The 72,089-nt window shown below is 33.7% G+C and overlaps 1 protein-coding gene, 3 long non-coding RNA genes and 1 other non-coding gene across 12 annotated transcripts; 2 read left to right on the top strand and 3 right to left on the bottom strand.

Moving 5' to 3' along the window:
- Window positions 1-19,301: 19,301 nt before the first annotated feature.
- On the bottom strand, window positions 19,302-26,949 carry LOC107897000 (uncharacterized). Of its 8 annotated transcripts, XR_005903568.1 has the most exons (9): window positions 26,769-26,949; window positions 26,268-26,349; window positions 25,693-25,822; window positions 25,521-25,584; window positions 25,366-25,434; window positions 24,177-24,641; window positions 23,997-24,063; window positions 23,862-23,912; window positions 19,302-19,547 (listed from the first exon to the last, which is right to left on the bottom strand). It is a non-coding gene; the product is annotated as an uncharacterized lncRNA (long non-coding RNA). The 8 variants fall into 8 exon arrangements; XR_005903563.1 differs by having other exon boundaries at window positions 23,997-24,641; XR_005903564.1 differs by having other exon boundaries at window positions 19,302-19,521; window positions 23,997-24,641.
- LOC107897002 (uncharacterized) lies at window positions 20,400-23,214 on the top strand. Its single transcript, XR_001683995.2, has 3 exons — window positions 20,400-20,460; window positions 21,319-21,406; window positions 23,169-23,214. It is a non-coding gene; the product is annotated as an uncharacterized lncRNA (long non-coding RNA).
- A 2,939-nt stretch (window positions 26,950-29,888) lies between the features above and the next one.
- Window positions 29,889-31,788, top strand: LOC107897003 (S-adenosylmethionine decarboxylase proenzyme 4). Its single transcript, XM_016822330.2, has one exon. The coding sequence runs from the start codon at window positions 30,439-30,441 to the stop codon at window positions 31,465-31,467; it is 1,029 nt and encodes a 342-aa protein (XP_016677819.1). The 5' UTR covers window positions 29,889-30,438; the 3' UTR covers window positions 31,468-31,788.
- A 2,741-nt stretch (window positions 31,789-34,529) lies between these two features.
- On the bottom strand, window positions 34,530-37,169 carry LOC107897005 (uncharacterized). The gene is made up of 2 exons (XR_001683996.2): window positions 36,647-37,169; window positions 34,530-35,095 (listed from the first exon to the last, which is right to left on the bottom strand). It is a non-coding gene; the product is annotated as an uncharacterized lncRNA (long non-coding RNA).
- Window positions 37,170-42,032: 4,863 nt separating this feature from the next.
- On the bottom strand, window positions 42,033-42,138 carry LOC121209154 (small nucleolar RNA R71). The gene has a single exon (XR_005904271.1). It is a non-coding gene; the product is annotated as a small nucleolar RNA R71 (small nucleolar RNA).
- Between the last annotated feature and the right edge of the window lie 29,951 nt (window positions 42,139-72,089).

The raw sequence follows: 72,089 nt of genomic DNA, 5'->3' as shown, positions 1-72,089 counted from the left end.
AAAAACCATTCTCTTCCATATAGCAAATAACCCTCTTGGATGCCCCAAGCCTATGTATATATACCCTAGGTTCATCTTTTCCTAATCATCTTCTTCACTCGTGTACCCTTACTCTACTAAAATATCTCATTGCTTTCCTTCATTACTAAAAACCTATGCTAATAAAGCATTGGATAGTGTCCTAAAACTAAATCTCTAAAGCCTTTGAGGTTATATTTGCTTTCTATGAAGTTTAGGATTCGAACCGCAGCTCAACAACCCAAAAATTCAACCTTCAACCTAATCTTTTATTAAAAGAGATGTAAGTAATTGGTGTTATTTATGGATACTTGGACAACAAGCCATGAGACCCTCCACCATGGTAACTTTCACTCTTTTGTTACTACAATGTTTATTTATAAAAGCAATTCAAGCTACCTCCACACTATCCAATATCCAAATGTTTCAAGCTTTGGCTTGAATCCTCAACACCTGCTAGTTGCATTACTGCAATTTTTAAGCACTACAACACTAATATCCATTTATGTGGAGGCTTTCCAAGCACTTTCCCTTCAAATAACATCCGTAAGTACTACTCTTGTAGCCCTCAAACTCTTATTTCTATTACCAAACAAATGCAACCACAACCCTTTTAGTACTACCTGATGTGATTTCAGTCACATCATGTTACGATGCAATTCAAAGATGTTCAGATTGGCCCAAACGAAAAGGGCCCAAGTGCAAAATGAAGTTTATCATTCAAATTGGGCCGAGCCTAATGCCTATAATGGTTAATTGGTTCAAGTTTATCATTTAAAGTGTGGACGAATTAGTTCAAGTGTGGACAATTTAAAAGACTTCTATTCAGTTTTAGTTTACTTTGTCATTGCATCTTTAATTAATGTCTTGTATTATTTATCTGCATCTTTAAATCGTGATTTGCATTATATGTTCTACATTTAGTTAAGTCATGCATTAAAACATCTCACTTGTTAATAAAGTTTGTCATGCATTATGTAACTCCTATATTAATTAAGTTTGCATCTTAAATTATGTCTTGCATTATGTAACTCATTTGTTTACTTAGTTTTCTTTTTAATTAAGTTTGCATTTAAACATCTTGTTTGTTCATGAGTTAGTATCATAAATGTGTGAAGTGTGTCACTTATTTTGGCTGTTACTTTTTATGCATGACTTATAGTATGTTAATTTTCATTACACATAAAATGTTTTAAGTTGAATAAGAATATGAAAGGGTTGAAAATGTTTAATATCCATTTACTCTTGTTTAAGGTGACTATTTAGATGACCAAGGATGGCTCTTCAACTTATGATTGGTTTTTTGGTGCATTTAAAGCTCAATCATGACGCCAATAAAAGAGATGAATACACAAGCAGTAAGGCATTCAAATAATGGGAAAATGAATGGGCCATCAACAAGACAATAAAGGAGCATTAAGCATTCATCAAATGGAGGACATGACTTTTAAGCTACATATAGAACAAATGAAGAGACATGCCTTTTCAACTGTACATGGTTAAGTGAAGAGACATGCATTTTCAACTATACACCATAAGTTATGAACCTAATTTAAATAAATTGAATGAATGTGTTAATGGCTAGTATAGATGTCGAATGTGAAAGGTCACCTCTAGGTCTATATAAAGCTCGATTTGAACATTTTGTAAGGTTACACAATTATCTTGAATATAACTTTGTTGGTAAGATTATTCTCTCTCGGTTCTTCATTAAACTAAACTAAACTTATCAAACTTTTACGAGTTTTTGGCGTTCACCCAATTGTCTTATCATTTCGTTTCCCACCACAGAGTGTGGTGACTTTGCTTACCAATGTTCGAGTATTCTGTCAAGTTTAAATGGGTCTTAGTTTTAGTATAGCTACGGTTCCTTAAAGTATTCAAGTGGTTCGGATCAAGGTTTTCGCCAATTGAACCCTTTCAAGACGGTCCATCCTATTCGAGTTATGTTTCAAACCCTCCAAGCTTGGGAAATCATATCATTACCAAAACCTCATAAGTATGAGCTTGTCATCTCAATCTACGATACCCTCCCTCATTATCCCATCCATTTTCGATATTGTCGGTTTCTTCTGTTAGAGTATGCCCAAAGACCAATCATGAAATGATTGTAATTTATTAATAAAAGGCATTGCCATTGTTATTTCAGTTTCACTTTCTATGTATGTAAAAAAACTGATTTATAATAATGTCCCGTGAATAACATGATTATTCTTAAAAGGTCATTAATCAAGTGTTATTCTGGGCTTATACAAAAATAATGCATTAAGACTAATATGTAGTTGATTGATGACAAAGTGTTGTAATTGGCATAGGGATGTCAAAATTAATACATGAGTATATGTTAGAGAACGACATATTGGACTGACCCGCTATGAGTATGTTTTTGGATTATTATATAATAGCCACAACATTACTCATAGTGATATATGTATACGATCCTTAGACTTGAGATCATCATTGTCCCAACATAGTAAGTCGTGTATTTTGATATAGTCAAACGTCTACTGTAACAGGTTGTACTATGGAGACTGACGTTGGGTAATCCACAATTTATGTAGTGGGATATGATTGATTAAGACAAGATTTGTTCCTCCTACATAATGGGAGCAATATCTTAAACCACTTGATGAAGTGAGATTAGAAATGCATGGCCATGATCAAATAAGTTAATATAAGATATTACACTTATTTGTTTATTGTAGTCTACTTCAAGTATCAAGAAACATGAGATTGGAGTTTGCAAGTATGGCTATTCCATGACTTATGTCAAATTGAAATATAAAGGACAAAAGGATATAATAAATGAAAATTTATCACAGAAAGGTTATGTCGAATCGTGAATTATTGTAACTTGGGTGGCGGTGATGCTTTGCTAGATGCCACTCATTGCTTGTAACATTAGAAGTGTTCTAGTATTACTACCAATGTTACAAGAGCCTATAGGGTCACACCCTATGGTTTAAATGAATAGAATCTCTACACAGTTGGTATTAAATTTAACTATCACGAAAATTATATTAATTATTGAATTAATTTAATTTGACAGTTAAATAATAAACATAATATATGTACAAATTTGTTGTACAAGAATAGAGAACATAGTTAAAATAAATGTATGAATTTGATCATATAAAATATTAATTATGTATTGTTCACCAAAATTATTAAAACAAAGTGTTATAATAATTTCGGTCAAACATAAAATATATGGAAATTAGTATCTTTTTGGAAAGGATATTACCTTATGACATTTTCCATATATTTTCTGGCACAAAAAAGAGGTGATTCCAGTTTTAATATGGATATTAAAATAAATGGGAATCATAAAAATCCTAAGGTGAAAGAGTTTAACCAACATTATCCACAAAAAGGAAAAGAAAACTAGGTCTAGCAGTTGCATTTTTTTTGGATAAAAAAAACTCTCTAAAATGTTCAGAGAGAGTTTTTGTTTGTTTGTTCGCAACTGGATGGACTACGTAGAGGCTAGGATGATTTTGTTGCGGCTTTGGATTAGCAGCGTGTGAAGGGATAAAACCAGCAGTGTTTTATTCATGTTTTTCAGATTTTGAAAAGTATATTTTCAAACCTTTCCTTCTCGATTCGTTCCTCGTGCTTGGATTCTTGGTTTGGTTCATCAGAATAATTTTTCTGGAGCGCCACGGGGCATTCTGACAACCCAATATTAACAACCTTTTCTCCACTACAGCAAACCATATTGTGCCCCAAGCAAACCCTACGTCCATTAGACTGGGTTTCCTGAACACTTGTAGCTGTCTACATGTTACACGCCAATCTCTTTTTCTTATATTGCATTCCTCTTAGTCTTAACATATCAACGATCAAGCTAGTATTCTTAATATCTCTCCATGTTTTTTTAGCTCATTACTAATGTTTTTGTTGTACAACAAGAAGTTTTAACCAAGACATATAAGAAAATTGAGCAACTTTTGAATACAACACTAGCAATTTGGTCATGAACCACAACACATTCTTTGAAAGCATCCCGAGAGCTCCAACTTTGTGATAGGATATGGGCAATCAAACCATCAGAAACATCTCACACATGCCTTGTGTAGAATGCAGAACAATAATGCTCTTAGTAGATCAATAATATCCACACATTGACCTAGGGTTAGTGGAGGAAGTTGTTGCTCTAAAGTAAAAGATAAAAAGCCTAAATCAACCATATAAAGATTAATTTGAATTGTTAGAAAACTTAGCTCCCCATTTAGTGATATGGTAAGTTCAAGTTCTCTAAATACTAGTTGTGCAAAGATCATGCACACGATCATGAAATAAGGTTTAGTGAAATGATCCCATCTTATGCGTAATGGTCGTCCCTAACATAATTATAAAAAATACTGCAAGTTTTAGAATGACAAAAGCTACTCCACATAGAAGTGTATCAACTTGAATAAAAAAATCAAAGAACTTGTGTAAAAGGTAGAATTAAGGTTCCATATAAGGAAAGCTTCTCTTACTGCAGATAAAAAATTCATCAGTCTAAAAAAAAGAAAAGGTTACAAGCAAGTGTTTTTGTAACAGCCCGATTTTGGGGCTAGTCGAAATAGTGGTCTCGAGACCACAAATTTGAAGTCAAAAAAATTATTTTATTATTATTATGGAGTCATATCATGTTTATAATGGTACATGAAAAATTTGATAAGTTAATTTTGACGTTTGTGAGCCCAATTGCGAAAAAGGACTAAATCGCATAAAGTGCAAAAGTCCTAAATTGATAACTAAAATTGTCAAATGGTTAGAGAACCAAAATTGGGGGTCTTTAAATACCCTTAGACAATATCTTGACCGGTCATGGGAGACAAATTGGAGAGAAGGTCAAAATTAGGTGAAGCTTAGGTTACCAATTTTGACTAGTTGTCTTTTTAATAAAAAAAAGGAAAAGCTATCATCTTTTCTATCTTCTTAGCCGAAAATATCAGCCATTTTATGGTTTTGAAAGCTTCAAAAATTTCAACAACTTTGATCCCTTTCAAGCAAGTGATTTTGATAGTTTCTCTTAATGATTTTTGTATTTTTGAGACCCTTGAAGCATGAGCTTTCAAATGAGGGGTATATCTTGCAAAATGGTTGAAAGTATAGGTTTTTTCCATGAGATCATTTAGTGTGTTTTCTGAAATTTTATGGAAGAATATGAGTCTTAGTTGTGTAATAGACAACTTTTGTGAAAGGTGTTACCATCAAAACACCTAAAGGGACCATTTTGCACAAGTTGTAAAATGAATGATAAATGTATGAAATAGAGAGAATTTGGGGTTGTTATAAGATTAAAAAGAGTTCATCTAAGCTTAAGATGCAAAGAAATTCGATAAAAATCAATTTTTGAGCATATGGGTAAAATGGTCATTTTGCCAAAGTTTATGGGCAAAACAGTCATTTTATCGAAGAAGTGAATTTTTAATTGCTTAATTTTATTTAGTGATTAAATGAGTGCACTTTTCTATTCTATATCAAGAATTTCCAAATCTAAACCTAAATTGGGGAAAAGCCAAGCAAACCGACTAAACTGACTAGTCGTGTACATTTTGTAATCCGAGGTAAGTTATATGTAAATAATACAACTACATTACTAATGTATGTGTTGAATTGTATTTGAATTAATATAGCATGAATTTCTTGATTGTGGAATTGAGATGGTATGATGATAATAGAGATGATGGAGTTCCTGTTTGAACCTAAGAAATAAATTGGATATTCATGCCATGACAAATGGGTTATTGTTGGCTAGTGTAAGACATGTTCGGGACATGCATCAGGCACATTATGAGAGCCAGTGTAAGACCATGTTTGGGACATGGCATCAGCATTGAGACGAGAGCTAGTGTAAGATATGTCTGAGACATGCATCGGCCTTGAGTCGTAAGCTAGTGTAAGACCATGTTTGGGACATGGCATCGGCATTGAGACGAGAGTTAGTGTAAGATATGTCTGGGACATGCATCGGCTACGAGATGATAGTCAGTGTAAGACCATGTCTAGGACATGGCATCGACTTGAGATATAAGCCAGTGTAAGACCATGTCTAGGACATGGCATCGGCACTTTACCCACATCTGAGGCTTAATGAATATCCGGTAGTGTTCCAAATGGTTCAACGGTGGATGTTATGTTCTTAAGCTAATGAAGAAAGTATAACCGTGTTGTGAGTGGTACAGGTACCTAATTGGTACGTATGAGACATAAGCTCATTGAATAATATGTGACTAGTATGGATGGTAATAAGTAAGTTATGCCTATGCTTACCTTGGTATCATGAGCATGTGTGTGTACTTACTTATATGCAACTTACTAAGTTTTATGCTTAATCCCTTTCCTTTCCATTTCCTTTCAATGCCGCCTAACTAGCTCAAGGATCACCAGAAGTCAGATATATCGATCACACTATCAATCGAAGCTTTCGGTATAGTTGGATTTATATTTTTGAATATGGCATTTATAGGACTTAGACTTTGTTATTTTGTGTCTTTGAGAATTGGCCAAATGTGTTGGCTTGGGTTGGAAACCCTTTAATTTGTATTAAGCTTTGAATGATAGTTAATATTCATTTTGAGTTTATGAAAGATGCATTTTCATGGTTTAATGAATGTTTATTATGGTTGATTTAGTTATAGGAGTTATATTTGTTTCGATATTGGTTGGTATTTGTAGGGAACTATATTTGTAAGGGTGGCAATGAGGCTTGATAAATAGCCTTATACTGTCCACACGGGTAGGCACACAGGCGTGTGTCTAGGCCGTGTGTGATACACGGTCTGCCCCATGGGCGTATGGTCTGGCCATGTGTCCCCTGCACGTAAAAATTTCAAGTCAGTATGCATGATAATAAACACACGGGCAAGAGACATGGCTGTGTGTCTCAGCCGTGTGGCGGACACGGCCCAGCGCACGAGCGTGTTCCTTGTTCGTGTGACATTATGAACATGCTGACATCAGAAATAGAATGTTCATGTTTTTGCACATGGGCTAGGACACGGACATGTCATGGCCGTGTGAGGGACATGAGCCAATGACACGAGCGTGTGTCTGGCTGTGTGAAAACCCCTGTAGGTGTGAATTAGAAATTAATTCTACACGGGTGTGGGATACGGGCGTGTCTTAGAGTGTTTAGGCCGTGTGAGCCACACGGGCTATCAACACGACCATGTCAAAATGGTCACACGGGCGTGTGCCCTGTTTTAAAGGAAAATTTCTTAAGGTTGGTTTAAGGACCCAGAATGGCTTCAAATAGCTTTCAATGACCTATTTGGGGCTTGTAGGCCCATAATAAGAAGTTTAAGGTAGATATTGAAAATGTTTTATGTTTGAATCGAGTCTCGGTGACTTGAGATTGGTTGTATGCATGAGATCAAGTTAGATAATGCCTTGTAGTCCTCCTCGACGTGGGTTATGGGTATAGGGTGTTACATTTTTATAGTCATTAAAATTAATGTGGTTATTGGTGTGAATGAATAGTGGCCAAAGGTCAATTCAAATGCAAAACCCATCTGCCAAGTGTCATACCTCTCATCATATATCCATAGAAGAGGAAGCGTAACAATTGATCTATTCACTTTTACTAAGATGATGACGAATTATTCATAGAAAATGGAAATAATCCTATAGTTGTCTTTGCAATGATAGGAACCTATAAGGTTTAATATATGCTTATTGACAATGGTAGTGCAATAAACATCTTTCATTACAAAACCTTCCTAGAGATGGGTTTCTCAATAGCAAACTTGCCCCCCCCCCCCACATCTTATTTTTAGGATTGAAAACTAGTTTGTCTTGGTCAAGGGCTCCATCATTTTGCAAATACTAATAAAGGATGATAAGAAAACATTTAAAAATATGGTAGATGTCCTAGTTGTAGATTAACCATCCATCTACGATGTTATCTTTGATAAACCATTTATGAGACGAATAAAGATAGTCATTGTAGTCTACTACCTTATTGATAAGTTTTCTATGCCTACAAAAGTAGCCCATATGAAGATAAGACAAAAAAGCAACCAAATAACATCACTTGAGGGTTCAACCTTTATATCTTTCGTAGATGGGGAAAATGATAATTAAAGAAAGCTAATTGACATGTTCAATTATCCTACAACAATAGTAAAAGTGATCTCAATTTAGACTTTAAATCTTGAAGATTTAGACCACAAAAAAAGATATGCCACTAAGAGGACAACCTATAAAAAAGATAGCCACTACCACTCAATCCATATAACCTTTATTTGAGAAGAAATATCAATTAAATACATACTCCACAAGATAACAACACATATCTATATTTCTAGAATAAAATATTTATGTTTTTGTATGGTATGCTACAAACATGTTAAGGAAAAAGATTGCCATATGTCGATCCAAAGTGTATAACAACATATATTTATATTGTTTTTTCTTTGAATATGGATCCAAAGTCCACACTATCACAATTTAAAAAAAAATCAATTTTTCTCTCAAGTAAACTATTGCCATATGTGAAGAGGTAGATAAACTCCTAGCAACTAACTTTATCCATAAAGTCCAATATCTAAGTTGCTAGCCAATATGGTCATAGTTAAAAAGTTCGATGGCAAGTGGAGGATGTGTATAGACTTTACAAATCTCAAAAAACCTACCTAAAAGACTGTTTTCTTATCACAACACAAGTTTGGCAGATTTGAGAAAAAGACGTGTAGATGTAAAGTTATCTGTTTGGCATAGTGAAGTTCGCCATTTACAGTCTTTTACCAAATAAGAGTTGGCATAAAGTATTCGCTATAGAAGTAATTAAAGATTATTATTTCAGGTTATTCTTCTATTTAATAAAATAATATGAAAAGTGAAGAGTAAGCCTGGTAAGAGTTACCGCCCAACGTATAGTACGCCTAGTTTGCCTAAGCATTGTGCTAATTAGGTTTTGTAACGTGATTTGGTTAGGAGCCAACTGAATTGACTGGTCAAATAAAATTTACATGATTCTCATTTATATTTCTCGTGAATTTTTTAGGTCATTTATTAGGAAATACAATCGACACTTGTCAAGTTCCACTAAGGGGAACTAGATATATATATGCTGAGAATGGTTTGTCTAGACGGTTTTTCTTCCTTCAATATTACTCCCTGGCTCGTTTTCTTAAAATTAAATGTTCTCTCTTCTTTATTAAGATTGAAGCTAAGGTTTTTAAGTTAATCAGTGGTTGTTCCTCCTATTAGTAAGTTTGATAGCTTTGCATGTTAAGTTTTTTAAAGAGTAAGGATATTAAGAAACATATGAATAGTGAGTTATGAATAAGAAGCCTTACTTGGGTGTCGTCTGTAATTGAAATGTTAGAAATTTTTCTATAAATGGGTTATTAATGATGGTTCCATATTCTTTAAGCAGTTGTTGTTGCTAGTTTGAGAAGAGTGATCGAATTTTGAAATTCAAGCTACAGTATAGGTAAGTAACAAATGAGTCTCTATCTTGACTTCTGCATGGGAACTGTTCAACGAGAGATATATATGATGATAACATCTCAGATAATTGGTAAGTGTGTATGAAAAGTATGGTAAAGATTCTGCATGTGTAAGGATGATATGTGTAAAGCACTGTGAGCATAAGAAGTTAAATGGTAAGTATGTATGTGAAATATGCTATAAGAAAGTAAGAATCAATCATGTATGTGAATTAATCTGGGCAAGTAACTTCTGAGTAAAATATCCTTTTGTGATGCCTCTGGTATGGTAGTTATATTGCTAACTAGACTGACAGATCACGATATGAAGATATGCATAAGTCTATGTGGTAGAGACCCATGGCATTATATGAAAACTAAAACACTCATGGTGTTACCTTCAGTGAGATGAATATTGGACTGAAAGATCATTATATGTGGTTGAGACCCATGGTATAATATGATAATAAGAATACTCATGGTGATGCCTTCTGTAATATGTAAATTGGACTTGCAAATCATGACATGAAGATATGTATAAGTCCATTGGGACAATAAACACGTAATTCTGTGTGTTGCCTCATGGCACCTTTTGTTAAAGTCTGTCGAGATAGTAAAAATGTAATTCTTTGTGTTGCCTTAGTGGCATGATCTGCTAAGCCTTAGTGGCATACTCTGTGTTACTTAGTGGAGAATTCTAAAATGCCTATATGGCATATTCGGGGATGCGTACATGGTAGAATCTGGTTATCCACTTTTGTGGTAAGATTTGGGTGAGTTCTGAGATTTATTCGATAGATATTCTATGAGAAGGATTTGATACGTCTAAAGTTAACTTGGTTTGGTTAGTCTTGTGATTAAATTGAATGAGTCTTAAGGGACGTTTCCTAAAAGAAATTATATATATGTATTTCTAAAGAAGGAATCTACCATAGTAGTCTGTTAGTATAGGATATAGGGGTATTCGTAGTTATGAAAGGTATAAGTGTTCATTAATCTGAGTTTATCTATGCTATGTAGGGTTGAAATCTAAGTTATCCAGTATTTTCCATATCTAAGTAGTATCATGTCCCGTTCTGGGGTTATTTGGAATCTATGCCATTTATCAATTTGGGCGTTCTTGTGTTATGTAACATAGACGTTTGGAATTCTTCTGAATGATCTGGAACGTTTCATCATCAATATGAGTTTGTTTTGGGTTTGAATCAAGATATGATATGATTGATAGTCTGATGTTATCAAACTCATTATGGGAATCTACCAAATGTAAGATTAGTTAGTACTTATCCGGCAAGGAATAATATCTTTGAATAATCATTCTTGAGAAAAATGTTAAATTTTGTTTGAAGAGGAAATCCGTTGAAAGTAAGCTTTGCATAGATATTCTTTTGATAAATACCTTCATTGTTCTAAGAGAAATGAAGATATATATATCGTTTAATAAGATATGGAGTCAACCAATAAGTGAAGTGAGAGTTGATATGTTAAGTATGTCATTTGGCATATAAGTATATATCCGATATTATGAATGTATCCACTAAAGATAGAGTGGTAATCCAAAATCTTCAGGATGAAGAATTCAACTAGAAAGGCTCCAAGATATTTTGTATTGAAGCTCACTAAGTTCATGTAAACTACAAGCATTTTGTTCATGTTTCAGGTGTTGCTATAAGAATGAGTACGCTAAGAGAGACCAAACCATGAATGCGACAAGGAAACAACGACTTGGGTTATTATCCGTACATAGGACATTTTAGGAATATTGCGTATAGTGCATTACTCCAAGAAGATTTTGTCTTTAACTAACTTTTGTATTGCAATGTATTATAACATTTTTGTTTTTAAGAGCCTGTTGATTCTTGAATGTTTTTTCTTATTTCTTTTATTTAGAAAACATTTATTAAAATAATATGAAGTAAGCTGAAAATGGTTTATAAGCAGATTGGTTAAAATTTATGCTAAGTGTGTTTCGTCGTAATACCTGATATCCTGACTTGGCAATTCAAGTCGAGTTGAGGGTGCTACACTTCTATTGTCATCCATCAATAGGCTTGTAAATACCCCAATAAGGTATGAATTCCGAAGCTTTATGGATGCCTTTCCAACCTACATGAAATCTAAACAAATATCACCGATCGAGAAAAAATCCTCTCAACAAAGTCTATTGAATACCACCAAAGGTAACCATTCTACTATCCTCTATTCTCTCATTTGAAGTTAGGTCTCAATAAGCCCTTCGATAGATGAAAGTGTCCTATAAGGGCATTGAACAACATAGGTACTTGATAAAACACACTGCAAATGCTCATACATTGCAATCACATTTAATGAAGCTTGCCTTTTTAGCCACTTTCTCACATCACAACATTTAGGCCCTTTTTATTCTACTTAAATTTCTTGTCAAAAAAGCACACCACTTCAAAATATTTGAACTCCTAATGCTTCAAAATTCAAACATCTTGGCTTCAACAAAACTACTTCAATAAAAAAAAGGTTAAGTGAAATTCTTTTAAGAGATACAATTATGCCAATCAAATTGGCTTCCAGAGGAATGCTCCTATAAAAATACATGTTTAGCAAAGAATCTCCCAATGATACAGTTATGCCAAATATCTTGGCTTACCTAAAACATTCTTGCTAAAGAAAAAGGCAGAGCAAACAGCTTTTAGGGGACATAATTGCGCCAATGAAATTAGCTTCTATACAAATGCTCCCACAAAAATAATGGTTGAGCAATAGTCCTTCTGATGATCCAATTACACCAAACATCTTATCTCTAACAAAATGGCTCTCATAGGAAAGGTTAATCGAAAACCTTTAAAGGTACAATTACACTGATCAAATTGTATTCCACAAAAATCCTCTTCCATAAATAATTTCCAGGGAATGCTCCTATACCTCACGTATGGAATGTGAGACATTTAAAGAAATATTTTTATTTGATAATCTTCTGTCAAATGTATATTCATTCTTTTCTAATGGTTGCTTTGATATCTAAGTTCACTTTAAAGAAGCATGTTACTTTAAAGAGGTAAAGCCACTTTAAAGAAGTGTGCAACACAACTTTAATTTAAAAAAGTGTATTACCTTATAAAGGTAAAGCCACTTTAAAGAAGTGTGTAATAAAGGTTCGCTTTAAAGAACTGTGTTACCTTAAAGAGGTAAATTTGCTTTAAAGAAGTGTATAACATAGGTTGCTTCAAAGAAACATGTTACCTTAAAGAATTAAAGTCATTTTAAAAAACTGTGGAAGTTCAAAAATTACCTTAAACAGGTAAAACAACTTAAGAAAAGATGCATAATTCAAATTTATTTTAATAGTTATTCTTAAAGAAGTATGGAAATATAAAGGCGGCAATTGAAGAAATCACTTCAATTATAAAATAAAATAAAGTACAAATCACATTGTCTTACAAAAAAAATGGCATTACTTAGTAGCTGAGTCTTCTCCATCCCCATCATTTGTTTCCTCCTCTTAAAAACTGAGCTAGCAAGGGTATTGGGAGGAAGCACTACAACAAATCATTAGGCATTTCTAAAGGTTTCCCATTTGGGACCTACAGGATTAAATACATCAAAGTTCACCATGTTGAGCCCACTTAAAAGTACTCTTAACACAAGTTTTTTCTATAGTTATGGCTTCTTCGATACCTTTTTTATTCTATACCTTAGCCAAATTAACTTTAATTTCTTTCTCCATTTTAAGAACCTCAATTGTGGCTTGCAAAGATTTGATTTCAGTATCTTTTTTCTAGTAAGCTCTCTTTCATATTTTCCCTAATGGCATCAACACTTACATTATGTTGGTCTTTCAATTGGGAACCATGCCATCTTGAGATCTCTTCAAGGTAGCAATCTCAATAGAATGCTTCGAAATCAACTCTTATATTCGAGCTTTGAACTTAACCTTCTATTTCTTCAAGCCCTTATTTTCTGTTTCTAGCTTTGCGGTGTCTTCCTTCAATTTTGCATTCGATTCCTTAAGGGTTTAACTTTTTCCTATAAAATGGCTTCCCTTGAGGAAGCTTTAGCAACTAATATCTTTAAGATTTATCTTCCGGTAGTTAAATTTCGCATATGGAGCTTTTGATGTCTTAAAGATCTGCCCAATTTTTAGTGTACAAAATTTTGCTCATATTCCAGACTATTAATAGTTTTCCATAAGTCTATTGATGCACCACATGTGGACCCTCAATCTGGCTAAAAAGAAACCATCCGAACATCTTCCAAGTTACTTCATCAGGATGAAAAAAGGTAGTTGATCCTTCAAATCCTCTCCAAATAAAATAGCGGGAATAAGGATTCGTAGCACTCTTCATTACCCCCATTAGGATAGATTCTTGAAGAAGTACTACTCATTAAGGGAACACTCTGAGATAGACTTTTGGATGCAAGTAAGGCCCCTACAAAAGGGCAAGTTGTTGAAGTTGATGAAGTTACTAAAACACAACAGTTGATAAAGCTAATGAAGTTGCTAAAACACCAATAGTTGATGAAGTTGATAAAGTTGATAAAATTGGCAAAATGGATGAACTTGAGGACATGTGTATTATAGTATATGCAATAGGGACTGAACCTACATGGCCAAAATTAAATCAAGTTGTTAGTTTTAGTTTAAATAGTTTGCAGGTAAATTAAAAGAGCAATATAGTAGTAGGATTATCACTAGAAAAATTAGAGGAGACAAAACCATTGGTTAGGTTGTGCGAACTTGAAGACAAAGCAAATAAGGGAGTAGATTGGTTTTATAAACGTGATGAAAATAGATGAATTAAAGGAATAAATTTACTAGAGTCACTTAAAAAAGCAGTAGAAGAGGTCAGATTGCTCGCAGTTGAACTCCTAAAACTAGTCTTCTTGTGAGCAACATTTTCACGTTTTTTCTTCTGTTGCTAATCCTTGGGAGGAATAATAGGCCTTTCATTTATTAGTTTACTTCTCAAAACACTTAGACTTTTATTAACCAATTCCTTGATAGTTGAGTCTGAAGTTACTAAGGTTGGTGAACTAGAATAGATATATGTAAATGCAATGAAGGCAAGAACATTGAGGCAGATGCAGTTGAGGTAGAAATGATTGAAGTAGGAAGAGAAATAGACACCTGAGTTGTAGGAGAAGTTAACTTGACCTCAAAATTAATGGAACTACCATTACTATCTCTCACATGTGAACCTCCACCTCCGCATAAGTCTTCTGCATGACAAACAAACAATTAGTATGAAAATTATAACAAATAAATAAACAGAACAAAAACAACACAAATCATAACTACTTCTAGAACACCAATTAAAAGTTTTAAGAAAAACTTCATAAAAAATGTCGTATCCTAATGAAAGACTTAAAGGACGAATCTTGGCTCTAAATTGCTTATTTTGATTATTCATCTTTAATGTGAATGCTTCTCTTGATTACAATAGTTCACTTGTAGAGAAAATATAAAAACCTGCAAAAGTAAATATAACAAATTAGAAAAATGAAAGTAATACATCCAACACTAGGTTGTGTATCAGAGCCCGCATGAGATTTAATATCTATCAGATCACCCTTTAGGGGACCTTCAGCAACAGTAGGAAGAGAGCAAACACATTTTTTTCTCTTTGTGTGAACCTCTAAATTATGTTCCCCACTTTATTCAGAAGGCTCCTGAGTAATGTCAATAATTATGAATCCTTCAATGTTCTCAGGAACCTTCACAACTTTTAATTCCTTTGTAACTTTTGGAGCCACAGAAACATTTGCAATAGTACCACTACTTTATCTTTTATTACTTCTATAATCCTACTTTCACTTGGGACAAAGAGCATAGGAAGATAACCAATACTTAGGCTCTTCAGACAACCCCTAAAAATCTTTGTGGTTAGACATCATCTCTAAAAGGCCAATCTTCAATACATGGCTTCACTCCAGCAAGTTGATTTTCATTAAAAGTATTGAAGTTCCCATCATCAAAGTCATTAGAGCTCTTTTCGATCAAACGAAACCACCACACATTTCTCAAGTTGTGAACTTGCTCATTCTTATAGGCAAACTTGTGTGCTACCTTTTCAACTAAACTTCCTCTACCTCGCTCAATGAATGAGCATCCCAATTACTCATTTCTATGGAAGGTCTCACCTAAGTTAAAAAGAAAGAAAATTCTCCTCTATAGATTTGTTCAATCTTGATGTATTTTTCCTTCATCAAATGCAAATTACTAGTGGTATTATCAACAATGCTTTCTCTCTCATTCGAGTAGTAAACATCATGAATCCCTTTTGATTTGTCTCACTGGCAGGGGTTACTATATATATCCTCCTAAATAAATTTACAGAGGCTTCCTCTTCATGTAAATGACAATCCAAAAAGTAATTGATTAATAGTTGTCCTAAGACATTACATTACTGTAACTGTCAAGAGTACCAAATTAGACTTCCACGTCAATGACCTTAGGAAACATATCCAGACTTGTCCCCCACTATAAAGGGACATGCAAACAGGTCATACGCACTCACGTAAACACTCTCTCTTCTTAATCTCCTAATTCTCTAAAAAGTTGAAACACTTACCAACCTTCACTTCATTCTCCTCCATTCTACCACTATCATTTTCCCCTAGTTTGCCTCACTAGTCAACAAACTTAAATTGGAGAAATTTCATATATTTTTATTTTCTTCATAATAATTAGATTTTAAAATAAGTAAATAATTTACATAGTAATTATTTTCAAAAAATATATTTTATTAATTATTTTCATTTTCTTTTATATTTTATATTTAAAATGTTGGCCCATATGTTAATTAATTGGTTAATTTTTCTAAGAAATTTTTTTTCAAAACATAAAATTTTAAATAATACATTGAAGCACTTGATCTGCATGTTGATTCACAAGTTGGTTTAGGATACATGATTTATTACTTTAGAACTCTTTTTTTTTTTAATTTTTAAATGATGTAATTTAAATAAGTTAGTCCATACAATTATTCATAGATTGAATCACCTTATATAATTATTTAAAGGATTGGTCCATTTCATTTAAAAGGATCAGATAAATTATATTTTCATTTATTTTCATGTTATTTAATGCGATATCATGTTTTAAAATTCTCATGTAATATTTTTATTGTATTTCATATTTTACATAATTTATCATAACTATTAAAATTTAATTTTTTTTCAAAATAATAAAATAAAATTTTATATTTGTTCATATAAAATATTTAAATTTGTTATATCCCTCCACTAAGAAAGGACGTGTTAGCACAAGAGGCATGGTTGACTCTGCATTGACCTCCTAAACATGACCACCCGTCCCTTCAAACGAAACCTAACTGTCACATCATAGAAACCGAGTCGGTAGTATTGGCATTAAATTATAGATTAAAAATAGAGTAAATAGAAAACACGTTAGTAATGAGGGCTAAAAAGGAATAGAAGCTAAAATAAAGAACTTAAATAGGTAAATTAGGACTAATGGTTAGTGGGGGATTTATTAAAACAAGGGTAAAATTAGGAGGGATCTATAGGATAATAAACCAATTTTATAAATAAATTTGGCTATAAAAGTCAACACTGCTTATTTTCTTCCTCACATTTTAATTCCTTCTTCTTTTTTAGTATCTTTTTTCTTTTCACACTTTCTTCAATTCAAAAGTTGTTGCATCTGGTAGTTAATTTTCCTTCAAAATTTTCTTGCACATTACATTTTCTAAGCAACTAAGCACCATTTTCTTCTTTAAATTCTCAAGTAAAACACTATTTTTCTTCTTAAACTTTGGTTCAGTTATTGAGCAGGCCACTCGGAAGTTGCGAGGGATAGCTAGATCGAAGGTAAATAACCTATTTACGGTCTATATAGGAATTATAAATAATCTTTGTTTTTCTTTTAAATGTTTGGCTTCATGAAAATGGTGGATCGAAGCTGGCAAAGCTATGAAATGTTTCCAAAATGATTTTCAAAGGGCTTTAAGAATAATAAAAGGTTTACAATCAGATTTAGCAATGTTTTTAATAAAACTTATAAATAGAAGGGTTTTGCTTTTGAGGAAGACGATAAACAATGATTATTTTTGAAAGAATAGAGTTTAGTGAGGTTACCTTTAATTAATCTTCTAGATCTACAAATACATGTAGGTTAAGAGGGTTAAAAGTTAGAAAATGAGGCAAGTATTAGAACAATAAAAATTTGTAGGAAATAACGAAAGTAGTGGGTTGCTGTTGAGTAGTGAATGAATTAAATTGTTTTAGACAAAATGTGATGTGTATTTGTTCATGCAAAGCTAAAAATACTGGGGCAACATTGACTAACAAAGACAAAGGTAAGGAGAAGATCACATAATCGATGCTGTGGTGGACCAACGTGAGTACTCTGTGTACGACCCTTGAAAACGAGGTCGCGCACTACTAGAAGTCAAGTAAGACATGTGAACCCTATCTTAATTGATGTGTTTTCTTGTGTTGTACACATGTGTATTCACTAAGCTTTGCTAAGCTCATCCCTTTACTTTCTTTTCCCTTTCAGATAAGAAGTGCACAGGATAGTGAAGAGGGTGGTAGTTCAGTGATCCATCGTACAAATTTTCTTTCTACGATATGTGCATCGAGCTTATAAAACCCCAAGAAGGCAATGTGGGACATTCCCAGGCTAGAGACTCAAAATGGGACCTAGATAATTTTGGACAATTTATAAAACATTTTTTTCAAGGGTTGTAAATGGACTTTTCAGACTGATTTATTTTTGGGATTTTTTAATCTCCGTGTTTGCTTGTTTGGTTAAAACTATTGCTTGAATTATATGATACTACTTATATGAACTAATGAGACATTTTGCAGCTAGTAGAGCATGTCGAGATTCAGGTACGCCTTATTCCACTGATTGTATGACTTATTGTTTCATTTAGAAAAGCTTGCTCTTAGGACTAATGCTTGTATGAAATATTTTGTATATGTATGGTGAGTATGGATGGTTAGTGTGAATTGTAGATGTTTAATAGAGAGTCACCTAGGTGGCTAATGTGTCGTTCGAGATTCGGATTAGACCATCCGGGCTAGGTTTGGGGTGTCACACTAACACTTCCACGACAACAAGGAGTCTATTTAGGCTACTACCTCATATTGGTAGAATCTCATAATACGCACCTATGATTATCCATTACATATTTAACAAGATTGAACGCTTATCTAGCCATATCATGTCAGTAGACAATGGGACCTTTTCTATAAATACCCTGAAAAACTATGAACTAGGGATTAATCTTTTAGCATTCTAAAGTTACTCTGAACATTTATCTTCTGTCCTTTTGTCCTTTTCCCGACCCTTAGTTTTTACAAGTAAATCGACCTCCATTACACCACATTGATCTCCTCTTTGCTCCTCCTCTTCTTCCCTTATTGTACTCTCACTACAGGAAAACAGACTTTTAGCGGCGTTTTTTTTTGCCTTTAGCGGCGTATATAAGCGCCACTAATACTTTTAGCGGCGCTTTCCCAAGCGCCGCAAAAAACGTCGCTATATACACCGCCGCAAAAATTAGTGGCATTTTTTAGAATAAAACGCCGCTAAAGACCAGGACCTTTAGCGGCGCTTTTTTAAAAAACGCCGCTAAAAATATGACCTTTTAAAAAATTATTTTATTTTATTTTAATTAATTAATATTTATTTCTATGTTAAAATATTATATTATGTTTAATTTTTGAAATTTGAAATCTAAACTATATACTTTAAGGATAAATAAAAAAAATATTAATTAAATGAAATTTTCCATTAAAATTTAAATTTCAAAACTAAATATAAAAATTAATGAATTTAAATTTAATACATAAACATTGATTTAATATGTAATTTAATACATAAAAAATAACACACACAAACACACAAAGTATTACAATTTCTAAAACAAAATTCATCCTCATGAGAAAAGAATGCCAATTCATCATCACCTCTCATTAATCAAAGGAAAAAGATAAAAAAAAGAAGAAGAAACAATATACAACAGAAGGCTGGTTCAAGCTTATATGAAGCCAAAGTATTGCAATGCCTGCATATAACTTAGAGAAGTCCTTTGATGCTTTCAATTCAACCGCCAGAGAATCCAAAACACTGGAACAGAAAGCCAAAGTATGCACCTGTAAGCCAGAGTCAGGCCAATAAGGAAATCACTTATACGACCTTCAAAGTCACATATGTCAAAGCACATTATCTGATCTCTTTGAATTATGATATGGAAAAATAAATTTTTAATAATGCCACCATAATGCAAGAATTAGAATTTGTTTCGACAAAAGTCATTGTTCATGTTATTAATCATGTGCCTTTGCATGTACATGCGTTGCATCTAAAACCTACATAGTTTAAATAATAAATATCACCAAATCCATGGCCTATCCTCAAACAATCTATTATTTAGATATGTAAACAAGTCAAACAGAAAGCAGCTCATGTCAAAGCATTTTCCTGATCCACTATGTGTGACACCCCTAAAGTGACCCTAGTCGGAAAGTGGTTTCGGGACCACTAAACCGAGTCATAAAGATAATTAACCGTCATAGTTGATGCTCATTATATGTACATATGCATGTGTGAAAATTTCATGTTTGAATTTTGTTAATAGTAAGTGAATTTTATCAAATAGGACTTATGTGAGAAAATTTTGAAATGTGATAGGTCAAAGCATAAAGATCTATTAGTGCATGAAATAAAAAGGGGGACTTGCATGTCAATTTCCCCCTAATTAGTAGTGGCCGGCCATGACAAGTATGGTAGACCAAGTGTGATGGGCAAGAACATGTCATAAACATGTTAAGTTAGTGTTTCATGGGAAGTATGATAAAATAAGGAGCATGGGATACAAAATATATGCCTTTTATATTAATAAATTAAATGTTAAATGAATAAATAATATGAAATATGAACTTATATTAAAAGAAATGGGTGATAAAAACAAAGTTGGTTCATCTTTTTCTTCCTCCATTTCCGTACCTAAAGAAAGAAAAGAAGAAATTGAAGTTAAGGCATTTGGTCACCTTTAAGTGGATTAAGGTATGTTAATGCTCTATCATTGAAAATCTTTGTATATTTGGAGTGGCCATCAAGTATAGAAGCTAGCTCATGGCAAATTTTTTTGTAAAGTTATGAAGATGAAATTCGGTCATGGATGTTTGTATTTCTTTGATGTCGTTTTTGATGCTTTAGGGTATTGAGGGTTGATTATAGATGAGTTGAGCTTGGTAAAATTAAATGTTTGTGGCTAAATTGCTTAATGACAATCGGCTATGTTGAAATGCTAAATTAGTGCTAAATTGTAAGTATTTAAATGAGTGTTAGCCGAAATTGAGCCTATGATATTAATTAGAATTTGTGAAATTTATGCATTTTGTGGTCCAAGTGTGATAAGAACCATACGGTTATGGCATGTAAGCATGAAGATTTGTGGATGATTTAGAATTGGCCTAAGTGTTTTAGTCATTAATATATATGTATATTGCCGAATGTATGCTTAAGGAATTGGTTAAGTACATTGTTGTTAAATGCTGCTTGTTTTTGTATAATTGTTGCCTAGCTACAAAATGAACTTAGGGTATTATGGATAAGTTTAAGAGTGGCATAATTGAAATGAAGTTTGCTTGGGCCAAATGTGAACCTAAGTTTTGAATTACAATTGATGCTTGTTAGTTAGTTGATGATGTCCTTTGGTAGCCCTTTTGATATTCGGCCATTGTTAAGGAATTTTGAATTGGTTATAAATTTCTATGTTTTAATTAGCAAATTGAATTATTGAAGGTTGAGCTAATTATATATGTATACGTTTTATATGTAAATTAATTTCTTAGTCTATGTTATTCGGCTATAATCGTCATGGTAGAATTTTTTTTAATTTGTAAATTTGTTAATCATTAGCTCAAGAGCATCAAGGACAAAAGTCGGAAAAAGGGACGACAAAACTAAGCGAATAGCCGTAGAATTATAGTCGTCGACAACTTTTAAGGTAATTTTCTAGCATATAAGTTTAGTTATAATGAAGAATGATATGGAAAACGGCATATATGATATTATGTTTTAAATATGTGAATGAGAACTTTACAGAGTAAATTGTATAAATCTGCAAGGGACAGCAGCAGTAGCGTTTTGGAAAAATTACCATAAATTGTGGGAGTTGAGTTAAAGGCTGAATAAAATATGTAATTAAAGCTTAATGAGTCTAGTTTCTTATAAAAGAAACCGTGTAAGCAAAGGAATTTCCGATAATGAGATATTTAAAGTTGTGTGAGACGGTGTCAGAATGACTCCGAAATCCCCTGTTCTGTTTTTAGAAAATCATTATAAATTGTACAAAAATGGTTATAAGATAAAATTTATATGCTTATACTCCTTAATGAGTCTAGTTTCAAATGAAATCAAATACAACATATTTTTAATTCTGTAAAATGAGAAATTTGATTCGTAGTGAAGAGTGGTCAGATTAGTCAAACAGTGAAACAGGGGAAACTTTAAGAAAAATCTGGTATTGATTGGCCAAACCTAAAATTCTGGAAATTGTATGGATGGAATATATACGAGTCTATATTCAGGAAAAATTAACGGAAAGTGATTTGGAGTTTTGTAGCTCCAGTTATAAATAATTTAGTGACTATTGCTCAGGAAAAACAGCTTGTGCTGAATTTGAGATTATGTTGTGAACCTTGATAAACTTGTTTTAGTTGCTCATAAGCTATTGATTAAACCCATACTTGAATTCTAAATCGTGATATTGTAAGTTTATGAGTATTCGAATATGAAATGATAGTATGGCGTAATGGCTGATGTGATGAATGTGAAAGTGTATATATATGTGATAAGGCCTAATAGCCGATGTGATGAATGTGAAAGTATGTATATATGTGATAAGGCCTAATGGCCGATGTGATGAATGTGAAAGTGTATATATATGTGATAAGGCCTAATGGCCGATGTGATGAATGTGAAAGTGTATATATATGTGATAAGGCCTAATGGCCGATGTGATGAATGTGAAAGTGTATATATATGTGATAAGGCCTAATGGCCGATGTGATGAATGTGAAAGCGTATATATGTGATAAGGCCTAATGGCCGATGTGATGAATGTGAAAGTGTATATATGTGACAGGGCCGAGTGGCCAACGTGATGGATGTGAAAGTGTATAAATGTGATAAGTTCCGAAGGGCATTTGTGTCAGTACTATATCCGGGTTAAAACCCCGCAGGCTTTATGCGAGAATATTATCACTGATTAATGTCCGTAAGCTTCGTGCTCGTACTATATCCGAGCTCTAAAGACCCGATGACTACGTGTGGGGATTTTGTCCGGGTAAGACTTCGTAATAAGAATTGCTTATAAATATATTCAATGCGAAAGGTTAAACAGGTATGTACTCCAAGTTTATATGTGAGCTTGATTTGCACTAAATCATAAGGTAGTTATGTGATGCATACGAGAGCAATCTATGAGACTATTCCTATGATTATGTGACATCGGATCAGTGTGAGAGGTTATGTGAAATCATACGATATATCTATGTCACATGAGCTCACTTTTATGTGAAAGTTTATCTGCCTATTGTATATGATGAGATGTGCATATTCGGTAAAGGGATGGTATGCCCAAAGGAAGAGTGAAATAAAAATACGAACAACTATGTTATAATTTGATTGTTATCTGTTGACACTGCTTAAAACTTACTAAGCATTGTAATGCTTACTCCGTTTACTCTGTTTCCTCTGTTTTATAGATCTCATTGCGAAGCTACAGGCTCGGGGATCGTCAGCAACTAGTCACACTATCACTATCCACTGTTTGGTACTGCTATGTTTTGGATTATCTTATGGCATGTATAAAATTGACTAGTGGCGGAAGAATATTTTGGTTAATGTATATAAGCCATGCGAAAATGGCATCTTTTGAATGTTTACTTAGAGAAGTTTAAATTTTATCCCTGGCCGTGCTTAGTACTTATCTAAATGAATGACCTTTATTTCAAGAAAAAGTTCAAAATTTTACGGTTCTGACATGAGTTACAAGCCCGGTAATGCCCCTTACCTATTCCGGCGACGGTCACGGGATAGGGGTGTTACACTATGTTAGTTGTTTTTATATTTATTTCTTCCCTGAGTTCAATTTTAAACCTCAAAATATCTAAATATATTGATGCTCAGAATGCTTAATATTGCGGACAACCAATATAATAGTCTAATTCTGGTTTATCTACTATGAAAAAAATACTAAATTGTAAGTTACATAGAGAACAATTTCAATTATTTTCACTTCAGAAAGCACCAAAAGAGTTGAACAACCTGCCTAAATTTCATCTGTTAAGGTGGATAACCTCAGTTACACAAAAGCCTCTCTCGGCCTTTTTGAAATAAATAACCAGCAACTACTATGAATCTTATAGCAAAAATATATATAAGAACAAGTATCTTACCTCTGCAACAAAAGGCCATAATTTGCTCAATTGCTTGTTCAACCATTTTTCCTAAAAGGACAACATAGTGTAAGACAGTAAGCAACTACACTGCATAAAATCTTAACACCAAAATGGAAACACCTTTTTCTATACCTAACACATGCAAATGTATCTAGTCTTTGAGATGCATATTTTATGCCTTGTCGCATAATGCTCTGACCTAAACAAGATAACACGAAAACAGAGTTACAACCAATTGTAACCCAGATGAAACAGGGAAGAAAAACGAGGACAACTTTTGATTGAGTAGGGCAACTATATTTACTTTCTAACCTTGGCCTCTTGTCCTACTTACTACATCAGAAAGGTGCACTGAAAAAGAACCATGTGGAACTACAATGAAGATGCAATGCCTCTAAAACTTGAGCCTCATTTGTTCCCTCAAAATAAATCACTTTACCATAAGCTAAGCATTGTTTAAGAAGCAAAACATGAAGGATCTGAGAGCTCATAAGAAGCAAAAATCACTGCAAAAAAAATAAATAAATAAACATCCTTAGGGCCTGAAAACTACATTCTTTAGGTATCCACGACTCATGGACTACATAAGAAAAACACTTTCTATTTGTCAGAGGCTTAAATCATACAGAAAGAACATTATGAGATTGGGAGAAGAAACAAGGCCAAGCTATAAACAGCTATTTCACTACCGCAACTAGGGCAGATCTAGCTTTTGTGAAAATAGCAATGAGAGATCCCAGTTGCAACTTATCATTGCACCCAAAACTCAATCAATACCTGCAAATGGTAAGACATATCAATTGAAGCCACTAGCTACTACTATCTGATATACTTTCCACAATCCACACCTATTATACAATATCAGGAACAGAATGAAATATGATTATCAAATTAACATCTCTTTGAACATATGAAAACAAAGAGATATTTAATCGTCACTTCTTTCATGATTCTAAAACAATGCCAATAGCATTTTTAAATACCATCTACTAGTCAATTGTTCTTCAATCTCCTATCTAAGCGTATTTATGTTGATGAAGCAAAGTTCCACATTCAGGCCCCAATTAGAACATTCAACAACTTGGCCAAAAAGTTTATCAAAAAAAAAAACCTTGGCCAAAAAGGAAAAAGGAAAACTTCCAACAGCTAACAAAAAGCCTTAGTAAAGGAAATACTAGATCTCAAATGTGGCAGCTAGCAATAATAAATAAAATCAACTAATGGAGCTAAAACATCATTTGGCTAAGAATGCTCTAAATGAAACTCCAAATCAGGCACTTACATAATACTTGCAATAAAAGTCTTAAGCTATACATTAAATAAATTATGCTTATTTACCAAATTGTCTTGGGCGTACTTCTCTTTCTTTTTGGTTCTTTTATAATTATAACCAGTTTTATGATACATTTATTGTTCAGAGCATCAAATATTTATCAATTATTTATGTGTTAGCTGAGAGAGAGAGAGACAGAGAGCAGTAGCAGCAGAAATAAGTACTTACTCTATGTCTGCCAAGTCATTGATTAACTGAACTCGAACATCTGAGGGCATTTTAATCTTAAAAACAAACCTGTTAAAAAGTGTAATACATGAATAATTACCCAAAAAAAAATTAAAGAGTAGCCATTTATAAGTCAAAACAGACATGGCACTTACATTGTCACTTCCCTTACAATATCGATCAGGGCCAATCCTTTCCTGGTCTTTGTTTTAGATACTCCTACAAAGAGTTAACCAAAGAATAAAGAAACAGTTTTAAAGAGAATAAAAAGTGGATCTACAGACAAGAATTTTACTAATTGCACAACAGAGAGATTGAGAGAAATACATTTGAAACTCTCCGCAAATGACTTATTCAGAAGCCAGTAAGATATTTGCTCGATGTCTTTAGGCAATGGATTTCCAGTACAGAGATACACGGCTTCTTCTGTAATCTTCTGAGAAGCCATGTGTGTTGACTGCATGCAGTAAAAAAGTCATTAACAATGCCACTCTTGCACATTCATGAATAACACCGACCACTTCATAAAAATAGGCATCTTACTCACCCAAATCCCACCGTCAATAAGGAAAATAATGTCTATTCATGCACTTGAGCACTTGGTTCAGAGACATCCCCATAGGAGCCTGCTTTAAATCCCCCTTCCCCAAGTGGAAAAAAGAAATCCATCCTATCCAATTAAAACTAGCGCTCACATCACCTAAACACATAAATTAGACAAGGCTACACCACCCCTCTGAAGAGCAATGAGATAATGTGGTAATGTAACACCACTTCTGCCACAAAGCAAATAACAGATCGAAGCCAACCTGTTGTTTCTCTGACTTACGCTTCTTAAATAAGTAACTATCATTGTACAACAATTTACGCAGAAACAGTATAGGAATAAGTAGTTTAAACACCTGCAAAATGTTCAAAGCCTTTCTCATGTCACCATTGCTAAGCCGTACTAGTGCTGCCAAGCCACTATCAGGTACATCAAGCCTGGTCCAATGAAGCGAAAATTGGTAACAGTATTCAGGTGAAAGATTCAAAGATATGATCCAAAGAACAAAAGGTAAAGCCATTTAAATATGCTAACACACGGATTTTCATTCTTTGACAACTCTAATAAAAAAAATTGCAAATGACTTGAGCCAAATATATGATGTTGAGAAATCAACAGTGTGCTTTGAATTTGAAATTTGTTATAAGAGTAAATAACACAAAAGGTATTGAGAACAAAAAATTCAACAGTGTTTGTTCGATGTGGTTATCCCATTCGACCGACCAAAGTCCCAAAAGCAGTTTATGGGTCCTATATATGAATATTGTTTATGTTTGACTTAACTTTTAACACCAAAAAGAATCAATTAACAGAAACAAGAAAGGAGGAGAAGAGATCGAGCCAGATCTGGGAATACCTTCAGGGATTGTGAGAAGAGGCTGAGAAGAGCAATCGCAAAGGCAAGGTGGGCAAGTGTTGGAAGTGTGGCTGAAGGCTACTAATCCTTCCATGAAATGCCAATAGACACAACGAAGAACCAAATCAAGACTGCTGCTGGAGAGTTTCTTGATTGAAAACAGCAAGGAGGGGTGAGATGGGGGTGTTTTGAGAATATGATTTTAGGGGGAAAAATTAGGGGTTTCAGAGGGTGAAAATTTAAGAATAAAATCGCGCCCTTTTGAGATTTATTTTTGGTGTTTTTTATAAAAACGCCGTTATTGTTAATTTTTTATGGCGTTTTTTATAAAAACGCCGTTATTGTTAATTTTTTGTAGCGTTTTTCATAAAAACGCTGGTAAAAAATTATTACATTTTTGCTCTGTTAAATTTTTTTTTAATTTTATTTTACTTCAAAAAAAAGTTTTTTATTTTCTATGTTAAAAATTATTAGTTAAATAATTTTATAAAATATTTATTATTACTATTTTTTATAAATTAGTTTTTATAAATAAAAAATTAAGTACTCTGAAAATAAATATCGTGTATTTTAATAAGAAAATAAATAATAAATGGCTGTCATTAATTATTAAGTTAAAATTATCCAATGTAAGAAATCAATTTCTCACATATCAAATTTCTATTAAAGATTGAGACATTAATCATGATTTTATATTATTCTTTCCGATCTAATCTCCATTTCATCAGGGATATTTCTTCCTAACTAAAATATAACTATTTTGTTAGGATTCGATGTGGAATGATTTTAGTTTTTGTATTTCATTTTTATTTGTTATAATCTGGTCCTATCTATACCTATCCATATCAATGATCTGTTACTTTTTTTATTTATTTATCAATGTTTTTTTAAATCTAATATTTAAATATATCAAATGGTTTAGATAAATATTTTTAAATATAAAAGTATTAATTGATTGTAAAAAATTTCATCATTTAACAAATCTTAAGTAAACTTTAAATCCTAAACCATTTAATATATATAAAGTTTATCTATTATCTCTTAAATAATTTAAACTATAATCATAATTTTAATATATTAAAATTAATATTATCTTTTTTACAATTATATAAGAAATTATTTAATATATAAATTAAAAAATACTAATTAATCTAAACCCTAAATTCCTAGCTCCTAACCCATAAACCTTAAACAATAAAACATAAACCCTTAACCTTTAACCCCTAAACCCCTAAACCTTAAACCCCAATACTCTAAAACTTAAACCCTAACCTTTAACCCATAAACCATAAACCATAATCCCTAAACCCAGAATACATAAACCTTACAATAGTATCTCATAAACATTAAACCCTTAACCATATACCGTAAACCCTAAAATATAATGATAATTAATTCAATATTTTAAAATTAATACTATCTCATTTACAATTATATAAGAAAATAATTAACATATAAATTAAAAACAATTAGTCATATACCAAAAATCTTTAAAATTATATTAAATAATATTATTTTAATTTTTTCTATTTTTGTGGCGTTTTTCAAAAAACGCCGCTAAAGATCGAGCATTAGCGGCGTTTTTTAAAAAGCGCCGCTAAAGGTGTACTTATAGCGGCGTTTCTTAAAAAAGCACCACTAAAGTCACAAAAATCTGTGCGTTTTACAAAATTCTTTAGCGGCGCTTTTTAGAGAACGCCGCTAATGCTTGATCTTTAGCGGCGTTTTCTAAAAGGCGCCGCTAAAGGTGGACATATAGCGGCGTTTTTAGAAAAGCGCCGCTAATACTCGATCTTTAGTAGCGTTTTTAGAAAGCGCCGCTAAAGCCACCAACGTCGTTGTGTTATTTTTTTGCGACGCTTTCTAAAAAGCGCCGCTAAAGGTGTACATATAGCGGCGTTTTTAGAAATGCGCCGCTAAAACTCAATCTTTAGCGGCGTTTTTGGGAAGCGCCACTAATGCTCGTTCCTTAGTGGCGTTTTTCATTCAAACGCCGCTAAAAACCAGTTTTGCTGTAGTGTCTGTATCAATAAAATTATAATTATTTAATATAATTAAATTAGATTTAACCTCACCTGTAAAATTGAAAGCAAAAATCAACCAAGATAATTTTTGAATTCATCTACTCTTATGTTTATTCATGTATCTCTCCATATATACTTCTTCATGGGAAGCTTTCTTGGAGCTTATCATGCAGTATTATTACTATTATTATTATAGTAATCTTTGGTGTAAAGTCTTAAATTAAAAGCCAAGGAGACTTAAAAATGTCACGAGGAAGGTAGTTTAAGTCAATTAGGAAACTACTTCCAAAAGCTACCCAAAGCACTAATTACCTCTATTTCCATTATTTTAGTCCATTTTAATTTGCTGGGCTTAGGATCATATTCATTAATAATAATAATAAAAGCATTTTCAACTTTCTATTCTTCAACCAAGAAACATAATTCATATGGGTGACAATTATGGATATATACAAATTTAAATGGGTATTTTTGAATTTAATACGAGTATTTTTTTTTATAATATATCAATATTTCTGTAGGTTATAATATATATTGTTTGCTTCCTAATAAATAAAACCTGTAGCAACTTGGGAACATATATGAAATAGCGAATTAAGTGTGACCACTCATTTCTAATTTGCAAAACTGATGATTAAGATTGTTTGGTCTGCTTTGAAACATTTGGTCCATCCTATAATAGTGTTGCCGTTGTTGTTCTTTAAAACTCTCTCATGCCAATCACTTAATAACAGTAGAAATTTTCCTTAAGTTTTGACCTCATCATTTTTTTCTTCAATGGAGTCCATTTTGACAATTTTTCTAATTAAAGAAAAAACCTCACTAAAAAGTTGTCAATGATTTGATAATCCCATGCTAAACCCCGGAAAGACTAGAATTTTCATATAAGCTTACCCAAATCCCACATTCATACGGATAAATTTTCTGGTTACGAAAGAAGCAGACATCAGTGAATGTTGGAAAAAAAAATCAAAGGTAATGCATGTGAACTATCAATCTGAGACAAAATTCTTAAGACTTTCATATAAATGTTGAAGAACAAACAAGGATTATGCCTATGATTATTGTGTTAGGGCCCCTCCCTCAAACATACATAATCAGTTCCCCCAACAGCATCTTCCTTAAATTACTACCCAGCAGAATTATTCAACCCAAACACTTTGAAATGAGAATGGCTTGTTAATAATTTATCCCCCAAAAATACCATTCTTTGTACAATGAAACAGTACTCCAATATGTTGGAATGGAGCCAAATGGAAGTTACTGGAGAGTTGCAGGCGGGACTAGTGAGTGCATGAGCATGACAAAGAAAACCTGAAAAATGCATGCGCGTGGGCATAAATCCCGTTCCTTTGTATCTCTTTCTTTCATGAAACAACGAAAGAAAGATTTGATTCTTTCTCTCACACACACAAGAAAAAAAAAAAAAAGGAAAAAAGAGATAATATTTCACAACATATCATCATCTTATTCACTTCATTATGCCTGCAATCATGATTCTTGGTTGCCTCAATCGCATGCCCCCTTCCCTCCTCTCTCTCTCTCTTTAAGCCACCTATAAATTCCGATATGCCACACCTCTCACCTCTACACCATCTAATTAATTCAATCTTGTTTCAGTCTTTGGGTTTTTTTGTCATTTGGAAATGGCTGTTTCAGGGTTTGAAGGTTTTGAGAAACGCCTAGAGCTCCATTTCTTTGGGGATATTGATGATGATGATGGGAACAACATGTTGGGGCTTAGGCTGCTTGATTTCGAATCACTCGAGCAAGTCTTACTTGCTGTCCAATGCACTGTTGTAGCAGCTGTTGGGAACCCTTTCTTTGATGCTTACGTTTTGTCTGAATCAAGCTTATTTGTTTACCCTACAAAGATCATCATCAAAACCTGTGGGACAACCCAACTTCTCAAATCAATCCCTCCATTGATCCACTTTGCCAACAATCTTGGCCTCACTTTGCAAACCTGTAGTTACACCAGAGGTAACTTCATCTTCCCCAAATCCCAACCTTTCCCTCACACCAGCTTCCAAGAAGAAGTCATTTACATTGAACATAATATCCCCGACAATCTTTGTTATCGAAAAGCCTCCGTTATGCCTTCTAAGTTAACAGCTCATTCATGGTATGTTTTCACCGCTACCCTTTTGCCTCCATTGAAATATCCCTCTCATGCTACTTTCACCGTCGAAGTTTGCATGACGGAACTCGACCGCCTCATTGCACGTAAGTTCTTCTCCCGGGATAGCAAAACAGGGGATTTAGCCGGCAGAGACATGACGGAGCTGACGGGGATTGACACCATTAACGCTGGAGCTTTCATATGTGACTTCGCGTTTGATCCGTGTGGTTACTCCATGAATGGCATTGATGGTGATCGTTACTCCACCATCCATGTTACCCCTGAAGATGGGTTTAGTTACGCTAGCTTCGAGTGCGTTGGATCGGTTTGCGAGGACCCGGATGATATCGTTGAGACCTTAAAGAAAGCTGTTCGAGTTTTCATGCCCGCGACGGTTTCAATTTCGACGAGTAGATGTAGCCGTGAGGTTTGGACGAAGGTGGCGCGTGCGTTGCAACCACTTGGACTCAAGTGCCAGAGTTTCGCAATGGATGAGTTCCCTGCCGCCGGTACCATTTCCTACCAAACGTTCACGGCGGCTCGCCGGAAATAATGCCGGTAAAAGACGACAAGAAAAAAAAAACCTTAGTTTTTCATTGGAGGAAAATCGGAGGGATAAAACATATAAGGTATGATGTGGAGGAATTTAATTGGATGAAAAAGGATGAAAAATGTGGGGTTGACTTAGGTAGAAAGATGAAAGGATTTTAGGAGCGATAACGTGGCGAGATCAGAGAGGTGGGGGAGGAGGATTTGTGTGAAATTGGGATGACCATGATAATGCACCCCACTTTGCATGGTCACGCCTACAGATTTTTTGAGGTTAATTTTAGTGGGGGATGAAATAAATAAATAAAAATGCTCATGGTTTTTATTTTTCTAAGTTTATATGAATTCTTTTTAATCATCAAAATTGGCGAATATTAATTTTAAGAGAGAATTAAATTGCTAATTTCTTTTAATGGGTGAAAAAAGATTTTATTTAAAGTTTGGATCAGAGACTTAAATTTGAATAAAAATCAAAATAACACAATTTCAATTTTAAAATTTCTTTTAGTATAATCATATGTGTTCTCGATTTAAAGTTAATTTTATTAAGAGAAGACATAGTATTCAAGTAAAGTGGAAAATCTTTTTTAATAGTGGTGATTCATTCTCCCAACAATTTGTTGGTTTTTTTTCTTTTACTACCTTGTTTAGTTTTGTATATATGTACATTAAACCTTGAATTAATTAAGGATTCAAGAATTAGATTCAAATAATTGTTATAACGGTTTTGGTACAAATGAGATTGTAAGAGAGAATACAAGTATTGAAAAAATTAATCATAAATTTCAAACACAAACAGTGAAACATGAAAAATATAAATAGAAAAGAAAAGCATAAATTAGGATTTGAACATCTTTTAAAATAAATTAAATTCTCAATTCAATAATTTTAGCACATTGCATGAGTTTTTTTTTCATGAAAATTTCCTTTCAAGGATCATGTAGGTAGTGATAAAATATATCTTTTGTCGTTCAACTTCATCCTATGTTAGTGATAAAATCTATCTTTTGGTAAATTAATTAAAACCAGTAAAATTTATTATATTTTTATAAGGAGAAATTTAATTTTAAAATAATACTATTGAAAGAATAATTATGGATTAAAAAATTTTATTTTTTATAAATTATAAAATAAATGCATAAATATTTGAATTCAAAAATAATAATCCAGACCTATTTGCCCCTTCTTTCGAAAGTGCAAACAACTTTTAAGAAAGAAATCTGAAAGTAGATTTTGTAATTCGTGTAGAAATTTTTTATTTGTTTTTATTACTTATATATACATAAATGTAAGGGAAAATATTCCATGTATTTATATAAATTACAGTCATACATCGACGACAACGCATTAAATATTAATCTATAGTTAAACATGTTCAAATCTTAAATATAAACATAATATATGTTTTTTGAAAAATTTTATTATAGATTTTAATTATATATTATTTTTAACACAATACTTAAAACTACTTATATTCCCCTTCCAACCCATAAATAAGAGAATAATACACTTCAACACACTCGAACTCACGTTTTCCTGCATTGGCAACAATATTTATGTAAATTGAACTAAGACTCAATCGACTATAATATATGTTATTTAAATAAATCATGTTACATTTAAGGTTGAATCTTACAAAAGGATTTAACAAATATACCTTATTCAAATAATTTGATATATATATATTTAAACATATGATAACATGATATATACACATTAATATTTTTTTATATTTAAAAAAATTCTAAAAAGAAAGAGAACAAATGTATAATGTCCGTCTAATAGTACTGTTAGGAGCTTTGAATGCATCTCTTATTCTACTCCAATAAAAGTTTTTGGTGTGTAGTATGTTTGTTTTTTTAGAATAAACTATAAAAATAATCATCCAACTATACCTTGATCCAACTATACCTTGAGTTTTATTTTGATCATCAAACAATTAATTTTTTTATTGATCACTCAACTTTTTAAGATTAAATATTTTAATCATCATCCCATTAGATGAGTTATAAAAAGTTGATATAAGCCTTTTTTTTATTGGTCTAATAACAAATTTAACCCTCCAATGTTTATACATTTTATCAATTTAATCTTAACTCTAAAAAGTTCAATAAATTTAACCGTCAATGTTTACAAAATTTATCATTTTAATTTGATTTATGAAAATTCAATAAATTTAACGTTTAACATTTACAAAATTTATCAATTTAGTTCTAAATCTAAAAATTTCAAGGAAAAAAAGAAAATATATTTAAAATTTTTCATTTTTTAAAAATTCCTTAACATACGTCCAAAACTTGCTGAACAAGAAGAGTATTTAATATCATTTGTATCGGTCGATTAAGTCTTAACTCGATTAGCATTAGAATTATTGACAGTGTAAGAAGTCATGAGTTCGTGTGCTTTGAAACGCATTATCCTTCTATTTAAGAGTTGAGAAGGTACCATAAATAGTTCTAGACATTATATAAAAATGAACAAATATTATAACAACCTATAATGAGATTAAGTTTCAAAAAAAAATATCATTCATATTGTGCTAATTTAAAATAATGTCACATTTGTGAATATGATAAAAAAATCAAGTTATCTTAAAATCCAATTAAGTGTCATATTTAAACTAATATCATATTATTTAATTAAATTTCTATTAAAAAATTAACAATTTTTTAAAATATTACAAAATAAATATTTTAAATTTTTTTATTATTTTAAAAATATACAAAAACATAATCTTGAAGTAGAGAAAACAATCCAATGTGAAATCTCTCGTGAAATAAAAAAATCCTTGAAAACCTTGGAAACTAATCCAAAAAACCTTGAAATTCAAGTTTTTTTCGCCTTATTTTTTCATATTAGGACATGTCATCAATAACTTCTATACTTGAGTAGTCCAAGTACATTGATAATGTAACACTCCTCACTCGTTTCGGTAACCGGTACAAATGGAGGATGCCACCGAACTACTTTTATGTAAAAAATCTCAAATTTATTTAATAAATTAATTAAGAAAATATTTTTATAAAATCAAAAAAAATATATAAAATCAATTTTTAAGTTTTAAAATATTGTTAAACCCATTCTAAATCAATTGAAATGTGTTTAGAAGTGCTTGGGACCATATTCGAATATTGGAGGGCTCATTTTTTACAAAACAATGTAGTAGCACTGTCAAGACCCCAGGTATTGATACCTAAGGCCTTCGGGGTCCAAACCTAGATCCTTGTACTATCCAATGGAGCATTCTACCAAACCAGGGGTGATACCTGAGGTACCGAACCTTAGGCCAAAGCTGAAAAATATGCTAAAAACACCTTAAAAACATTTCCAAACATCACCATATCATTTCCTTATGTTCTAAAGTACTTAAAAATCAAATTCAAACATGTTAAAACTCCTAATACAAAGCATAAACATAATCAAGTCAAATATCGGAATGAAGCTTAATTAATTAAATTAAACAACTTGAATTTCAGATCAAATTTCTTACAACTTCAAAACCAATCTAAATCTTTGTATACTTGCCAATTTCTAATAACAAAGATATCCAAAACAATAATGTACAACATCATAATGGTTGATGATATGAAGCTACCAAGCCCGAACCTTATACTTCTCATTGAATCCATTACCTATGCGTTTTAAAACAACTAATACGTTAAACTCACAGAGCTTAGTAAGTACACTAGGATTTTCCTACTTCACCTTATTCCTTACCAATGTTGAGTCTTTTAGACTTACATGTTTTGTGTTTAACATGTCCAATTAAACACATTTGCAAAGGTGTGAGTTTACACATTCTTGAATTTGTTTCAAGACTCAACCAACTAGATACGCATCCTTTACTCCATTTGTGCATCAATGTTGAGGCAATCACTTCTGAGAAAATTTATATATTAATGTATAACGCTTACTTATCTCATGAATTTTTTAGTTCCATTAATAGATCATGCCTTACATTTAACATTTCATCCACATAGTTTCCTCCATTAATTAACCACATAATCATTAGGAGGAAAGCTTATAGTGCAAGTTCTCCTTGACGTTTCACATTTATAGGTTTAATACCATTTCTCAATAGCCAATTTCTTAGTCACTTTTAGTTGTTTACCTTTAATAATCCTTTATTTGTTTGATTAACTTATTCCATTTTTCCATCCCACAAATAGTAGGACTTATTCATGTTTAATTCTTATTAGCACAATCGTTTAATGTCTCACCCTTAGTAAGCTTAGCAAATTCAAGATCGGATATTCAGGACTAACCAACCAATCATTCCAAAATACTCATTCTTATTAATGCACAAGAGTGCTACACCTTAAGGCTTTAAACACGATCGAAATCACATCACCTATGATCCAGACGCATGCATCCTTATTGGCTTGTGAATCGTATCCTAGCTATTTAACACTTTTGAACATTGAACAAATTCAATTTCAATCTTATTTAACTAGGCATTCTTATTATAACAAGTTTCCTTCGTATTACTAGGATCACATTTCCAAGTGCCTACTAGCCATCTTATTGCCAATTTATAATCTTTCAATGTTTATTTCCCATGTAGTTGAGCTTTATCACCAATACTCATTCATGTAAATGTTAGCATGGGTTTTTAGTAGTCTTATTGAAATAAGACATTTATTGCCTCTTATTGGACATAAAGATTATTCATATTTAGGGTGTGTTTAGTATTGTTTCTAAGAAGCACTTTTGAGACAAAAAAACATCCCTAAACAATTTACTTTTTGAGAAAAAAAGTATTTCTCTCAAGCCAAAAATTGGTCCAGAAGCACTTTTTTTAAGAGATGAAAAATTTATGATGCATAATTTCTTTCGAATTACATTATTTAATAAAATAGTCATTTAACACACATTCATGATTTTTTTACTCAATTATTTGAATATTCAGTTACCTTAAACAACAGTTACATTTATTTCATCATATCACTCTTCTCTAATAACGCCGTGGTATTTAAGGTTTTATACCATTTTCACAACTAACTATCACTAGTTTAACATAACCTTAATAGCAATACACTTAGCATGTTTTATTAACTAATTTAAATACCATAAACCATGGTTTCATATTCCATACACTTATCTTCAATTATTAACTAAACTTTTTTTTTTAATTCATACTTAATCTTTTCTAAGAAAAAGTATGAAAATGCAATGGTAGTTACATCTTTCATGCTCTTTAAACACAAAATCAAGCTTCCAAATACTTGTTTTCATCCGCTTCCTAACTTGGAAATCCAAAGATCAACATTTCCTCATTTTTAATAAACACAAATCAATATCCAAGCTTCCCAAACTTTTATTCAATAACTAAAATCAAATAATAAGTTAGGATAGATGGAATTCAGCATATTTTACCTTAACGAAGCTTTCTCTCTCTGACTTCCATTTTCTCTCTCATAAACCCATAAACCCTTGTTGAAATTTGGTTAAGATGATGGAGAAAATGAGTTTGGAAGATAGTTTTCTAAATAGAAAATCAAGTTGGGTGTTGGAAGTTTTTAAAGAATTTAACGAGGAATGAGAAAGGGAATGAGATAAGAAGATGGTGGCTGCCATGAAGTGGTAGCCGGCTGGTTGGGAAAGAATGGAAAAGACTCTACACCCTTCTTCCCCCTTAAAAAAATTCAAGTAGGCCATAAGCCTACCCGACAAGTTTTAAGCCCAACTTTACAAATTTTGTGGCTCACTTCCCTCATTCATGTCCCAAATGTCCAAACCCATTTCATGTATCAAATAACTCATGTCAACAATTTTTCCATGATAATTTTTTTTTAGAAATTATCAAAATAACTTTACGTGGTCAAATTATCTTTTCGTCCCTTTTATGCTTCTAATCATAATTTCTTCACATTAATTAGTTATTAATCAACTTAAATTCCATAATTCCCATTTAATACTTAATATACATGCTTGAATACTGAATATTACACTTTTACCCTTTTATCAATAAAAACGAAAAATTTACGATTTAGTCTAAATTCCAAAATTAATTGTTTTAATGTTTAATTAATTAAAAGATAATGTAAAAATAAAATCCCATATATATAATATATGTGCATTGGATCCAAAAAAAAATTGAAAGGAATTGCCGGCTAATTAATTAAAAAAACAAAATTTTCATATAGATAAAATACACGTGTGTTGGATTTAAAAAAAAAATCAAAGGATTTACCACCGTTCGTTTTCAAAGGTAAGGAAGGTTCTAGGATATTTCCAAACTAATACCTTCTTCCTTTAAACGTTATTATTTCTCTATTTCATGTAGACATAACTTTAAACTATATATCCTCTCTTATGAATTTCTTCAAATAAAAAAACTCTAAAAATTTGAGAAAATCGACACTTAATTATAGTTTAAGTATGAACTATGTAAGTGCTATTTAGTCAATATAGGATTTATAACACTTCTACTTCTTTAAAGAAATAAATTTAAAAAAAAAAAAGTTATTATTATCATATGAATATAACAAACAGTGTTTGATACACGTTAACTTGAAGAAAGGACAGTGGAAAGAAATGTTGATTCACCTATGCTTCGCGAAGGGCAAGTAGAAGGAGAAAGAATGAGGAAATGGGTGATGTTTAATCCCTCATGCACCCAAACTCATATAGTGGGTGTAATATCTTGAAATTTTTTATTTCGAATTTCGTATCGAATCAAGATAAATGAAGTAAAATTTATTTTTTATAGAAATTTCAGTTGGAAGGAATAAATTTAGATTTTTAATATTTTTATATAACATAGACTTATTTGAATTTTTAGTTTAAATTTCGAGATTGAATTAGATTTTTATTTTGTTTTAAGGATTAAATTAAATTTTTAACTATTAATCGGGGACTAAACAAGCAATTATTTTTTTCATTTCTTTTAATCACTTGGCGTGTGTTTTTTTATTGTTGTTGTTAGTAATAATGGTTTTTAGTTGGGTTGTGGACTAAATTAAAAGGTTAGTAAAATTGAATGATAAATTAGGTAGTTAAAAGGTTTGGATTGATTTGTAAATGGAATGGAAAGAAGTTAGGATGTTCTATGTTGGATTTATTCCATTGATCTTTAAATCCCAAGAGAAAGGGCCTACATTTCCAACATTCCCTTTTTAAAGAACAAAAATAGATAATTGAAAATTGTTTCGTTCCTTTTTACCTTGTTGCGCCAGTCTAAATATTGGGAAAATGCTAAAAATAATTTTTTTTTACATGTTTAGGCTATTTTCTCGAAAAATAATGAGAATAGGTTGATTTTACGAAAATGTTTTTAGTTGGCAGCGTTTTCAAGTGAAATGCAAAAAAAGTGCACAGTGAAAGCGTTTTTATGCATTTCACTTGAAAACGTTGCCAACTGGATGCGTTTTCCATGTATAATGTTTTATTAGGGTTAGGTTTTGTTTTATAAAATTAAGGTTATTGCTTAGGGTTTTTGGATTTTAGGGTTTATGATTTGTTTTATATATATTATAGTTTTTAAATTATATATATTTATAAATTTTAATATTTGTATATATTACTTTTTATTTAAATTTTTTAATTTTTTTATATATAATTTCTTTTATAATTTCTTGAGATGTAAAATTAATAATTATTTAATTCGAATTTTAGAGGCATCATATTTACATCAGTATTATATTCTAATTGTTCAAATTGCAAAATTCAATTCACATCATAATCGACACTTGAACTACTTGGTTTGATCAAAATATTCTAGTGTATTATTTTCGATCACTGATATAGGTTTAGAAAATATATCCTAGAAATCCCAAGATATATGATGGTTAAGTGGCTAAAAGTTTAGGTTGAACTTCTTAGAGAGAAAGTGCTCCACGTAAGACCTTTTTTCAATGCATGTCGGAGAAAAGCACTGAAAACACCTCCAGCTAGACGCGTTTTTCGTTGATGTGGTAAGAAAACGCATCTTGATGGAGGCGCTTTTAGTGCTTCTCTCTAACATGCACTGAAAAAGTGTCTTACATGGAGCGTTTTCTCTCTAAGAAGTTACTCCCACTAGCCTTGGAAAATTTTCTGAATCAATTGGCAGTCACCCCCGAGTATATAAAAGCAAGTTATTTCCGGGTTGATCGCCATAAGGCATTTAGAGCAAAGAAAATTGAAAGAAGATCAGAGCAAGAGAAGTTCGCAAATTAGGGGTAATTTGGAGCTACCACACAATTTTCAGAAAGCAAGGATCTTTTTTTGTTGTTCATATTTAATTACAACATTATTTCTCTGCATGAATTTTTATTTATTTTGAACATGTGGAACATGTTATTTTGTTGAAAATGAGTGGATGAATTAATGTTATTGTTTATTACGACGATAAAGTGCATGACACCAAAAGCAGAGTAATTTTTTATCAGAGAACACAACGCGGCTGGCTTTTAACCATGATAACTTTTGAAAAGAGTTATATTTCAAGCTTTTAAATTGAATTAATTGTTTGTAATTAAGTAAATATTTTTGCATTTTTAGATATATTTAGAACATTACATAATAAATCTTGGATTATGCTATACATGTTATTATTTGTTACTTCTATTATTGAGGAAAAAAGGTGTTGTTTGTGGTTGGAAGCAGGTGCAGGATGAATAAGAGATGAGAAAAAGGATAGGAAAATGAAGGAAGTGAAATATTGCCATGACAAAATGTTGGTTAGATTGCCAACACAACTGCCATGACAATTCCAGGAAAATGACGTAGTACTCAGTCCATGTCACTTTCAGCTAACTGTACGTATACCAAATAAACCATTTTGAAAAAGAGGAAGCAAAAGGTGTGTGCTGAGAGGGAGGGACCTACCCTTTAAAAGAAGAAAAGAGAAAAAAAGGATCGGAGAGAGAAAATTAGAGAAAAAATAGTTTCTATCTCTCTACATTAGATTCTCATGAATTCTCAGAGAAAGAGTGGAAAGGGTAGCAGCTTACAGAGTAAAAGAATTACAGACGCAAGGAAAAGGGAGAGAAATCTACCCTGGGTTTTGTATCGAATCACATTATTAGAGTGAAAGCTGAAGTAACGAAAGCTTCCTGCAGTTCAGCCTTTATTTTTGGATTTGAATTTGGTGATTCGTGAATTTAAACAATGATGTTGAATGATTTTCTTATGGATTTGAATGTTCAACCCATGAGTTAATTTTCTTTGGGTTGGTATTCTGGGTGAATTTTTATTATCTGTAATGACTGTGGTTTGATTTTGAGTTGAATACTGTTTCATTCGATTGGTGATAATTTTTAATGCATGCATGCAAGCTCTAGACATAGATGACTATGTAGCATGTTACTAGATTTGATTTAATTCTAAAAAGATTAATTAGATTGGATTATAATTAGGTAATACATGCAAGAATTCGAAAGAATATTTGTAGCACTCTGGACATAGAAGTTGCAATTTGTACAAGGAAAGGGAGAAAAATCTGGATATCATTCTTGAGTTCTGTAGACATACAAAAACTTAGAATGATAGCTTAAAGTCTTTCTTTCAAAAGAAGCAGATTGAAATAGTGATTCCCTGAGCAGTAGAATGATCAAGATTTTTCCATGGCATTATTATGTTATAGAAATAAAAGCAAGTAATTCCAACCTTTATCATTCAATAATAGAAACTTTTTCCCACTTATTCTTTGAGAATATCCACAACATTTTAATTTCCATAGCATATTTTTAGACATAATTGATTTTATTAATCCTTCATCACACCTCTTTATCAATTAATCACCTGTTCTTTTTGCGCAATTTAATTAATCAGTTTCATAGTAATAGCATAACCAATTATTTTAGTCAAATCTGATCCCTGTGGAGACGATACTCACTCATCACTTTATTACTTGATTTGATGTGTATACTTGCACATTTGCATTACACATTCACACGTGACAAGTTTTTGCTGTCGTTGCTGGGGATCGACAGATTTTGATGAAATAACTGGTGTGTTGTTATCTCTTAAATTTTGTTAGTTTAGCTTAATTAGTGTTTTGATTTATTTGTTTCTCAGGATTTTTTTTGTGGGTGTATGAGTAGAGATATTTTAGCAATTGAAGAGTATTTTTTTGATCCATAAATTGAGAGAACCTTGAGAAGAAGGAGAAAAGAATTGTGAGAGATGGAAAGAATTAGAAATGATCAAGTTAGAGAAGAGCCATTACATCAGGAAGGAAGGGATGATGATATTTCTCGAATAATAGATGACAGAGACAGACCCATCAGAGAACATGCAATGCTGATATTAGATGATTTGAATCCAAAAATTATCAGGTTGCATATTCAGGCTTAGCATTTAGAGTTAAAGCCAGTGATGCTTCAAATGTTACAAAAAGTGAGGCAGTTTAGTGGATTGCCTATTGGGGATCCAATGTTGCACTTAGGACTCTTTTTGGAAGTCTTTGATTCATTCATCCAATAGGGTGTTCTTGAAGATGTCCTAAAACTGAAGTTATTCCCTTATTCATTGCGAGATCGTGTTAGAGTATGATTAAATGTATTGCCGTCAGGTACTGTGGCATCTTGGAATGAATTTTGTCAGAGGTTTCTGCTGAGATATAATCCTTCGAACATAAATTCCAAATTGAGGAATGATATTACGTTCTTTTGGCAATTGAAGACGAAACATTATATGAAGCATAGGAGCGACTCAATGAGTTAATCAGAAAATGCTCGATCCATGGTTTCCAACATTGGGCACAAATGGAAATGTTTTAAAATGGATTGAAAGTGCATACAAGGATGGTGGTTGACGCATCTACCAATGGGACTTTGCTCGATAAATCATATAATAAAGCATATGAAATTCTGGAGACAATAGCAAGCAATGATTATCAATACCCCACTACTAGAGTAGAGACTGTCAAAAGAGTTGTTGAAGCAATGGAACTTGATGCGATCACTTCCCTAGTAGCTCAGGTATCATATTTAACGAATATAATTAAAACACTGAAAAGACTAGCTGCAGTACAGAAAATAAAAGCAGCCAAGTTAACATGTGTTTACTGCAGAGAAGATCATGTTTTTGATGAATGCCTATCAAATCCAGCCTCAGTTTATTATATGGGAAATTTCAATTGCAACAACAACAACCCATATTCCAACACATAGAATCCAGTGTGGAAGCAACATCCTAACTTTAGCTGGAATAATCCAGGGGGAATTCTAGCATGTTATTCGACAAAATGTTGTGGGTGTACCACTTGAATACAATCAACTTATGCCATAACAAAATGTTCAGCAAAATTCAGCCTCGAGTTCCTCATCGATGGAAGATTTGTTGAAGGAATACATTTCCAAGATTGATGCTATCATCCAAATTCAAACTGCATCTTTTAAAGCTTTAAAAAATCAAGTGGGGCAAATTGCTAAAGCATTAAGCTCAAGACCACAAGGAGCACTACCAAGTGATACCAAAAATTCATGATCTCAAGGAAAGGAACAATGTAAAGCTATTACACTCAGAAATGGTACGCAGCTATCAAGAGTTGTTAATGACACCACTATTGAAGAAAGTAGTTCAAATTTCACAAATAAGAAGAATTCAGAACAAGTAATGGAGCATGCTACAAAGGAAAAGAATAACCAGAAAAATGTTGAAGTAGATTCACCTTGCATTGCCAATAAAAATGTCACGACAAAATAACCTCAACAAGTGGAAGGAAGGCCATCGCCACATTTTCTTCAGCATTTCCAAAAATCTAAGCAAGATTTTCAATTCAAGAAATTCTCGGATGCCCTAAAGCAACTACATATTAACATACCGTTGGTAGAAGCATTGGAATAAATGCCCAACTATGTGAAATTCATAAAAGATATCATTCAAAGAAGAGAAGGTTGGGAGAATTCAAAATTGTTGCTCTCCTTGAAGGATGCACAACAATGTTGAGAAACAAATTGCCATCAAAACTGAAGGATCCAGAGAGTTTTACTATCCTTGCTCTATTGGAAACCATTATGTAGGTAAAGCACTATGTAATTTAGGTACAATTATAAATCTATTACCTATGTCTGTTTTCAGGAAGCTAGGAATAGGAAAGACAAGACCTACAACTGTCACTTTACAATTAGCTGACCATTCATATGCACATCCAAAAGGTAAAATAGAATATGTGTTGTTAAGAGTTAACAAATTTAATTTTCCAGCAAATTTTATTATTCTAGAATGTGAGGCTGATAGAGAGGTACTAATCATACTTGGGAGACCTTTTTAGGAACGGACAGAACACTAATTGATGTTCAAAAAAGAAATTTAACTATGAGAGTTAATGATTAGTAGATAACTTTTAATGTTTTCGATACTATGAAGTGTGCATATACAGATGAAGAATGTCACACTGTGGAGATAGTTGACATAATAGTTCAGGAAGAAATTATAGATTTTTATCACAATAACTGTAATGGTGATGCATATTTAATTGAGTTGATTGAAAATCTTGGTGAACCGATGGATGTTAAACAACTTGAGGATGGAACGAGGAGAAGTTTCAAATCATTTAACTTATCATACTGGTTTGTTAAACCTCATCAGCCATCTATAGAAGATTCTCTTATGTTGGAATTGAAGCCTTTGCCAGCACATCTGAAGTATGCTTATTTGGGAGACAACAACATGTTGCCACTAATTATTTTTGTGGCATTGACAGTACATCAAGAAGTTCAATTATTAAAAGTTTTGAAGAAATCTAAGAAAGCATTGGGATGAACAGTTGCAGATATCAAAGAAATCAATCTAGTAATCTGCATGCAGAAACTGGAGGATTGCCATGGCAAATCTATCGAGCACCAGAGAAGACTGAATCCCATTATGAAGGAAGTTGTCAAAAAGGACATTGTCAAATGGCTGGATGCTGGAATCATATAGCTAGCTTCAGATAGTTCTTGGGTGAGCCTTGTTTAATATGTACCTAAAAAAAAGGGTGTCACTGTGGTAAGCAATGATAACAACAAACTCATTCCTACTCTTACTGTTACGGGATGAAGGGTTTGTATGGACTATCAGAAGCTCAAAAAATCAATAAAGACCATTTTCCTCTGCCATTTATCGATCAGATGCTAGATAGATTAGCGGGGAAAACTTTCTATTGTTTTCTAGATGGTTACTCAGGGCATAACCAGATTTTCGTAGCTTATACTGATAAAGAGAAGACCACATTCACATGTCCTTATGGAAATTTTGTGTTTTGATGAATGCCATTAGGATTATGCAATACCCCTACAACATTTCAGCATTGTATGATGTCAATCTTCTCGGACATGGTGGAGAAATTTTTAGAAGTTTTTATGGATGACTTCTTAGTGTTTGGTGATACTTTTGAAGATTGTTGAAAAAATCTGGAATTAGTTCTTTGTCGATGTGAAGAAATTAACCTTGTTCTCAATAGGGAGAAATGCCACTTCATGGTCTGTAAAGGCATTATTTTGAGACATAAAATTTCACAGCAAGGAATTTTTGTCGACAAAAAAAAATCGAAGTTATTAAGAAATTGCCACCACCCTCCAAAGTTAAAGGTATTCGTAGTTTTCTTGGCCATGAAAGGATTCTATAGATGATTCATCAAGGATTTCTAGAAAATATCAAAACCCTTGTGTACACTGTTAGAACACAACATACATTTCAATTTTGATGATCCGTGCTTACAGGCATTTGAGGAGTTGAAAAAATGGCTAGTCACAGCACCAATAGTCATAGCACCAGATTGGAATCTACCTTTCGAACTTATGTGCGAAGCCAATGATTTTACCGCGAGGGTAGTGTTTGGTAAAACAAAAGAACAAGGTATTCCATGCTATCTACTACACAAGCCATACATTGATTGATTCCTAGCTAAATTATGCCACCACTGTGAATGAGCTGTTAGATGTGGTATTTGCCTTTGACAAATTCAGGGCTTATTTAGTAGGCACCAAAGTGACGGTTTATATGGACCATTTTTCCATTAAATACTTGGTGACAAAGAAAGAAGTCGATCCTAGATTGATTCAAAAGATATTGTTATTGTAGGAATTTGATCTGAAAATTAGTAGTAGGAAAGACACAGAAAATCAAGTGGCTAATCACTTGTCTCGACTTGAAGCAAGAAATGAAGACGGTCATATTCAGTGCATTCTGTATTAAGCAACTGTTAGTTTCTATAGCATTACCATGGTATGTTGATATTCAACTGTTAGTTATCTATATACTACTAATTTTTAAATGAACTACGTTAATATTATATAATTCAAAATTTTTAAAAAATACATACCTCTGCTTCCGATCATTGGTCTGACAAAAGCCACATATCTCGAAGCTCATCAGGTAGTCCCACGTAATTCGGCCCATTGTTCCACTTATTGAAATAATATGCTAACACAACAATTTTAAAATATATAATTTTATTATGGTAAATATATTAACTAATTAATTTTACCTTGTTACGAATGGGAACATATAAGGGTAGTCCACTCAAGGACGTAAAAATGACAATCGGTACCGTGCCCATTGTTGTAGTAGAAGCATGCAACCATCAATTTTGATTTTATATGGTTCGGTTGCCCGATACATCTCCTAGTACAATGTCGCCAACACAGCCGACCCCTAGTTGAGTTCGCTCGCTTCTCAAAAGTTGACAAGTTTTAGAAGCCACCTTAAATGGACAAGATTTCGTGACTTATTAGGCTTTAAGAGACCCTGATAATCATAAGGATGTACACCGAGTGTGTTGTTCTCTTTCGACTTCAGCTGAATCCTCATCGAGCCCACCAAAATTTCTTCTTAGCCAATTCATATCTATTTGGGCTCCATGGTTTCCGACACCCGCATTAAAAGTTGCTCGCATACATCTCTCCAATCGTTGCGTAAACTGACCCTGTCACTACCAACCCATCCATCAGTAACCTAAGCTGTAACTGCACGTCCTCCAGAGTGATAGTGCACTCGCCGCATGGAAGTTGGAATACGTGTGTCTTTGGCCTCCACCTTTCCAACAACGCGCTTACAAGTGTGAGGGCCAATTTACACCCCTAACCAAATAAGGGCCATGTGCAAGAATCCAACATCTCTTAAGTATGGTCCGATTAAAGATGATGGATTAGCGGGTAAATTACAAATATAAATCTCCAAAATTTGATCTTCTGCCATATAAAAAATACAAAATATTAAATTAAAATATAACAATTAAATATTTAATTTAAATTACATTAAATATAATAAAAAAATTATTACCATTTGCAATTGATCGACAGGAATGTACTTCCCATCCAAACAAATTAGAGATGGTGCCATTGTTATATTCAAAAAACACGAAATAAATTGTAATATAAAAAATATTTTATGAAAAAATTAAGACAAATTGTTTAAAAAAATGAGTTGGGAGAGAAATAATTTAAAGTGAGAAATTATGAGGGAATTGGGAGAAATTTAAGAGAGATTTGAGAATGTGACAGAGTTGAGACTGAATTGAATAGAAAAATGAAATAGGGGGTATATAGAGATGGAAAATAAGACCGTTGGGGGTGGGGGGTTGGGGTGCCATCGGGGGAAAGTGCTTCCACATGGAAGCGTTTGTGAAAGTTTTTTGTAAAATCGGTCTATTCCCATTATTTTTCTAGAAAATAACCTAAACACATATTTTTTTTGGTATTTTATTCGTTGCGTTGTCCTTAAATATCACATTTTCTTTTAATTTTTTCTCTTTTGTCGCAATCTTCCAAAAGTCACCATTGTCGAGTACTTGTTGCTCCCAACTCTAATTGTTGCTTCAATTAGACATACTTTGTACCTTGCCTCTTTTGGATGCTTGAAATCCTTTAATTCTTGCTTCAATATCATTTAATTGCTCAATCAGAAATACCTTGTTGTCTTGCCGACTATTCCTTCACAAATACATGATGTCTTAGTAATGCTCCAAACTTTGTTAGTTTTGATGTTCCGAGATTTTGATATAATATTATTTAAGAAAATTTATATATATTATATTTTAAGCCATTTAATGAAAATATGATTGAAAATTTTATCTAACATTTTCAAAACAACTTCAATGCTTGAAAAACAAATTTTTAAAATTTTTTAAGTGTTTTCAAGCTAGGTACAACACCTTGGCCAAAAGGTGGGTACCTACAAGTTAGTGTGCAGAAAGGCATAGAGGTACCACACCCTTCCAACTGTGGTGCAATACTTGTGGCTCAACAGTCAGATTTTGAAGAAAGGTACTACACTTTAAAGGCTAGGTACTGCACCCCAAAGCTCTGCAAGTGTTTTTAAGCTCAAAATTAATGCTTCCAACGTCTAAAATTCATTCCCAACAATCATAAACGCCAATAATCTCATTCCTTGGTTTAAATACTAGACAAAGACACATCAAGACACAAGAGATGAACATCCAAGTATAGAAATCAAGAGAAAAGCCTCCAATTCTTTATTTCTTCATTTTCTCTTGTATATCTCTTAAGTGCTTATAGTTAAATCTTTTTATCATTCTCATTTCCATTCTTTGAGATTGATGATGTCTCCATCATTTATATCTTTTCTTTGTATTGAAAGATCTATTTGAGATTTTTTAGGTATAAAACCTTAAGTAATTTTTAAAGGGTTTTAGTTGAGTCTTGTAAAAACTAAAGGGTTCTAGTTAAGGTATAAAAACTAGGGGAAAAGTTCTATCTTAGCCTTGTGAAAAAAAAGGGATTGTAAATGTTATATATTTTCCTTACAAGGTTATAATTACAGTATAGTAATTGGGAAATCCAACCAAGGTAGTGGAGGTAGGCAATTGGGGCCGAACCATTATAAATCAAATTGTCCAAACTTCTTTTCACTTTCCTTATAATTTAGAAAAGTTTGTAGAATTTTTTAAAATACCAATTCACCCCCTTGCTATTTTCGATCAAGACATACTTCAGTTAAAGAAATTCTTCATTTCATAATTTTTTTGAATGTCTTTTTATTTTTATCATTGGGAGAAGGGAATGGGATTGCTTAGGACCGAACCCAAGCTTTCATGCCTACAACATAATGCTATTGTCACTAGGCCAATAGATTATTGGCTTCTAATGTCTTGTTAGAATTCCCCAGTCTTAAAAGGCAATAAGATTTTGATCAGATTAATGCTATTTTGGGATAAATATAAATTTTATTCATGTAGGATTAATATGGTTCAATCGTATTATAATTTTTTTGCTTAGGATCGATTATGTGTTAATTATTTATATTCAATTGTATGCTTTAAATATTTAAATGGTATATTAATTCTAATTATGGTAATAATGTTAGTTAATTTATTGATGTTTTTAACATTGATACATTTTAGTTAATTTACTGATGTTTTTAATATTGATACATGTTTTAGTTGAATTATTAGGATTTGTTTGGTTAAAACAAGATCTATTAGAACTAAATATATTAATAGAATTCACTTGATAAGTGATTAATAGATTGAATAAACATGTAAATGAGATAGTTGGTTAGATACATTGACTTCTAAAGATTAAATTGATTTACACAATATTAATTAAAATTGACAAAAGTGGTTCAATAAAAATGTAATATCCCTCACCCGTATTCAATGCCGGAATAAGGTTACGGAGCATTACTGGACTTATAATACATTCAAACATACATTTCATTTACAAATAATCAAATCACATACATTTCATTCACAACCAATCATTTTGCCCCTAATACGAGCCTACGAGGCCCTAAACATACATTAGGAGTGGTTTTAGACTAAATCGAAAACTTTGGAAACTTTCACAAAACCTTGAAATTTTTTTTCAAAACAGGGGACACGCGCCCGTGCTGCTCGACCTGTGAGACATGCCCGTGTTACAGGCCGTGTGGACACTCGAAATGGGAGCACATAGCTGTGTCCCAGCCTGTGTTTGACCCCGTGTAACTCTCTGACTTGGGTCACACTGCCAACACACACGCCTGTGTGACTAGCCCGTATGCCCTAAAAATGGCCATACACGTCCATGTGCCAGGTAGTGTGCTAGGCAGTGCCAAACCTATAGGTATACGATGCCACACGGTCAAGTCACAAGCCCGTGTGTGAGGCCATGTGGAGCATACTGAATTAATTTCAATTTCAATACCAGGGGACACACGGTTGTGTAACTAACTGTGTGTCATACATGACTGATGTAACACCCCACACCCGAGCCCTATGCTGGAATGGGATACGAGGTGTTATCATACTTAATCACATGCATACAATCATATCGATGTCATTAAGAATCGGTCAATTTTAAAAAAAAATTTAAACTTTATTTAAAACTTCTTATCTTGGGCCTACAAGGCCCAAAATACCTCTTGGAAACTACTCGGGACCAACTCGGGTCCTTTAACCAACACTAGGAAAAATGACCTTTGAAACAGGGCATACGCCCGTGCGGATAGGCAACACGCCCGTGTGGAACTTGAACATGGTCGTGCTGATGGCCTGTGCGACACGCACAGCCTAAGCACCTAGGGGCATGCCCGTGTCCTATACCTGTGTAGATTTATTTTTCAATTTGGACCTACAGGGGTTTTCACATGGCCTGGCACACGCCCATGCCCATGTTTGAAAACCTTGACATTCTGTTTTTGATGTCAGCAATCCTTAAGGGTCACACAGCCAAGGCACATGCCTGTGTGCTAGGCCGTGCCCTTCACCCAGCAGAAACACACGGTTGTGTCTCTGCCCGTGTGTTTACTACCATGCATACTGACTTGCAATTTTTTTTACGTGCAGGGGACACACAGTCAGACAACACTCCCATAGGGCTGGCCGTGTGTCACTGGCCGTGTGTCACACACGGCCTAGACACACGCCCGTGTGTCTACCCGTGTAGACAATATGAGGCTATCTACCAAGCCTTTTGCCACCCTGAAACACAATCTAATGCCAACCAACATATCAAAATCTAACTTAACATGATTTCTCAACCAAACAACCATAGCTAAGGCTTATATACATTTCATGTACTCAAACATGCCAACAATTTCACATTCCTGAAAGACTATCTTGCATTCATATAATAACTTTCAATATTAGCCATTTTTCGTGGCCTTATACAAAATGAATCAAATACTAAGGTAAGCCATCACATTTGGCCAATTAACAATGACACAAAACTCAAAAGTCTAGGTTCTTATACATGCCATATTCAAAATGATAATTATAAGTATACCGAGTGCTTCAGCTGATAGTGTGATCGATGACTCCAACGTCTGTTGATCCTTGAGCTAGTTAGGCAGCACTATAAGAGGATGGAAAAGAAAGGGAGTAAGCATAGAGCTTAGCAAGTTGCATGCAAATAAATATAACAACTTTACCATTCATCATCATGCTTATAGAACAAAAGTAGGCATAAGCACAACTTACTCGTCACTAACCAATACAATTCACATAGCATATATATTGAGCTCACGTCTCATACATTTCAAATAGGTACCTGTACCATTCACAGCATGGTTATACTTTTCTCGTTTAACTTAAACTATAACTCTCACCATTGAACTATTTGGAAAGCTATCGGATATTCACTAAGCCTCAAACATAGGGTGTAACACCCCTACCCGAGTCTGAGGCCGGGACTTGGCACGAGGCATTACCATACTTAATCACATGCATACAATCATTTTCGAGTCACCAAGACTTGGTCAATTTTAAAAATTTTTCTAAACTTGTTTAAAACTCCTTAATGTGGGCCTACGACGCCTCAAACTCTCATTGGAAACCGTTCAAAACCAAATCGGGTCCTTAAACCGACTTAATAAAAATGACCCTTGAAATAGGGCACATGCCCGTGTGGAAGAATAACATGCTCGTGTGTTCATTATAACACGACTGTGTTGATGGCCCGTGTGACACACACGGCCTAAGCCTCTAGGGACACGTCCGTGTGAATTAAATTCTAAATTCGACCTACAGGAGTTTTCATATGACGAACAACCACCCATGTCTCTCACACGGCCATGACACGCCCGTGTCCTAGCCCGTGTCTAAAAATCTTGACATTCTATTTTTGACGTTAGCAATCTTTAAGGGTCACACAGCCAAGGCACACGCTCATTTGCTAGGCCGTGCCTTTCACACGGCTAAGAAACACGGTCGTGTCTATGCCCGCGTGTTTACTATCATGCATATTGACTCAAAATTTTTACGTGCATGGTACACACGGCAGGACAACACACCTATGGGGCTGGCCGTGTGTCACACACGGCCTAGACACACGCCCGTGTATTTACCTGTGTGGACAACATAGGGCTATTTACCAAGCCCTTTGCCACCCTGAAACACAGAATAATAACATCCATCATGCTAAATATCATCATAAAATGATTCCTCAATCCAATAACCACATTTAAGGCCTTTACACATTTCATATTTACTAAAACAACCAATAAATTACCCCTTCATGAAATAACTTCTTGTATTCATATAACAACTTTCAACTTTAGCCATTTCCGGGGCCTTATACAAAATGAATCAAAATGCTAAAGCAAGGCAACACGTTTGGCCAATTAACAATGACACAAAATTCTAAAGTCAGTATCCTATGCATAACATAATCAAAATAAATAGATCTAACTATACCAAGTGTTTTGATTAATAGTGTGATCGATGCCTCTGGCGTCCGTTGATCCACGAGCTAATTAGGTGGCACTATAAGAAAATGAAAAGAAATAGGGTAAGCATAAAGCTTAGTAAGTTGTATGAAAATAAATATAACGACAACTTTACCATTCATCATCATGCTCATAAGCATAAGCACAAGTTACTCGTCACTATCCAACACAATTCACATAGCGTATACTAAGCTCACATCTCATGCATTTCATTTAGGTACCTGTATCATTCACAACATGGTTATACTTTTCTCGTTTAATTTAAACATAACTCTCACCGTTGAACCATTTGGAATACTATCGGATAGTCACCAAGCCCCAATATAGGGTATAATGCCGATATCATGTCCCAGACATGGTCTTATGCTAGCTCATCCATCAAGTCGATACCATGTCCCAAACATGGTCTTACACTGACTATTGAAATCAAGGCCAACGCCATGTCCCAGACATGGTATTACACTAGCTCTTACATATCCGTGTCGATGCCATGTCCCAAACATGGTCTTACACTAACACCTCTATAAGTGCCAATGCCATGCCCAAACATGGTCTTACACTGACACCTCTATACATGTCGATGCCATGTCCCAGACATGGTCTTACACTGACACATCTTGTAGCCGATGCATGTCCCAGACATATCTTACACTAGCTTACATCTCGAGGCCGATGCATGTCCTAGACATGTCTTACACTAGCTCTCGTCTCCATGCCGATGCCATGTCCCAAATATGGTCTTACACTGGCTCTCATAATGTGGTTGATACATGTCCCAAACATGTCTTACACTAGCACACAATATCCCAAATGTCCTGGCCTGAATATCCGATTTATTTCCCAAGGTTCAAACGGGAGTCCTACTATCTCAATATTCATCGTACATGATTATTTCCACAAACAAGCAATTTATGCTATCTCAATTCAAGTACATATAATAACAATGTAGTTGTATTATTTACATACAAGTTACCTCAGATTGCAAAATGTAGACGACTAGTTCGGGTTAGTCCACTTGCTTCGCTTTTCCCCAGTCTAGGCCCGGATTTTGTAATTCTTGATCTAGAATGATAAAAATTTATGAATTTAATCATTTTTAATCTAGATACTCAACAATTTAAAATTTGGAAAAATGACCATTTTGCCCCTAGATATTTGTAAAATGACCATTTTACCCCTGTGTTTGAAAATCTATTTTTATCGAATTTCTTCATATATTAAGCCTAGTCGATTACTTTTTACACTAGAAGTAGTCCAAAATTCTCAATATTTCACACCTTTATGACCTATTTTACAACTTATGCAAAATAGTCCTTTTTAGGGTTTTCATGAGAAATCTCTTCACAAAAGTTGTTTATTTCACAACCATGGTTCATTTTCTCCCATAAAATTTGAGAAAACAACATGTCTACTATAATGGAAAAACCCTAGACTTTCAACCATTTTGCAAAATAGTCCCCTCATTTGAAAGCTCATGCTACAAGGGTTCTAAAAATGTAAAATTTTCAAGAAAAGCCATCAAAGTCACTTACTTGCAAGAGTAGAGAGTGGCTGAAAATTTTTTTGAAGCTCAAAACCCCCTACAATGGCTGAATTTTTGGAGGAGAAGATGGTAGAAAAAAGATGATATCTTTTCTCTTTATTTTATTTTTATTCTAGTCAAAATTAGGTCATCAAATTACATAACCATTTGACTCATTGATTTCCTTATCCCTATGGCCAGCCATGCCTCTTGGAAGGGGTCAAATTGCCCTTTAAAGATGTCCAATTATGGCTCTCTAGCTATTTGGTATGACTATCAAGTAAAATAGAACTTTTACCCTTTATATGATTTAGTCCTTTCTCGATTAAGCATGCAATCACTAAAATTAATTCACCAAAATTTTCATATTTTCATATAATCATGCCACAACACATAAAATAATATAAAAAAATTCCTCTAACCCTGGTTTAGTGGTCCTGAAACCTCTGTTCTGACTAGGCCTAAAATCGAGCTGTTACAATTCTCCCCCCTTAGGGATTTTCGTCCCCAAAAATCTTACCTGCGAATAAGTTTGGGTATTGATCTCTCATGGTCTCTTCGGGTTCCCACATGGCTTCCTAGACTCCATTTTTATGCCATAAAACCTTTACGTGCCACACTTTTATTCCTTAACTTTTTGACCTCTCAATCCAAAATCTTAATCGCTTCTTCACCATAGGTCATATCCGAGCTTATTTCAATTTCCTCTGGTGAAATCACGTGTGAGGGGTCAGATCGGTAGTGGCGCAACATCTATACATGGAATACATCATGAATTTTATTTAGTTCATGAGGCAAGGCCAATTGGTTTTGCTACCGGCCCAATTCTCACAGTCACCTCATAAGGTCCAATAAACCACGGACTCAGGTTGCCTTTTCTACCTAATCTAAGGACTTTCTTCCACCAGGATACTTTCAAAAACACTTTTTCCCTGACTTGGAACTTGATCTCTTTCTATTTCAAGTTCGCATAGGATTTCTGTCTATCTGATGCGGCTCTCAAGCAATCACAAGTCACCTTAAACTTTTCCTCCATTTCTTTGACCAAGTCGACCCTGTGAATCTAATTCTCTTTCAACTTCGTCCAATATAAAGGCATTTGACACTTACGCCCATATAAAGCCTCATAAGGCGCCATTTTTAGACTTGACTGATAACTGTTGTTGTAAGTGAATTTGACTAGCGGTAAATACTTTTCGCAACTGCCTTGAAACTCGAGAACACAACATCGTAACATGTCCTCTAATATCAGAATTATTCTTTTTGACTGACCGTCGGTTTGTGGATGAAAAGCTGTGCTAAAATTCAACTTTTTCCCCAAAGCTTGTTGCAACTTCTTCCAAATCCTTGAGGTAAACCTTGGATCCATATCTGAGATAATCAACATGGGCACCCCGTGAAGTCTCACAATCTCTGAAACATACAAATCAGCTAATTTCTCAAGGAAGTAGTCGGTATGCATCGGTATAAAATGTACCAACTTGGTAAGTCTATCAACAATGATCCAATTGGAATCCTTTTTCTTTGGCGTCAAAAGTAGCCCTGACACAAAATCCATGGTTACTCGGTCCCATTTCCGCTCGGGAACTATCATAGGCTGAAGCAAACCTGAGGGTACTTGGTGTTCAGCCTTCACTTGTTGACAAACTAGACACTTAGAGACAAACACAGAAATGTCTCTTTTCATTCCCGACCACCAATACATTTTCTTCAAGTCATTGTACATTTTCACACTACCCGGATGGATAGACAAGCAACCCCTATGTGCCTCTCGTAAAATCTTCTAAATGAACTCGTTATCCTTAGGTACACAGATCTTGTCTCGATACATCATACAACCATCAGTACTAATATGAAATTCTGATTCACTTTCCGTCTCACATCGAGCCACTTTAGCTTGGAAGTCCTCATCACTTTTCTGAGCCTCACATATCTCTTGAAGAAACATAGGTCTAGCTCTCATCTCGCCTAGAATCGAGCCATCATCAATCAGTTTCAGCTAAGTATTTATAGCCCTTAGGGTGAACAATGATTTCTTACTCAAAGCATCAGCGACTATATTTGCCTTTCCGGGGTGGTAGTCAATCACCAACTCGTAATCCTTTATCAACTCCAACCACCTTCGTTGCCGTAAATTTAGCTCTTTTTGAGTCATCAAATACTTTAGACTCTCATGGTCAATGAACACTCGGCATCTCTCGCCACACAAATGGTGTCTCCAAATTTTCAGTGCGAACACAATGGCGGCCAACTCTAAATCATACGTCGGGTAATTCTTCTCGTGTGGCTTTAGCTGACTCGAGGTATATGCTATCACTTTGCCTTCTTGCATGAGTACACACCCCAATCTATTTAAGGAGGCATCACTATATACCATGAATTCCTTCCCCGATTCTAGTTGCACCAAAACTGGAGCCTCAGACAACAAGGCCTTTAATTTCTTGAAACTTTGTTGGCACTTCTCTGTCCATTCAAAATTGACATCCTTTTGTAATAAATTTGTCATCAGAGTAGCTATTATTGAGAACCCATTTACAAATCTTCTGTAGTATCCAGCTAAACCCAAAAAGCTTCAAATCTCTGTCACATTCCTCGACTATTTCCACCCAACAATGGCTGAGATTTTGCTTGGGTCAACTCTGATTCCATCTCTCGATACGATGTGTCCTAAGAATCCAACTTCTTTAAGCCAAAATTCACTCTTACTGAATTTGGTATATAATTTTTTATCTCTCAAGGTTTGTAAAATAGTTCTCAGATGCTCCACGTGCTCACTCTCATCACGCAAATAAATCAGTATGTCGTTGATAAAGACCACTACAAACTTATCAAATACGGTTAAAAAATATGGTTCATCAAATCCATAAACACCGCAGGAGCATTTATTAAACTGAAGGGCATAACAAGAAACTCATAGTGCCCATACCTCGTCGTAAACGCAATTTTTGGTACATCTTGCTCCTTAACCCTTAATCGATAGTAACCCGGCCTTAAGTCGATCTTAGAAAACACGGTGGCTCCCTTCAACTAATCGACCAAATCATCAATCCTTGGCAAGGGATACTTGTTCTTCATAGTCACATTGTTGAGCTGTCAGTAGTCTATGCAAAATCTCATCGACCCATCCTTTTTCTTCACAAATGGCACTGGGGCACCCCATGCTGAATAACTCGATCTTGAAAAACCTTTATCCTTTAACTCCGTTAGGGCCATTCTATACGGAGCAATCGAGATAGGTTCCGTACCAGGGACCAACTCGATACCAAAGTCAACTTCTCTAATTGGAGGCAATCCGGGTAATTCCTCTGGAAACACATCTGTAAACTCACGTACCACAGGCACTGTCTCAGTTTTCACTTCAAACTCTTTGGTTTTCAACACAAATGCTAGGTAGGACTCATACCCTTTTCTCAAATATTTCTCGACAGTTAAAGACAAAATCAGTACTAGTGAGTTATCCGGTTCACCTGATTCAACTCAAATAATATCCCTATTCTAACATTTCATTTCACTGAACTTGCTACGATAATTCACTATTACATTATGAGTAGTTAACTAATCCATGCCAAGAATTAGGTCAAATTCATCAAATGGTAGTAGTATGAGGTTAGCCGGAAAAAATAACCTCTAATCATCAAAGGACAATCTCTACACACTTTATCAACTATCACATGCCTGCCTTACGGGTTTGACACTTTTATCACAAATTTGGTGGACTCAACAGACATATTCATACTGGGTACTAATTTCATGCATACATAGGAATGGGTAGATCCTGGATCAATCAAAGCAATAACAGAGATATCGTGAAGAGAAAAAGTACCCGTAATCACATCTGGTGAAGATGCCTCTTTGTGAGTACGAATGGCATAAGTCATTGCAGGCACACGACCTTCGGACCTCACATCTGAATCTCTAGGGGTACCTCTACTGCTAGCCCCACTGCCCGGGTTCTTCTGTAGTATAACCCTCGTAGGAGCACTACTCGCCCTCACGTCTTGCTTTTTCTCTTTCTCATCTAATTCAGGGCAGTCTCGTTTGAAGTGGTCCAAAGATCCACATTTGAAGCAACCTCTTTCATTCACTCAACATTCACCGAAATGAAATCTACCACATTGTGAGCACTCAGGCCTATTTGGCCAAGTACTACCAACACTCGCGCTGAAGTGGTTTGGGCTTTAGACACCGTATGTTGCTTATTCTTGCTCTTATTCGAGAACCCCACTGACTTGTTTGATCAGGTAGGAAACTCTCTTGGTATCTTAGATGAGGTCTGCTATGATTTCCCCATTTGTCTTTTCCTTGAGTCTTGGGACTCGATGTCAGCTCTTCTCTTCTCTTTGGCCAGTTCCTCGGCCTTACATGCTCTCTCCACGAGCACCATAAATTCCCTTATCTCCAAGATGCCAAATATTAGAAAAATGTCTTTATTCAAACCATCTTCAAACCTCTTGCGCATAATGACTTTTGTAGACACGCACTTTGCTGAGTCTTACAAACTCACGTTCATACTCAGTCACCATCCTACGGCCTTACTTCAACTCTAAAAACTCTTTTCTTTTTTGGTCCACAAACCTCTGACTAATGTACTTCTTCTGGAACTCCTCCTGGAAGAACTCCTATGAAATCTTTTCCTTTGGTACAACCGACACAAGAGTGTTCCACCATTGATAGCTGAGTCTTGTAGGAGTGACACTGCGCATTTCACGCACTCCTCATAGATGAACGATAACTCATCAAATACCCTAATGGTGTTTTCTAACCAAAATTCTACTCTCTCCGGGTCATTAATCTTATCCCAAAATTCCTTGGCCATTGCTTTCGTATCTTATCTACAGGGGATTTCTCTATCCTAACCAAATCCATTCTTTACAGAGCTATAGGGGCATACTGAGGAACCGGTGGAGGTGGGGGAGGTGGAGTATTTGGATTCGCACGAATGAACTCTGAATACCACACGTCCATCATGTGGAGGTAAGCTTCTCTAGCTCCTCAGCCCTGACTCATTGTCATAGGCCCATTATCTACTGGTGTAGTCCCTTCAGTGGGGGCCGGCGCATTACTCTCCACATCATCCACCGTAGCTATGTCAAGATCCATTTACTATATGAAAAACATAATTTATAATCGTCAGAAGTCGTCACACTATCAATATAAAACTATGGCATGTATAGCAAGACTCATACTCATGCTAGGTTAGTCTTAGAACCGACTAAATCGTAGCTCTAATACCACTAAATGTAACACCCCTTACCCGAGTTTGAGGCTGGGACTGGGCACGAGGCATTACCAAACTTAATCACATGCATACAATCATTTCCAAGTCACCAAGACTTGGTCAAATTTAAAACCTTTTCTAACCTTGTTTAAAACTCTTTAATGTGGGCCTACAAGGCCTCAAACTCTCATTAGAAACTATTCAAAACCAACTCGTTTTCTTAAACCGACTTAATAAAAATGAACCTTGAAATAGAGCACACGCCCTATGGAAGGGTAACACACCCGTGTGTTCATTATAACACGGCCTTCCTGATGGCCCATGTGACACACACAGCCTAAGCCTCTAGGGACACGTCCATGTCCCACACCCGTGTGAATTAAATTCTAAATTCAACCTATAAGGGTTTTCACACAGCCTAACACACGCCCGTGTCCATGGCCCGTGTCTCTCACACGGCCATGACACGCCCGTGTCTTAGCCCGTGTCTAAAAATCTTGACATTCTATTTCTGATGTCAGTAATCTTTAAGGGTCACACGGCCAAGGCACACGCCTGTGTGCTAGGCCGTGCCCTTCACACGGTTGAGACACACTGCCTTGTCTCTGCCCATGTGTTTACTACCATACATACTGACTTGAAATTTTTACATGCAGAGGGTACACGGCCAAACAACACGCCCATGTGGCTGACCGTGTGTCACACATGGCCTACACACATGCCCGTGTGTCTACTCATGTGGGCAACATAGGGCTATTTACCAAGCCCTTTGCCACCTTGAAACAAAAAATAATAACATCCATCATGCTAAAGATTATCATAAATGATTCCTCAATCCAATAACCATATTTAAGGCCTTTACACATTTCATATTTACTAAAACAACCAATAAATTACCTATTCATAAAATAACTTCTTGTATTTATATAAAAACTTTCAACTTTAGCCATTTCTGGGGCCTTATACAAAATGAATCAAAATGCTAAAACAAGCCAACACGTTTGGCCAATTAACAATGACACAAAATTCTAAAGTCAGTATCCTATACATGCCATAATCAAAATAAATAGATCTAACTATACCAAGTGCTTTGATTGATAGTGTGATCGATGCCTCCGACGTCCGTTGATCCACGAGCTAATTAAGCGGCACTATAAGAAAATGGAAAGAACTAGGGTAAGCATAAAGCTTAGTAAGTTGCATGAAAATAAATATAATGTCAACTTTACTATTCATCATCATGCTCATAACACTAAAATAGGAATAAGCACAACTTACTCATCACTATCCAACACAATTTACATAGCATATACTAAGCTCACATCTCATGCATTTTATTTAGGTACCTATATCACTTACAACATGGTTATACTTTTCTCATTTAACTTAAACTATAACTCTCACCATTGAACCATTTGGAATACTACCGGATAGTCACTAAGCCCCAACATAGGGTATAATACCGGTGCCATGTCTCAGACATGGTCTTACACTGGCTCATCCATCAAGTCGATGCCATGTCCCAAACATGGTCTTACACTGACTATCAAAATCGAGGCCGACGCCATGTCCCAGACATGGTCTTACACTAGCTCTTACATATCCGTGCCGATGCCATGTCCCAAACATGGTCTCACACTGACACCTCTATAAGTGCCGATGCCATGTCCCACACATGGTCTTATACTGACACCTCTATATGTGTTGATGCCATGTCCCAGACATGGTCTTACACTGACACATCTTGTAGCCGATGCATGTCCCAGACATGGTCTTACACTAGCTCTTATATATCTGTGCCGATGCCATGTCCCAAACATGGTCTCACACTAACACCTCTATAAGTGCCGATGCCATGTCCCAGACATGGTCTTATACTGACACCTCTATATGTGTTGATGCCATGTCCCAAACATGGTCTTTCACTGACACATCTTGTAGCCGATGCATGTCCCAGACATGTCTTACACTAGCTTTCTTCTCAATGCTGATGCCATGTCCCAGACATGGTCTTACACTGGCTCTCACAATGTGGCCAATGCATGTCCTAGACATGTCTTACACTAGCACACAATATCCCAAATGTCCTGGCCTGAATATCTGATTTATTTCCTAAGGTTCAAACGGGAGTCCTACTATCTCAATATTCATCGTACATGAATATTTCCACAAACAATCAATTCATGCTATCTCAATTCAAGCACATATAATAACAATGTAGTTGTATTATTTACATGCAACTTACCTATAACAGCCCAATTTTCGTGCTAGTTAGAATAGTGATTTCGGAACCACTAAACCGAGGTCAAGGAAATTATTTTAAATATCATTTTATCTATTGTAGTATGATTAGATAAGTACATGAAAATTTTGGTGAAAGTAATTTTAGCAATTGCTTGCCTAATTGTGAAAAATGACTAAATTGCATAAAGTGCAAAAGTCCTATTTTGTTAGATAAGAGTGTCAATTAGCTAAAGAACCTAAATTAGGGGCCCTAAAGAGCAATTAGACCCTTAGAGAATAGGGAGGCTGGCCATAGGGGGACAAATTGATGGGAAAGTCAAAATTATGTGGTGTTTTGGTCACCAATTTTGACTAGTTTTAAATAAAATAAAACAAAAATGGCTTCATCTTTTTATTTCTTCTTCTTCAACTGATTTTCATCCTCAAAAATAGGGTTTTCAGAGCTAAAATATTAGCCATTAACATCTCTTACAATTAAGTCATTTATAAGGTTATTCTTGATGATTTTTGTATTTTTGGACTCCTTGTAACATAAGCTTTCTATGAAGGGGATTATTTTGCAACATGGTTGAGAGATTAGGGTTTTTCCATGAAAGCATATTTGTAGTTTTCTGAAATTTTATTAAAGAATATGAGTATTAGATGTGTAATAAACAATTTTTATGAAGGGATTTTTCATGAAAACCCTAATAGGGACTATTTTGCATAAGTTAGAAATTTGTTGATAAATGTGAGAAATAATGGAAATTTTGGATTGCTTCTAGTATAAAAAGTAATCATCTAGGCTTATAATATGAAGAAATTTGATAAAAATAGATTTTCGAGCATAGGGTAAAATGGTCATTTTATGCAAGTTTAGGGGCAAAATAGTCATTTTGCCAATTATGAACTTTTGGGCGTCTAAATTGATATGCTGATGAAATAAATGAATTTTATTAATTTAGATCAAGAGTAACGTGATTCGAGTCTTGATCGGGGTAGGAACAAAGTTTACGAGGATTAAGCTCGTCTTCATCATTTTGTACCGAGGTAAGTACATATGTAAATAATGTGTTATTGAAACTTACTTTGGTATATTTTAATAATATACATGTGTAATTAGCTTATTTTTGTTATGTATATAAATTCTAATTGTTACCATGAATGTTTAAATGACATGTTATGCGAGTAAATTACAATGTGAGCAAATGCAATGCTATTCGATTAGATATGAAGCCCTGTTGAACCTTAGACATAGCATAGGATACAAAGGGGCATGTTATGAAAATTATGTGGTCTGAACTCATGAGTTGAGTCTAAGTTCATGAGATAAATGCTATAGGTAACATGGGTCCGGATACTGGCTTTGTATACAGACCCGTGAGTGGCTTAATGAGCATACATTACATGATAGCTATGGGGTTCGGGTCCTGACTTGATAAAAAGGCCCATGAGTAGCTCAAATGTGAGCGTTTCATATCACGAGGTAGCCTTGATTTCTTATATGGCATTTAGAACAAATTCCTCATGTATCCATATGTATTTCGAGAGTTCAATGGGTAACCTGAAGATTTAGTTGGTGAATACTTTGATGAGGTATGTATACCAAAATAGTTAGGACTTGAGTAAAGAACTAGGTGTATTAAGTATACATGAATGAAAAGAAGAGTAAGATAGAGACCTAAGTGATTTATATCTTTTAAGCATGACAAGCTACCGTTGGATGAATATGATTGTCTTATAATTACACTTTATTTGCATATATGTACTTACTAAGCTCCCACGCTTACCCTCCTTTCTTTTCTTTCCTTATAGTGCCGCCAAGCTAGCATCGGGGATCTAGTGACATCAAAAGCTTCGATCACACTATCACTCAAGACATTGGTATAGCTAGTTTCATTGTTTTATTTTTTGGCATGTATAGGGACCCGAGTCTTTGTTTAGTGTTTTGTTAGTTAGCCATAATGTGTTGGCTCATATGATGAATATAATGCTCATTTTGATTTATAAATAGAAGATGATATTTTCATGGATGAGTAAATTGCATAAATGAAATGTTGTTTATTGTGGTTATTTTGGCTTTGTGATGTGCCCTTATGTTAGTATAGAGTGATTTTTGTGTAGGTTACATAAGAAAGGGTGACAAAAAGGCTTGGTAAATAGCCTTATTTTGTCCACATGGATAGGCACACGGGTGTGTGTCTAGGCCGTGTGTGACACACAGTGCACCACATGGGCGTGTGATATGGTCGTGTGTCCCTTGCACATAAGAATTGTAAGTCAGTATGCATGGTAGTAAATACATGGCAGAGACATAGCCGTGTGTCTCAGCCGTGTGAAAGGCACAGCCTAGCACACGGGCGTGTGCCTTGGCCGTGTTGCCTTTAACGATTGCTGGCGTCAGAAGTAGAATGTCCAAGTTTTTGCACACGGGCTAGGACACGAGCGTGTTATGGCCATGTGAAGAACACGGGCCAGAGGCATGAGAATGTTCCAGTCTGTGTGAAAATCACTGTAGGTGTGCATTTAGAATCAATTCCACATGGGTATAGGACACGAGCGTGTCCCTATATTGCTTAGGCCGTGTGAGCCACATGGGCCAATAGCACGACCATGTTGAAATGTCACATGGGCGTGTTGCCCCTCCCACACAGGCGTGTGTCCCTGTGTTAAGAGTTATTTTAGAGTTATTTAAAGGACTCGGATTGTTTCCGAATGGGTTCCAATGGATGTTTTGAGCTTGTAGGCTCTTATTAAGGAGTTTATAAATAAAATTGAAAAAGTTTTAATTTGACCATGTTTTGGAGTTATGAAAATGTCTATATGCATAAGTTTAAGTTATGTAATGCCTCATATCCCGACCCGGCATGGGGCACGGGTGTGGGGTGTTACATTACCTTGGATTACAAAATGTAGATGACTAATTCGGGTTAGTCCACTTGCTTCGCTTTTCCCCAGTCTAGGCCCTGATTTTGTAATTCTTGATCTAGAATGATAAAAATTTACAAATTTAATCATTTTTTTAATCTAGATACTCAACAATTTATAATTTGGCAAAATGATCATTTTGCCCCTAGACATTTGCAAAATGACCATTTTACCCCTAGGTCCGAAAATCGATTTTTATCGAATTTCTTCATATCTTAAGCCTAGTCTTTACTTTTTACACTAGAAGTAGTCCAAAATTCTCAATATTTCAAAAATTTATCACCTATTTTACAACTTATGCAAAATGTTCATTTTTAAGGTTTTCATGAGAAATCTCTTCATTAAAGTTGTTTATTTCACAACCATGGTTGATTTTCTCCCATAAAATTTGAGAAAACAACATGTCTACTATCATGGCAAAACCCTAGACTTTCAACCATTTTGCAAAATAGTCCCCTCATTTGAAAGTTCATGCTACAAGGGTTCTAAAAATGTAAAAATTTTCAAGAAAAGCCATCAAAGTCACTTGCAAGAGTAGAGAGTGGCTGAACATTTTTTTGAAGCTCAAAACCCCCTACAATGGCTAAATTTTCAGTGGAGAAGATGGTAGAAAAAAGATGATATATTTTCTATTTATTTTATTTTTATTCTAGTCAAAATTAGGTTATCAAATTACCTAACCATTTGACCCATTGATTTCCTTGTCCCTATGGCAGGCCATGCATCTTGGAGGGGGTTTAATTGCCCATTAAGGACCTCCAATTATGGCTCTCTAGCTATTTATTATGTCTATCAAGTAAAATATAACTTTTACCCTTTATGCAATTTAGTCTTTTTTCCCGATTAAGCATGCAATTACTAAAATTAATTCACCAAAATTTTCATATTCTCATATTATCATGCCACAACACATAAAATAATATAAAAAAATAATTCCTCCAACCCTGGTTTAGTGGTCCCGAAATTACTGTTCTGACTAGGCCCAAAATCGGGCTATTACATAGGGTATAATGCCGATGCCATATCCCAGACATGGTCTTACACTGGCTCATCCATCAAGTCGATGCCTTGTCCTAGACATGGTCTTAGACTGACTATCAAAATTGAGGCCGACGCCATGTCCCAGACATGGTCTTACACTAGCCGTCACATATTTGTGCTGATGCCATGCCCCAGACATAGTCTTACACTGACACATCTCGTAGGCGATGCATGTCCCAGACATGTCTTACACTAGAACACAAATAACCCAGATGTCATGGCTGAATATCCAATTTATTTCTTAAGGTTCAAACGACAGTTCTACTATCTCAATCTTCATCACACATAATCATTTCCATAAACAAGCAATTTATGCTACATCAATTCAAACACATATAATAACAATGTAGTTGTTTTATTTACACACAACTTACCTCGAATTACAAAATGTAGACGACTAGTTCGGCTTAGTCCACTTACTTTGCTTTTCCCCGGTCTAGGCTCGGATTTTGTAATTCTTAATCTATAATGATGAAAATTCACACATTTAATCATTTTATTAATCTAGGTACTCAACCATTTAAAAATTAGGCAAAATGACCATTTTGCCCCTAAATTTTTACAAAATGACCATTTTACCCCTAGGTCCAAAAATCGATTTTTACTGAACCTATTCATATCTTAAGCCTAACCAAACCCTTTTTACTCTTATAGCAACCCAAAATTTCCATTATTTCTCACATTTATCATCTAATTTTCAACTTATGCAAAATGGTCACTAGTTAAGTTTTCCATGAAAACTACTTCACAAAAGTTGTTTTTTACACAACCATAACTCATATTCTTCCATAAAATTTTAGAAAACAACATGAACACTCTCATGGTAAAACCCTAGACTTTCAACCATTTTGCAAAATAGTCCCCTTCTTTGAAAGCTAATGCTACAAGGGTTCTAAAAGTACAAAAATCATCAAGAAAAACCATCAAGATCACTTGTAGAGAGACTAAGTGGCTGAAATTTTTCTAGCTTCAAAACCCCTCTTATGGCTGATATTTTCGGTGTGAAGAATATGAGAGAAAATATGATATAATTCTCTTTTTGTTTTATTTTATTTTAGTCAATCTAGTTACCAAACCCACAAACTTTGACTTGTTGACCATCTTTGTCTCCTGTGGCCGGCCATGCCCCTTTAAAGAGTCTAATTGCCCTTTAAAGACCCCCAAACTAGGTTCTCTAGCTATTTCACACCCTTAGCTATCAAAATAGGACTTTTGCACTTTATGCGATTTAGTCCTTTTTCACAATTAAGTTCACAAACGCTAAAATTAAACCACCAATTTTTTCATGCACCTTTATAAACATGCCATCACACATAAAATAATATTAAAAATAATTTCTCTGACCTCGGGTTAGTGTTTTCGAAACCACTATTTTGACTAGGCCCAAAATTGGGCTGTTACAGCTGAGACACATGCTCGTGTCTCTACCCGTGTGGACAAAAATAGGCTATTTACTAAGCCAATTTGCCACCCAAATTTGAATGTACCTACAACACATCAATTTGCACCATCACATAGCATAAATTGGCATTTAAATTAGCCAATTCAGACCTAATTCATGCATATTCTATACCAAATTTCTCAATACACATAAGTTGCAAAATAGACCAATCATTTATACCCAAAATCTCATAAACTCAAATCATCGATATGGCTACTTAAAACATGCATTCTTTACCTTGATTCACAAACAAATAACATCACCAATATCAACATTCAACTTCCATAATACCAACTATTATTAAGCACCACCAAAACCAACCCCAGTTTACATCTGATAAACTATATGCACATACACATATACACAAACAAATTAACTCAAAATAAGCCAACTCTCATGGCTATTATATACAACCCAAGACATATACAATTACAAGCCATTTCAAATTGCCAAAATCATTAACAAAACATAACCAACATGACCAAAGTCCTTATACATGCCATATACTCAAAACAAAAGCTTAAAGGTGCCAAATCGTTTGTAGGATAGTGTGACGAATCTTCGACGGTCCCTGAATCCGAGTTAGCTTTGAATTCACTATAAAACATAGAAAAATAAACAAAGTATTCTATAAAGCTTAGTAAGCTTGTATGAAATAAACTCAATATAATCATAACCATATAATTCAACAATTGATTATAGATACATGAATTCACATCATCTAACAAACCTTTCAATTACTCATTCACAAAACTATATACTTTCTTCACCATTTCTTCGATTCAAAGCTAATATGGTTTATACACATACCTGTGCCATCTCGTGCCAATCTCATTCTCAACCACATCATTCATTTACCTGTTGAACCATTCGGAATAGAAGTCAGATGCTCAAGAGTCTTACACACTAAGTACCTATACCATGGTCCGAAGCCAAATCAAGGTAACTTATATCCGTAGTACTGATATCATGGCCCGAAGCCAAATCAGCCAATATTCATGGACTGAAGCCAAATTGGTATAACTCGCACCTGAAGTGCTAATATCAGGGCCCGAAGCCAACTCAATGTATCCCCTAATGACATATTACTAGTATCCTAAACTAATTCTAAGGTTCAACCGGGATTTCAAATGCTGAATTACCATCGAGTCATTATCGAACTTATTCAAAGTCTCGTATTCACAACTTATTCAATATGAAAGCATTTAAAATACACTTATAATGAAATTTATCCAATACGAACTTACCTCGGATGTGAAAACAATGGAATAAGTCGATTAGTCGATAACTTTAGTTTTACCCCGATCTAGATCCGAGTTCTGCTTTTCTTGATCTAAATATATTCAAAATTAACTTATTTAATAATCTCTCTATTCAATTTAATCCAAAACACATATTTAAGAACATTTACACTTTTACCCCAAAAATTTCACCACTTTTACAATTTAGTCCTTATTACACAAAATCACAAATTCATGAAATTTCTTTAATACCCATGATAGCCAAATTACTATAATGCCCCTAGTAGCCCACATTTATCAAATTTTCACACATTTAACCACACATTTTCACATTTTCACAAATAAATCCCTATTTTGCACTTTTACTCAAAATCACTTTACAAAATATGTAAATCTAGCAACAAGATTTCATATTTCATCATCAAACACCAAAGAACACATATTTTCATTAATGGCAACTTTCAAAATCTTTAACAATTTTGCAAAATAGTCCCTGGGCTAACTAGAACTAGTTGCAACGATCACAAAAACATAGAAATCATTAAAAATCGAGCAAAACGGACTTACAATTTAAGCATGCAATGGCCAAACCCTAAAATTCTCTCCAAGATTTATTTTTCGTTCTCAATTTTGTTGAAGATGAAGATGAACATAAAATTATTTCTGTTTTAATTAATTAACTTTATTAGACAAATTACTAAATTAACCTTAATGATAAAACATTTATATCATCCATTTCATGTCCATTAATTTCCATTTACCTTAATAATGGTCCATTTATTACTTAAGTGCCTCCATATTTAATATTCATAGTCATTTAGTGCATTTAACAAATAGAATTCAACTTTTATGCTTTACGCGATTTAGTCCTTTTATCAAATTGACCAATCAAACAATAAAATTTCTTAACGAAATTTTCACACCAACATAATATCATACTGTAAACACATAAAATAATATTAAAATAATTTTTTCAACCTCGGATTTGTCGTCCCGAAACTATTGTTCCGATTTGACTAAAAACGGGTTGTTACAAAAAATAAAGCTTCTATTAAATAAGTTTAGATACAAGTTGATTAACGGTTAGATTAAATTTATGAGTCAATTAAAACAAGTATAATTTAGTTAAAAGTTTAGAATAAGAATAATTATTATTATTTGATTAAATTATAGTCTAGGTGAACTATCACTTGTTTAATTTAGATATAAAATTATATTAATTTGACTTAAAATGATTAAAATTTACTTAAGATTAAAATTTTACTAATCTCCATCCAATTGATAACTTAGATTTATTTTTAATGATTTCATTAATTTTTTTCTATAGTGTAGTGAAAAAGTTAAGTGAATCATCAAAAGCGAAGGTCGTTGTGGATTGATCGCTTCTAAGCAACGAATGCTTAGAAATTTGGTTTGTGATCTCTACGTTTTAAATTATTAAATGTTCCAATTAAAGTATTAGTTTAGTGGTGGTGATTTTATGATTCATTGCATTCGAAATTTACTTTGTGTAGTAGTTTATCAAATTAATTTTTATGTTCAATAATACTTTTTAAATTGTTACTTTATTAATTGCTTATTTCCCAAAAAATATTACTAAAATTACATTAATAAATGGTAAAATTCTTAGTAAACTAGTTGGAAATTTCTCGGATATAGTTAGCATGCCGTAAAGTGTAGGGGTCCTCATAATTGATTATTTTTCATTGTACAGGCTGCCTTAAGCGTTTGAGAGTATTGTCATTATTGCGCTTTGCGCATTTGGTGTGATAACTAGTTATAATTTAAGTCATGTTTACCGCTCAATAGAATATTGTCATTGTTGGTACTTGTATCAATTTTTATTGATCGTTTGGAGTTTGGTTGGACACTCTTGTGGCCGAACATTTTTCCTCCTCATGTTGGGCAAAATGATTAAATGTATTTAAACATTAAATTGAAACACTATCGTTATTTATTGAATGCCTTGATAATATTTCATTTTTATTTTAAATGTTATTTTGTGACTGACTTATGAATGTATTATGTCCTTAAATTTCTATTGAACATGACTTTCACTACTCGAATTATTACATAAATATATATGTTTGTATCTTATTAAAATGTTTTTATTTTAACTATATGTATTTGTAGTTTAAAATGTATTGGATCACCATTGAATTGTAAAAAGCTCAGTGCTTGAGTTGTTAATTCTGTGATTTTGTGGTCGAGAAACAACATTGTCAAAGAGTCTCTTCAATCCTTATTTTGTAAAACCACTAGAAATAGTATAGTTTGACATGTACTCAGGATTTGTTAATCAATTTTGGTGCTTTGATTTTTATTCAAAACATATTTGATTATAAGTTAAGTTTGTTAAATGCTTTATTATTTGTGTTCTAACTTTTTTAATTTACATTTTAACTTGTAATTATTGAATGATTGATTGAGCAGATCACTCCAACAAACACTGTAATGCTTCAAATCTAATCTGATTTTGAGCTAGGCTAGGTATGTTACAGTGGATCACTGGTTGTCCTTATAACACCCCTTACTCAATCCCAAACCCCCACCTAGACTCGAGCAAAGGATGTCACATTTCAAGTTATTCACTTCACTTAAACACTGAACCCAAAATCATGTCCCACTCATATTTTAAACCTACTTAAGTTCCTTAAAATCATATTGAACCATTTCCAAGCTTTCCCTAAGTATTGGTTGTAGTTGGGGTTCGTTCGAGACTCTTTCAAAGCAAACTAAACAAATACATGGAAAAATAAGGGAGTTGTACAAATACAACTAGCTAAGTTTCAATACATCACCACTAGAAGTATTCATTTTTGCATTTTGTTGATGTTGTAACAATACAAGCCCATGTAGTATCGATACAAGGGTGTAAAGGAGCCGAAATGAAGCTTGAAAAACCTCTATTTTATACCAAAACATTCTCAATCTCTCACAATCATTTTAAACCTTTAATATACCTCAAATATCACTTAAGACATCTCACATTCATCAATTATCATTTCAAAAGTCACAATGTCTCAAAAGATTCTAACATTTTCCATTTAACCTCTAAGCTTGTACACTTATTTAACACCTAAGTAAATTGTAATGCCCCGATTTTCAATGGTACCAAAAAATGCATTTTTGGGACCTCATTCTTGTAAAATGAGTTCGTACATATAAAATAAGAACATTTACAGAGTTAATAATTAAAGAATAGTTGAATAATTTCATCAATTAAATAGTTAATTAAGGCTAAGAGACTAAATTTTAAAAGTCTAATCTCTATAGAATTTTAAATAACAATAGGCTTGAAGACCTAATGTAACACCCCAAACCCGTATCCGTCGCCCGAATAAGGCTATGAGGTATTACCAGACAAGACACAATTTTCAAACAATCATAAATATGCACTTGAAAAAACTTTTAAACCAACCAATCCTTATATATATTTATTTAAAAATACCACATAGCCAAATATAATTTTTATGTAAATTAAATAATATGTAAAATATGCAAATTGCATTACATTTCAAAAGCAAACTAAAATTATACATTAATAGAACCCACAAAACCAAATACACATAATCACTACAATTTGATCAACTTATATTTGACATTTGTACTTTATAACATGTACAATCAATTTTAATCATAATTAAAGTACTAACTTATACATTATACAACATTTATCTAACATCAAGTAGGTCACTTATACATCACACTAAAAGTCATATAATTCCCATGGTTTACTATTGCTCAAATCACTATTCATTTGGTCATTTATTATCATCTCACTTATATACCATATTAAACAAAACAATCTCAATAGATAATCATTATTTAACTTCATTAACCATACCTATTTATTTAACCATTTAAACACTTTTAGTACACATACATTTTCCATGCAAACCGAACCAACATAATCTATGCATATTTGAACATACACATACATCATTAATTTCTTAATCCGTTAATAACCAAAACTAAGTTTCATTCATTAAAACATAACATACCCTATATCATGCACATCTTAATATACCCTAAACAAGCTTAACATCTGAACTCATGTTTATAATTGACTATACATACACCAAAACTGAATTCACAAACATATACATGCAAAAACATTAACCAATTTTTTTAAAGCATATAACTCACAAAAGTAATAATTAAACTCCAAAGTCAAACATGATCAATTATATATATACCACCATTATCAAGCTAATTCCAAATCATATAAAACATAACTCAAACAATACTTATTTAAATCACATATCATTTTAACCAAAATGAACTCAATCCATAAGCAAACTTAACCAAAATCAAACATGGAAATTTAGCCATTTTTGCATGGCCTTATACAAACCATAGTCAACATTTCAAAAGTATGTTCCAACCTATACATGCCATAATTCAAGTTCAACTATATAAATACCGAAACAGT

Source organism: Gossypium hirsutum, chromosome A10, assembly GCF_007990345.1.
Source record: "Gossypium hirsutum isolate 1008001.06 chromosome A10, Gossypium_hirsutum_v2.1, whole genome shotgun sequence".
NCBI classification, from domain to species: domain Eukaryota; kingdom Viridiplantae; phylum Streptophyta; class Magnoliopsida; order Malvales; family Malvaceae; genus Gossypium; species Gossypium hirsutum.
Note: the sequence above shows the minus strand (reverse complement) of the source record. Positions and strands in the feature narration are given on the sequence as shown.

What these genes read in the sequence shown, in the direction of transcription:
- LOC107897003 (XM_016822330.2), top strand. Translation starts at nt 30,439, where the DNA reads ATGGCTGTTTCAGGGTTTGAAGGTTTTGAGAAACGCCTAGAGCTCCAT.